This window comes from Lutra lutra, chromosome 6, assembly GCF_902655055.1.
Source record: "Lutra lutra chromosome 6, mLutLut1.2, whole genome shotgun sequence".
Taxonomy (NCBI): Eukaryota; Metazoa; Chordata; class Mammalia; order Carnivora; family Mustelidae; genus Lutra; species Lutra lutra.
This window is the reverse complement of record NC_062283.1, coordinates 102,273,458-102,345,546: the sequence shown is the minus strand read 5'-3', so window position 1 is coordinate 102,345,546 and position 72,089 is coordinate 102,273,458. Positions and strand designations below refer to the sequence as shown.

At 36.4% G+C, this 72,089-nt stretch overlaps 1 pseudogene; it reads left to right on the top strand.

Annotated features, from left to right (window-relative positions):
• The first annotated feature begins 17,303 nt into the window (after positions 1 to 17,303).
• Positions 17,304 to 52,981, top strand: LOC125101644 (glyceraldehyde-3-phosphate dehydrogenase-like; annotated as a pseudogene).
• Positions 52,982 to 72,089: the final 19,108 nt, after the last annotated feature.

The window sequence follows — 72,089 nt, the reverse complement described above, 5'->3', positions numbered from 1 at the left end:
GACTACCATATGAAAATCTGTGCAGCTCTTAATGTTAAAAGGACAGTACAGGAAAGGACCCGTGTAGTTGAAAAATCGGTCAGATTCTTAGGAATTTCTTTTTCTAAGGTATAATTACATACAAGAATTTAAATGTTTGAAATTTTGAAAGTAGGAGTGAGTCTTGCATGATAATATGAACAGCTTTTAATGTTATGAAATATTAAAGATAAAGCTAAACTAACAATAGTTCATTAAACTGGCTTTGTAAAAATACTTATGGAAAAGTTTGCAGAGCAATAAGAGGCTTAATTTTTTTAAAAATCTAGTATATTTCTCTGAGTGTCTCTGCGGCAGGAAGGATCATGTTCTTTAGCTTTGTCATCTTTCTTTTAGACTCAAATTGAAAAAAGGATATTTGAATTGGCCTTTATATTCTTTATCAATTTGTAGGATCATTAATATAAATTCATATAGAAATTTCTGAGAAATTTCGTATTCTTTTCATTTCTCTATATTCACAGCCCTGAAATTGTAAGATGTTACCTTGCAGGGACAGAACTTTAACATTGATGAAATGCATTTACTAGTTGTAAACCCTACTAAATTGAAGATAGGCTATGAAAATGGACTATGTTGAATTAGGGTCAAATAGGTTAAACTATTGATAGAAAGTCTATTCCAGATAGAAGATGATTAAAGCCATAGTTTGGGGAGAACAGCTATTCATTTCATAGGACTATAGTACATGGCAGAATACGTAGTGTGCCCCTCCCCGATAAACTCATTTGAAATGAACAAAAGAATATCTCCCACACAGGACAGGTATGGTGGAAGAGGTAACATTAGAGATATGCTTTGAATGATAAGTAGGAATCAGTAAGAAGGGATGATGCTATTAAGTGTTGCATTAAATGTTGCATTTAAGTTCTGGGAAGAGGAAGCATATCAGTAGTGTATCAGTGAATCACTTTTGTGGAGGAATACAGTAATGAGAGTACAAAGATCAATTTGGCAGCATGGCTGAGCCAGATCAGTGAAAACGGTAGGCAAAAAACCTGTTCTCTTGGTAGAGAAATTAACCATTAGTCCAAGTGAAAGGAAATAAAGCCTATAAAGTAGGTGGAGATAGTGGAAATGAAATGGAAAATGATACTGCAAGAATTTTGTAGAAAGTCCCATGATGGCAGGAAGCATGACTGGTTGGTCACCTTTATAGCCTAGCACCTAGTTTAGTAGGGACTGATTATTAAAGGAATGAACAGATGAAAGCTAGTATTTATAAGACTTCATATCTAATTAAGTAAATGTAACTAAGTGAAAATATGAATGTGAATTACTCTGACATTAACAGAAGTATTAACTTAGGAAAAGGAGCTGACTTCAGGGGAAGGGGATTGTTCATTTTGTAACAAAAAAACCCAACAGGATATCTGGGTAGAGGTGTCCAACAGACAGTTGAAAATATAAGTTTGTCACTAAGAAAAGAGTGTATTTGTTGAAATATATGAGTGAGCCATATTCCAAGAAGTGCTGAATTTTTATTATTTAGATATGAGATTCTGTTTTATCCTAATCTTAATTAATTACAACATAAATATCCCACTTTATTTTTTCTAATTGTTCCACTCTCATTCTCTTTCAATTATTTATTGCTGCATAGCAAACCAACACAATTGTGGCTTAAAATATCAATTTATTATTAGTATTATTATCTCTCACGGTTTTGGGGGTTGATTGGACTCAGCTAGATGCTTAGAGACTCTCTTACAGTTGTAATTAGAGTTGTGTAAAGACTTCTTTATTTATGTATTTGGTGCTTGGGCTGAGATGGCTGGAGTAACTTCAGGCTGGTTGGACATCTATCTCTTCATGAAGCCTCCCCATGACTAGTGTAGACATCTCTGTAGCATGGCAGCCTTGGAGTAGTCAGACTTCTTACATAGTGGTTGGTTTTCCCCTGGAGTGAGCATTCTAAGAGAATACTGAAAAACATGCCATGTGGCTTTTATGACCTCCATGAGATGTCTTGCAGTATCACTTTCACCATATCCCATGGGTGAAAGGTAGACCAGATTCAAGAGGAGGAGACGGTATTAAGTGCATGGTTCATTGGAACATCATCTTTAGAGACCAGTTGCCGTATTTCTTTCATTATTTTTGTGTGTGTGGTTGTTTTGTTTTTTAATTGTGAGAGGTTTAAGGATTATAAATCAAACATCTATTTCTATAACTGCCAAAAGATCAAGAAACAACTTGGCCAACACAGCAGAAACTCCCTCCACCTCCATGCCTAACTTCTGCGTGCCCTCCTAATTACAGTGACCTTCCTCCCACCAGAGGCAACCACTCTCCTGATTTTTACCATAATCATTATTTCCTTCCTTCTCTTTAGACAGTCACCATCTATGTACTCCATGCCAATACAGTTTAGCTTTGCTTGTTTTTGAACTTTATATATAAATTATACTCTATGCATTATTTTGAGACTTGCTCAGCATTATGTTTGTAATCACAAATGTCATTATATCAGGACATGATGTTATTCCTATGAAGGAACTCAGTCAAAATGGGAATGCTAATAAACTAAAATAAATAAATAAATAAATAATCTAATACAATGTCAGCTTTTAAAAAATCATACAGAAAGAAAGTGAAAGCAGAAAGAAAAGTGAGGAAGATAAGGGACCACAAAAGAAAAAAAAAATCACATAGAGAAGGGAGTAGTCTGAGAGGTTAGGAGAATAATCCAGGTTGTATTGGCCTGATAGGAGGAAAGGGAGTATTGCAAGAGTAAGGGATATGGTTAATTTATTAAGTGCTGCTGAGAGTCCAAGAACCATGAAACTTCAACTGTCCGTCATTTTTTTTTCCTTTCCTAACTCTTATTTTGTAGTAGAAGGTGACCAATCCTTTCATCTGGTGGTCCCCTGGATCCCTTTCCTTATCTTCTTTGGTCATTGTACCACTTATATTGCTGTAAGAGTCTCAAGATTTTTCTATGAAGTGAGCCAATCGCTCTTTACAGATGAGGACATGGGGATACAAACTACATAAGTCATTCAGAATCACCAAGTTAGCCAGAAAATTGGGCGTTAATTTTTTACTGATGGTTTTCATGTGAGACATAAATCTTCAGTGTTCCTGCTCCAGTCATAACCTGGTCTCAGACGTTGGCTTCTATTCTTCAATTATTTACACTCTAGGGAAATTAAAAGAGAGCTCAAAAGGCAGACAACTCCAAGATTACACTGTGAGATCGTTAAAATGCCACTATGTTGCACAGTAGAATGAAAAGAGACATTAGAATTGAGCTTCACGGGGCACCTGGGTGGCTCAGTCTCTTAAAAGTCTCCCTTCGGCTCAGGTCATGATCCCAGCGTCCTGGGATCAAGCCCCACATCAGGCTCCTTGCTCAGTGGAGATCCTGCTTCTTCTCCCTTTCCCTCTCCTTCTGCCTGCTATTCCCCCTGCTTGTGCTCTTTCTCTCTCTCTCTCTCTGTCAAAAGAATAAAAAAAATCTTAAAAAAAAAAAAAAGAATTGAACTTCACTGAATCTCTTGGTATCAGTTTCTTCAGTTGGAGATAAGATGATTCTACCACCAAACTACTCAATTTTGCAAATAGCAAAAAATTGATATAGAGATTGTACTCCCTTAAAATAATTCTGTTAGAAGATAGATGAATAGGGATGCCTGGGTGGCTCAATTGGTTAAGCTCCTGCCTTCAGCTCAGGTCATGATTCCAGGGTCCTGGGATCAAGTTCGGCATCAGGCTCCCTTCTCTCTCTGCCTCTGCCTGCTTGTGCGCATGTGCTCTCTCTCACTCTCTCTCTCTGACAAATAAATAAATAAAATCTTAAAAAAACAAAAGATAAATGAATAGACATCACATATTGCACTGGGTTTTCTGCATGGTAGTGGAAGAGGTGTTTGATATGATGAATGGCACGTGATTTGTCCTTCATTATAACTTTGAATAAATAACAAAGTGATTTTAATGTGTTTTTTCTTTAGTTATAGCTAGATAGATATCCATTTATTTAACGTAAGGAAGAATGACGACGTAACAATATTCTTTTTTTTTTTTCCACTGAGTACAATATTCTTTTTTTTTTTTTTTAGATTTTTTATTTATTTATTTGACAGAGAGAGAGATCACAAGTAGACGGAGAGGCAGGCAGAGAGAGAGAGAGAGGGAAGCAGGCTTCTTGCTGAGCAGAGAGCCCGATGCGGGACTCGATCCCAGGACCCTGAGATCATGACCTGAGCCGAAGACAGCGGCTTAACCCACTGAGCCACCCAGGCGCCCCATGAGTACAATATTCTTAATGAAATATGTTTTGTGGTCAAGTTTAAAAAAAAACTTTTAAGGGAGTAAACTTTTGTTTTATTTAAAGAAACTTTAAATGTTTTTCAAGCTATTACATAGCAACACTATAATCTCTATGTGAAAAGTATAAGTGTCCATTATGTACTGAAAAATAATATAGTTCTTTATCGTTTTTTACTTCTGTGCCTTCCCTCAAATAGTAGGCTGTCAAATAGCCCTTCTGCTGTAATTGAAATTGTGAGTAATGGCACCTCCTACCACCTGTTAGTTTGCAGTTTCTTATCTGCTATGTGTTCTGAAAACAAATAGAAGCTTCTTTGGAATTTCATGGCAAAAAAAGAATCTAGAAGGTTCTGAAGGAGCTTGAACCTACTCGCTAAAAATAAAAGTTAATGTGTTCATATTCTGATTTGGAGCCAGTGTTAAAAATGTATATGTCTCATATTATTTCTTATCTCAGTCCTATAAGATAGCTACTATTATTTTCTGTAATGTATGGATAAGGTAAATGAGGTTCCAATAGGTCATTCTCCAATGAGTGGAATCCTGATTGGAGTCTTTTTATCTTTTTTGATCCCTCCTCAAAAACTGGTGGAGCAGCTGTTTAGGCAGGCAAACAAACAAAAAGCCTGTGGACAACACCTTCTACAAACCAAGGTAACAGGGAATTGTCATAAATCTCAAAATATGTGTGGGAAGAGACCAATTCCTAATAGTAACTGGATCCACATAATACCAGTGGCTGATGGGGGAATGCAGAAAAAACAAACAAACAAAACCAAAAAACATGCCCCCAAATAGACAAGAGAAAGTTAAATTGGACAATCCATGAGCAGGGGTGGAAACTGGGAGGAGACTTTGCAGGCTTCAGTGAGAATGAGGTGAAGAGAAAAGGATTGCAGAAGACTTAATGATATTGGTAGGTGTAGACCCTTCCAGTTCACTGTCCTATATGGAAGAGAACCTAAGGGGAAGAGAGTTCAAACTGAGTTTGTTAGCTTGACGTATATCTCTAAAATAATTTAGCATAAAGTTTATGAGCTCCCATCTCAATGATTTCTCTTGATCTTGCAAATGTCAATGGTGGGTCTCATTCTGAATATTAGGGATGGCGGCTGCTCTTTGCCTTCAAGTCACAGCGGCTACAACATGGCTTCAGGGAATTGGAGTACAGCTGCCCCTCTAAGGAATCAGGTATGTAGAGCCTAAGCTGTCCTAGAAAATCCATTCTACTTAGGTAATCTGAGTTTGAGAACATGAACTAATGTTAATTTCCCTACCTATATAAGCATAGGTCATATTTTAGTGGCTGTTTTGTTTTCCAAAGAGTAGAAAAAGAAACATCTCTATGAGAAATTCAGAGTTTGTCTCTTCTCATATTTCTCAAAATGTCTTTAAAGATACTCAGAAAATTATGATGCAAAGGTATTTGTAATGATGTGAAGAATGTCTTTGTATAATTTCCCATAAGGTGGACTCCAAAGCTTAAGAAATGTGATTCCTGGCCATATTCTTTTCTTTTTGCATTTTGCAGTGTTGCATTTTTAATAATTTTATTTATAAATTAAATTCATTTCCAAGGGATTGTTGCAGTGGAATTTTTTTCACTTTTCCAAAAAAGATTCTTTCATTTAGTAAGGAGAAAAAAAGGGATTTTAGCATAGAATTTAAAAAGTGTCATCATTATTTTAATAGAAAATGTATAAGAGAAAAAATCCCTAGACATCTAGCAAGTAAGTGTCCAGGCTAGGACCTAGTGTTCGTTAACTCCTATACTCGGGCTGAGTCTCCCAAAATAGGTGATTCTAACACAGGACAGCTTTTCTCACATAACCAGCTTCAGAGATTTGTTCTGAAGGACAGACCCTTCAGGACACTATAACAAACTAGGGCTACCATAACAAATTAACATGGACTTCATGGCTTAAAGCAACAGAAATTTATTTTCTCACAGTTCTCCAGGCCAGAAGTCTGAAATCAAGGTGTTGGCAGGCTGCATTCCCTCTGAAGGTTCTAGAGGAGAATGTTTCCTTGCCCTTTCCAGCTTTGGGTGGCTCCAAGCATCCTTGAATTGTGGCAAGATAACTCCAATCTCTCTATGTCTTTGCATGGTCTTTTTGTGTGTGTTTCTATGTCCTCTCATAGGCCCATCTTAATACAGGATGATCTCATCTCAAGATTCTTTTTTTCTAATTTTTTAATTTTTATTTTTTTATAAACATATAATGTATTATTAGCCCCAGGGGTACAGGTCTGTGAATCACCAGGTTTATACACTTCACAGCACTCACCATAGCACATACCCTCCCCAATGTCCATAACCTCACCACCCTAACCCTACCCCCTCCCCCTAGCCACCCTCAGTTTGTTTTGTGAGATTTAGAGTCACTTATGGTTTGTCTCCCCTCCCGATCCCATCTTGTTCCATTTATTCTTTTCCTACCCCCCAAGCCCCCCACATTGCATCTCCACTTCCTCATATCAGGGAGATCATATGATAGTTGTCTTTTTCTGATTTGACTTATTTTGCTAAGCACAATACCCTCTAGTTCCATCCATGTCAAGTCACAAATGGCAAGATTTCATTTCTTTTGATGGCTGCATAGTATTCCATTATATATATATATATATACCACATCTTCTTTATCCATTCATCTGTTGATGGAAATCTAGGTTCTTTCCATAGTTTGGCTATTGTGGACATTGCTGCTATAAACATTTGGGTGCGCGTGTCCCTTTGGATCACTACGTTTGTATCTTTAGGGTAAATACCCAGTAGTGCAATTGCTGGGTTATAAGGTAGCTCTATTTTCAACTTTTTGAGGAACCTCCATGCTGTTTTCCAGAGTGGTTGCACCAGCTTGCATTCCCACCAACAGTGTAGGAGGGTTCCCCTTTCTCCGCATCCTCGCCAGCATCTGTCATTACCTGACTTGTTAACTTTAGCCATTCTGACTGGTGTGAGGTGGTATCTCATTATGGTTTTGATTTGTATTTCCCTGATGTCGAGTGATGTGGAGCACTTTTCATGTGTCTGTTGGCCATCTGGATGTCTTCTTTGCAGAAATGTCTGTTCATGTCCTTTGCCCATTTCTTGATTGGATTATTTGTTCTTTGGGTGTTGTCATCTCAAGATTCTTAACTTCATTATATCTGCAAAGACCCTTTTTCCAAATAAAGTCATATTTATATATTCCAAGTAGACTTATGTTTTTGAAAGCTACTATTCAATCCACTACAGTGACTTATCTATAGATAAGTAGGGAAGGTCTTTTCATACACTTGAAAATCTATTTATCATATCTTGATTTTACTGCCTATGAGTAGGATCATCTAGGAAAGATTATACTATATTTTTTCAAAATAATAATTAAAAACTTATCAGCCTATGATATTTAATTAAAAGAGACATTTACATCTTGAGTTGATTCCCAGTCACAGTAAAAGTAAATACACTTTTATTAGCATGAAACGAATTTTGTTTTTGAGAAAATTAATACTTCATTATGAAGTTTCTCAGAATTGTGTATTATATATTAAAATCAGTTTCTTGTACTAGGATGTTAAAGGGATAATATTGTACCCTAGAAATAAAAGCAAAGTAGGAAAATGACAGAGGCATTTTTACAAAGTATTAGTTTAATGCTTTCATACTGGGCCATAGCTTTATTATTGTTATTTTTGTTGTTGTTTTTTGCTTTTACATTGTTCAGTCAATCGTGAGATCAGTGAACTGTGAATAGGAATTACAACCAGGGAATTCTAAAATAACTGGAATTTTTCTATAATATAAAAAGAATTGAAGAGAAAAAATACTCCCTTCAATTTGGTGATTCTTTTTTATATTTCCCAGATAGGAAACCCAAATAAAAATTATCTATTTATGAATAAAAGGAAAGCATCTTATTCCTAATGTGCTGAGGCAGAAACAAATTTTAAATAAGAGTCACATGAAGGGGAAAATCACTGCATTTATTATTTTTTCTTTCAGAGAGTATGGAGACTTTAGGTGCAAATGAGAGGAAGAGGAAGAGGTGGAGAGGTAGGGAAAGAGAGACAGAAAGTGCTTTCTGTCACATATGGCAATGTTACGCTTGCTGCTCCTCTTATAATCTGGTAGAAAATATTTGTGTTAATTCCTACCCAGGAAAAATAATTGTCTAAAAGGGAGAAATTCAGTAAATACTACAGCACAGAATTGGTGGATCCTAATTTATTTGTAAGCCTGACTATACACCTTTCAGTTTCTGTTTCTCCACCAATAATATAAATTCTACATAATCAAAATCTTACCCTACCTTATAAACATTTTGCATGTAAACTCTGGGAATTAGTCTTTGGGAAAGAGAATATTAGAAAACATGTGCTCTTTCTGAGCTGGTTTTTAACGTGTCTCGTAATCTAGCTCAACAAAGACACTGATTCTCAACAAACATTTCATTTGTCCCCCTACATTTTCCAGGTTCTTTGCAGTGAAAAGGGACTTTGTGACAGGTTCTGGACAATGAAATGTGAGTTGAAGCAGGAAATGTCATTTCCTATTTAAGGCAAGGAAAAACACCTCATGATTCTCCAGTTCTGCTCTTTCCCCTTCAGGGTAAGAGTAAAGGTCACATGTTGTTAATGGCAGAACTACAAGTTTGAAACCACCTGTATCCCTGAGCCATCATGTGGAATTCAGCACCCGGAGAGTTCCAGAAACCCATTGTAGGCTTCACATGAGTAAAAAATAAACTTTATATTTTAAGACATTGAGATTTTGGGATGGAATATTACTACAATATAAACCTATCCTAATATTTCTGATATTTCCAAGTTGTTTAGGATTAGCTGAAGTAATCCCTTAATAGATATGAAGTAAAATTAAATGCTGCAAAGGAGACAGTTAAATTTGCTGTTTAAAAAAAAATGCACTCTTGGGTGCCTGGGTGGCTCAGTCAGTTAAGCGTTTGCCTTTGGCTCAGTTCTTGATCCCAGAGTCCTAGGATGGAGCCCCACATCAGGCTCCCTGCTCAGCAGGAAGCCTGCTTCTCCCTCTCCCTCTGCCTGCCACTTCCCTTGCTTGTGCTCGGGCATGCTCTTTCTCTCTCTGTCAAATAAATAAAATAATTTTTAAAGGATTTTATTTATTTATTTGACAGAGAGAGATACAGCAAGAGAGGGAATACAAGCAGGGGTAGTGGGAGAGAGAGAAGCCGGCTTCCTGCCCAGCATGAAGCCCGATGCAGGGCTTGATCCAAGGATTCTGGGATCATGACCAGAGCCCAAGGCAACCGCTTAACCACTGAGTCACTGAGGCACCCCCAAATAAATAAAATCATTAAAAAAGCCTGCACTCTTTTAGGGTGCCTTGGTGGCTCAGTTGGTTAAACAAACATCTATCTTCAGCTCAGGTCATGATCCCAGGATTCTGGGATCAAGCCCCAAGTTGGGCTCCCTGCTCAGCAGGGAGTCTGCTTCTCTTACTCCCTCTGCCCCTCTCTCACTCCCTGCCCCTCCCCACTCCTCCTGGTCATGCTTGCTTTTTCACTCTCTCTCTCAAATAAATAAAATCTTAAAAAAAATAACCTATACTCTTTTTGATGCTTTTTTTAGTGTTAAAAAATGGTCTTGTGATTCTGGACATAGATATACTAGTAATCATTATTTTCAATTTTACTAACAGAAAGATCTGTGATTGCAAATCCTTCTTATACTTTTCTTAACCCTCATTAACTTAATTGATTTTTTTCATACAATTAAAGTTGTATGGGAAGACCTAGAAACCATGAATTTCTATAATATTTTCATCTAGATATTTATGTATATATAGTAAACTCTATTATCGAGCATGACTCAATGGGAGTTTTGGCAAAACTAAAATTTAAATTCATATTTTTAAATTTGATGAACCTAATAGGATAGATTTGAAAAAAATTACCAAAACCTTGATCCAGGCATATAAAATCATTCTCCTTTTTATAGAATTACATGAAAATCATAGATTACGGCTATAGTTCTTAAGCCCTATAGACCATGTAAGTGAGCCCCTTCTTTAATAAATTTTCATAAGTAGAGATGCCTGAGTGGCTCCATCAGGTCATGATCTCAGGGTCCTGGGATCAAGTCCCACTTTGAGCTGTCTGCTCAGTGGGGACTCTGCTTCACCCTCTCATTCGTCCTCAGTGCTCTCCCTCTCTTTCTTTTTTCTCTCAAATAAATAATAAAATCTCTTAAAAAATAAAAAAAATAAACTTTCATATCTACATTGAAATATTACCCATTAGTGATCTCGACAAGAAAGGAACATATGGCCCATCTACCCTTCTCTAAGCGGTAGAGATTACTAGTATACACTAAAATAACCTACAGCACAAAGACCCTTTGAGCATCAAGCTGTGCATGTAAATCAAGGCTATTAGAACTTCTACAGGTTCTCCTAAGTAAAACTGATAACCCCCACTGGTTAGAGATAGGTAGGTGGGAGCCATATGTATTTTTCCTGTCAGGAGCACTAACGGGTGATATGGATCAATGAATACCTATCTTAGACTAACTTCTCCTAAGCAGGAAGAAACACAGCCTCTTTTATAGGCAATAGAAATCCTTATACACCCATGTGATACTATTAAAATAAACCATAATACAATTTAACACTGCTTCCATAGGTTTTATTACCTAAGAGGGAGATGTTAGTTTAAAGGAGTATTTCCTACTGCTTTCTGTGGACATTATGAATTAAAATCAGGGTGAGGAAGGAGACTCTTTCTTTCAACATACTTCTGGTGCCTCCGACATTTTTTTCCTACTGGTGGAATATTACAAGAACTGGAAGAATATAGACTTGGACGCTAATCCCAGCACTTTACAGCATTGCAGGATTTCTTTTTGTGTGGCTGTCATGAAATAGTAATCATCCTGAGCCATTTAGACTAAGGCATGAATTCAACAACAACAACAAAAATCAACCGTTAACTATATTTATCTGCACATTTCCATGCTTTCAGATCATACAAGTGTCACCCTAAGTGTTTTATTCATTTAAATGAGGATTGAATGAGAGCATTGGGAGAGAGAAGGGCTTTATTCCAACAACAACAAAATGTTATTTCTGAAAGATAAGAGGAAAATGCATTAGTAAATCCATGATGTATGCTCTGAAACTCCCTCAAAAGCTACATTCTGAGGCCAGGTGGACGACTGACCCACCATCGACTATATCTATGGATTGAACTCTTTTGCAGGAGAATTAAGGCAATATGGTACTAAAATGAGTAATTAGATTTTAATTAAACTCTTGGGCTGTAATTAGTAGGCAATAGTGGTGGCGTGCTCTTTATTATAAACTGGCAGCTGCACATTCATTTCTTTTGGCTGTCTAGTGCTCTTCAAACAAAGACAGGATAAATAACCTGGGGAAATTAGTAGCATTTTGACTTTGCCTAAGTAAATCCGGCAAGTTAGTTTTATTGTTTAATTTCAGGTAAGGCTCAGACTATTGAGGGTGATTTTAAAGACCAAGGAGAGAAATTTTTAATGCATAGTACTTAACAAAGTAACAACTCCAATAAGCTTTACCCTATTGCTAGCTCTGTTTCTAATTTACTCCTGCCTCTCCCCACCCCCACCCAGTATATAAACCACTAATAGCACCAATTCATTGTAATCTGACCTTCCCTTTTCCCCTAAGCTTTTATTCTGTGAAAAGTGAAAAATGATCTGAAACCACTGAGAAACTAGCAAAATGCCACAAATAGCAACATATATTTAACAGCATGACCTGGCCCTGTTATTAAAAAGGAGATTCTTGGTAGATGCAAGTCTAAAGAGAGACAGAAAGAAAATCCTAATGTGTTCTCCCACGGGAACGGAAGGTTTCACACCCTTTTAACAGGCTCCTTATGAATACACTTTGGAGGGAAAATCATAGTGCTTTTAATAAGCATTCTTTTTTTGGTTTCCTTCGCAAACTGCATTTCCTTTCATATACCTTGTGGATCACAGTTTATTAAAAGGATTCAATCTACAAAGGAGGAGAGAATTAATATGCCACTTTAAGACCTATTACTTGAGAGGGCAGAATATCTATTATTAACTAGTGTCATTCCTCTATTTTAACTTGACTCTGCACTTCAACTGGAGTCTGCTTGAGTCAATAATAATAAAATAAACACGTTTTTCTATATTCTGAAGAAAAGCATAGAATTATGGATTTCAACATTTAAAATGCACAAGCATAAAATATAGATATATGCATACATATATCTATACAGATTAACACATATTTTGTATATTATACGTATCATATACTATATTCTTATAACAGAGAAACTTGGGAACAAGAAAATGTTATTAAGAAAATAATAAGAAAAAATACATTTACAGTACTATACTGTATTTATTTTTAAAATCTGGTAATAAGCGGACCCATAGAATCCAAACCCATGTTATTTAAGGGCTAATAGTATATATGTAAACAAATCCCTGGTTGGTGATAGTTAATTCAATCAAAAGTAAGTATTTATTAAACCCTGTTCTACCTTAACCTTGCTATACCTTACACAGTGTACAGAATATATAAATACATAGATACTAAGGAGAGGGACAGAGAATTTTCAGACCTATGAGCTTTGCATTTCTATACATCTTAAGAGTGAGACTTTGTTTGCCCCCCTTTATTCTGACTTTTTTTTTTAAAGGATTTTTTTATACTAAACAGAAATAGTGTCTTTGTCTGGAACAAAGATAGGCTTGTTTCCAGCCTTGGAGGATAATAGTGTTATCCTCCAGAGCAGAGGGAGAGCTGGCATGCTGTCCATTATACGAGATTCAGATTTGGTAACAGTTTGTTTTGTGTATTTGTGAGTCTGTTTCTGTTTTGTTTTATTTGTTCATTTGTTTTATATTTTAGATTCCACGTGTAAATGAAATCATATGATATTGGCCTTTGTCTGGCTTATTTCACTTAGCATAATACCTTCTAGGTCCATCCATGTCATTCCAAATGGTAAGATTTCATTCTTTGTCTATAACTGAATATAACACTATTTTGATTATTACATCTTTGTATAGTTTGAAATCTGGTGCATGATACCTCTAGCTTGTTCTTTCTAAAGATTGCTTTGGCTATTTGAGGTTTTTTGTGATTTCATTCAAATTTTATGATTATTCCACTTTTGTGAAAAATGCCATTGCTATTTTGGTAGGAATGGCATTGAATCTGTAGATTGCTTTAGTTAGTCTGGACATTTTAACAATGTTAATTATTTCAGTGTATAGGCACAGAGTATCTCTTATTTGTGTCTTCTTCAGTTTCTCTCATCACTGTTCAAAAAGATTCAGAGTACAGGTCTTTCATGTCCTTGGTCAAATTTATCTGCAATTAAATGGGAATGTTTTTTAAATTTCTCTGGTAGCTTGTTATTAGTGTGTAGAGACACAATTTATTTCTGTGTGTTAATTTTGTATCCTGCAACTCTACTGAATTAATTTGTTCCAATAGTTTTTTGGAGGAGCCTTTAAGGTTTTCTATATATACTATCATGCCATCAGCAAAGGGTGAGAGTTTTATTTCTTCCTTTCTAATTTGAGTGACTTTCAGTTCTTTTTCCTTCCAAATTGCTATGGCTTGGATTTCCAGTACCATGTTGAATAAAAGTGGCAGGCATGGGCATTCCCGTCTTCTCTAGTCTTGTGTCTGATTTTAGAGGAAAAACTTTCAGCTTTTCACCATGGAGTAGGATGTTAGCTGTGAGTTTGTCATATAATGTCCTTATTATGTTGAGGTACAGTCCCTCTGTACTCACATTGTTGAGAGTTTTCATCATAAATAGATTTTGAACTTTGTCTAATGCTTTTCTGCATCTTTGGGATCGTGTGAATTTTATTCTTTGTTTTATTAATGTGATAGACACACTGATTGATTTGCAGATGTTGAACCATTGCTGTGTCCCTGGGATAAATCCTATTTGATCACATAGTATGATTCTTTTCATGTATTGTTGAATTGAGTGTGCTAATATTTTGTTGAGGTTTTTTCATCTATGTTCATCAGAGATATTGGCCTGTAACTTTCTTTGTATGTGTGTGTGATGTGTATGCATACTTTCAGTATCAGGATAATGCTGGCCTGGTAAAATGAGTTTGGAAGCCTTCCTTTATCTTCATTTTTTTTTGGAATAATTTGAAAAGGAAAGGTACTAACTGTACTTTAAAAACGTTTGGTAGATTCGTTGGTGAAGTCATCTGCTCATGGACATTTTTTTCCTGGTAAGTTTTTTTTTTTTTAATTACTGCTTCAATTTCATTTCTTGTAATAGTGTATTGAGATTTTCTTTTTCTTTGTGATTCAGTCTGGGAAGATTGTATATTTCTAGGAATTTATTCTAAGTTGTCCAATATGTTTGTATATAATTGTTTGTATGATCCTTCATATTTCTGTGTTACCAAGTATAGCTTTTACTCTTTCATTTATGATTTTATTTATTTGGGTCCACTCTCTTTTTTCTGGATGACTATGGCTACAGATTTATCCATTTTACTTATCTTTTCAAAGAATCAGCTTTCAGTTTCATTGATCTTTTATATTTTTAAAAAATCTCTATTTTATTTATTTCTGCTCTGATCTTTGTTTTCCTTCTTCTCATGCCTGTGGGTTTTGTTTGTTCTTTTTCTAGTACATTTAGATATAACATCAGGTTATTTATTTATCAGGATTTTTCTTGTTTTGTGGTAGACATGTATCACTATAAACTTCTCCCTTAGAAGTGCTTTTCCTGTATCCCATTATATATGTGTATATAATGGGATACAGCAAAACACAAAAAACAAAACACATTTCTATAAAATGGAAACAAAATATGTATTGTGTTTCCATTTTAATTTGTCTCAGGATATTTCTGTATCCTCTTTGAGTTCTTCATTGACCCACTGGTTTCATGTTGTAGCATGTTGTTTAGCCTCCACATGTTTATGTTTTCCCCACTTTTTTTTTTCTCATAGTTGATTTTTAGTTTATATTGTTGTTGGAAAAGATGTTTGATATGATTTCAGTCTTCTTGAATTTATTGAGACTTGTTTTGTGACCTAATAGTTGATCTATCCTGGAGAATGTTCTGTGTGCACTTGAGAAGAATGTGAATTCTGTAGTGTTTGGATGATAATTTCTGCATATATCTATTAAGTTTATCTAGCCTAATGTGTTGTTAAAGGCCAATGTTCCCTCGTTGATTTTTTTTGAGGGGGGGTCTGAATTATCCACTGATGTAAATGGGGTATTAAAGTCCCCTACTTTTATTGTGTTACTTTCAGTTTCTCCATTTATGTCTGCCAATATTTGTTTAATATGTTTAGATGTCCCTATGGTGGGGACATATATGATGGGGACCCCAATATGTCCCTATAGTTATAGTTAACTTTACTATTTTTAATCCCTTAATTTTCATACTGACTTTTTAAGTGGCTGATTTACTGCCTTTACTAAATATTTGCTTTTACCAGTGGGATATTTTTCCGATATTCTTAAAATTTCTAGTTATGGCTCATTCTTTTCCACTTAAAGAAGATTCTTAGTATTTCTTATAAGGCTGATTTAAAGGTGATGCATTGCTTTTTGCTTGTCTGGATATCTGTCTTTCCTTCAACTCTGAATAATAATTTTGCTGGGTAGAGTATTCTTGGTTGTAAATTTTTCCCTTTTGGTGCTTTAAACACACCCTGCCATTTTCTATGGCCAGCAAAGTTTCTGCTGGAAAATCAGCTCATAGTCTTATGGGTGCTTTCTTGTATGTGACTCTCTTTTCTTTTGCTGCTTTTAAGACTTTTCCTTTATCTTTAATTTTACTATTTTTATTTAATTTTTTAAAAAGATTTTATTTATTTATTTGACAGAGAGAGACACAGTGAGAGAGGGAACACAAGCAGGGGGAGTGGAGAGGGAGAAGCAGGTTTCCTGCCAATCAGGGAGTCTGATGCAGGGCTCGAACCCAGGATGCTTAATGACTGAGCCACCCAGGCACCCCTAACTTTACTATTTTAAGTATAATACATATTGGTGTGTATCTTTTTGCATTCATCTTGTTTGGGACATGTGCTTACTGGACCTGAATATGTTTCTTTACCCAGCTTAGGAAATTTCCAGCTATTATTTCTTCAAATAATTTTTTTGCCCCTTTCTTTTCCTTCTGGGACCCCTATAATGTGAATGTTAGTACATGTGAAAATATCTCAGAGATCTCTTTAACCTATCTTTTAAAAAAATGCTTTTTACTTTTTGGTCTTCACTAATCCATTCTTTGCAGATCACTGATCCACTCTTCTGCATTCTTCATTCTGCTGTTGATTTCCTCTAGTGTATTTTTCATTTAGTTATTGTAGTCTTCAAATCTAATTTGTTCTTTTTTATATTCTCTATCTTCGAGTTCTGAGTTCACCTACTCTTCTCTCAACTGTAGTGAATATCTTTATGACAATTACTTTGAACTCTTTATCAGATAGATTGGGTATTTCCATTTCATTTAGTTCTCTCTCTGAGGCTTTTCTTATTCTTTCATTTGTAACATATTCCACTATTTCCTCATTTTGTTTGACTTTCTGTATTTTATTCTGTGCATTAGGTAGAATAACTGTCTCTCTAGTCTTAAAAGAGTGGCCTTGTGTCAGAATATCCCCACTGTTGACTGCATGTTCTTTAGTGGCTTCAGGTGGTTGGTTGAAGCTGGAATAGGTGCAGGTCAGGAGTTCCAGGGTGTTTTGCTGTGTGGTCACCCTGATGGGCTGGTTAGAGCTTCATTGGCCTTTGGCCAGGTGTTCCTGGACACTGTGCCAGAGCTGCTCTGGTTAGCTGAAATTGAAGCCCATGCGGTCAGGGGGTTTCCAAGATGTGCTGACCGGGGTTACACTCTGAGATGGCTGGAACCAGAGTGGACATAGCCAGTGTGCTTTGTGCAGGGAGTGCCTTGGTAGGATGGCTGGGGATTTCCCAGTGAATGCCATTCTATGGCTGCTTTGGTGCGATGGATGGAATTAGAGCAGCTACTGGCAGGGGTCACTTTGTGGGGGAATGGCTAGAGCTGTTGTGGGCTAGGGGACCAAAGCTCACTGCAGTGGCTCTAGCAGGTTGGCTAGACCACCTAGACCTTGCTGCTGTCTGCAGTACCAAGGTGAAGGGGAAATATAAACAATGGTGCTTGCTAGCACCTCTGACCCCAGAGAGAGTTCCAGCAGTTTTTCCTACCATTTGGCAGATGCTCTAGGGTATGTCCCTTACAATAGTTCCCCTTTAAACTGTGTGCGTGTGTGTGTGTGTGTGTGTGTGTGTGTGTGTGTGTGTTTGCTTGCTTTTGTTTTTTGTTTTTGTTTTTATTTTTGTTATACTTTAGGTTGGGTGAATCTATGTGCTGGTCCTCTAGTGATACCCTTTTCTACTGTGGGTGGTACTGTGGGTGCCATGGTTACTCTGTTTCTGTCTCTCCTATCCTTCTCTATGTGGTTCTTCTATCCTTTATTACACAGAAGCTGTTCAGTCAGCCCTCAGTTCTTCAGGAGGAATTGCTCTCAATATAGGTGATTTGCTGTGTCTGTGGGCACAAGTTAATTCAGGATCTTCCTATGCCACTGTCTTGGACTCAAAAATCTGGAAATTAGGTTGAGGAAGTATGATAACTTCTGATGCTCTGACTACTGGCATTGGTGAGTAGTAAGTTCCTTTGTCTCTGACCTAAGTGTCTTGTGTCTTTTGGTAGCATCCATGAAACTGAAAGGCTGACTTGTTAACTTACAAGTAGAGTGAAACCTCACACCTTTCATAAGTTCTTTATTGTTTTCTGATTTTTTTTGAAGTTCCAAAAGTAGCAAAATTCACTTGTTGATACTTTTTTCTTTTAAGATTTTATTTATTTATTTGGGAGAGAGACATTGAGAGAGAGCATGAGCGAGGACAAGGTCAGAGGGAGAAGCAGACTCTCCAAGGAGCCGGGAGCCCGATCCGGGACTCAATCCTGGGACTCCGGGACCATGACCTGAGCTGAAGGCAGTCGTCCAATCAACTGAGCCACCCAGGCATCCCCACTTGTTGATACTTTTATCTCTTTTTTTATTCCCACCAAATAGTGCTAAGGGCAAATGGAGAGGAATAAAAGGAGATTGTAAAAGGGCTCAAAAAATGACACCTTGATTTAAAAAAGACACACAAGCATAGACTTTATGTGCTTTGGGTGTCTTACTCTATCACATGTTCTTGGAGCATTTGGGGCTAACTAACCTGCTAATAAGATCCGTATTCTCCTGAAAAGCTAATCATCTTCCATTCTTTCTCTAATAAGGTGCTAAATATTTCCCCCATAAAGAAGTATTAGTTGACAGCATGGATTTAGTTAGGTCATAGAAAAACAGGTCTTTAAAAGAGCTATTCTGTTGGAGGATACCAATTCCCTGGAAACCAACTTAGTAAACACCAACTTCTTTTTAGTGGCAAGTGAAACTGATCTCCTTTTTAAGCTCTTCTTTCATAATACTAGATGTATTAGAAAATGATACTGCTAACTGCAGTTGCAATTTTTAGGTTCATATCTATAATAACAAGTGTATTCTATGATCATGTAAATATTATTTTACTAGCCCTGGAATGCCACCATGATTTTTAAAAGTGGTAACAATCTTTAAAGATAATGCTTAAATAAGCATCGACCTGTTTTGCTGTAGGAAAAAAAATGTTTAAAACATTTAAATTGTATATTAACTTCCATGTTTTTTTAAACTTATACCCAAGACAACTGGTTTATTTAGGATTTGTTTTACGGCTTTATTATGTAGGATTTATGTGTGGCTATTTTGATTCAAGGTTAGTGCCCAACATTGCTCCACTCTTTGCACATCCAGGTTATCCTGGACTTTAAAGCAGTTGATTATGTTTCTGGAGGCTTGGTAAAGTGTTTCTTTGCTGTGTTAGGTGGGGTGATGCTTGCTATTTTAAAAAGCCAATGCCCAAATTACAATGCCCTAATAACAATAAATGCTTAGGTTTAACTTTACTGTGCAGGTGCTTTTTGGTTAGAGGCATAGAGGATTCTACTTCGTATAGTCATTCAGGGACCTAGGACATTGGAGATTGTAACATCATCAACAAATGTCTTCAAAGATCATCTTGGATTGATATTCATCCGGCAGAGAGGGAAAGTGAACATAACAAAAACTATTTCCACTTCAAAAATACCTTGACCCAAAAGTGTCACATATTACTTCTGCTCACATTCCATTGACAGGAATTAATTACAAAGCCCTATTGAGATACAAGGATGACTGGCAAGTGTAATCTATGATTGAGTGGTCACTTCTTAAAGATAACTTCAAACGACTGAAGTGGGTCATGACTGTTTGGTGGAATAGCTGTCCCCGCATCATTTCCCACTCTTTTTTTTTTTTTAAAGATTTTATTTATTTATTTGGCAGACAGAGATCACAAGTAGGCAAAGAGGCAGGCAGAGAGAGGGTGGGGAGGGGGGAAGCAAGCTCCACACTGAGCAGAGAGCCTAATGTAGGGCTTGATCACAGGACTCTGAGATCATGACCTGAGCCAAAGGCAGAGGCTTTAACCCACTGAGCCACCCAGGCGCCCCTCATTTCCCACTCTTAACAATTTTTCTAGAAGTCATCTTTAGACACCTCTCAATATCTTAATACTGCATTAATTTATTCTTACAAAATATTATTAATGAACCTAAAAATAATTGTGTAGCTATATGGAAATACTGGTTCATTATACTACAAATAAGGTAATATAAACTTGTACAAACTACAAATAAGGTAGTATAAACTTGCACAGTATAAACTTGCATAAATTATGATCAGTATGGTCATAATGGAACAATCTGCAAAAGATATTATGAAAATAGTAGCTCATCCTCCTCTCTGTCACAGATGGCTCTAAGTGCAATGAGATGATTTAAAGAAATAAAAAGTGGCAATTTTTAAAAAAGCATTTTTTAAAAATCAGAAGTAACCTGTATATTTATTGTAGCCAACTATTTCATTCAGCCCATTCAAAAATAATCCAAACTGAAAATATAATTCTCCATATATGCTAAGGTCAGTGAGACACATGAGAAATTCTCAGTAAATGTTAGTTATGTAAAGTGAAGCTGTTCATACAGCTTTCATTTATTTGCACTTCTGTTCCCATGGTGAAAACATTTGATATTTATAAGTTAGTTTAACTTTTCCAGATTTTCTTTGGGAGCCAAGGCCATCTTGTATTTTTACTTCCAGCTTAGTTATTATGTTATTTTTACAGAACTCACATGAGAAAAGGATTGTTTTACCTAAATTGACTTTGAAAAGGTATTTTGAATTGCTTTTCCATTTAAATGTGGTTAAAGGTTAAGCTATCTTAAGGAAAAAGCTAGGATGCCTATAGCCCCAAATCCCTCCCAGTTGAGAAGCAGTGGGAGAAGTTCATTGGTATCCTATATAAATATTATCACTAAGTGAAATTAGATCTGTTAGATCATACATTTTGAAATTCTGCAGATCATACATTTTAAAATTCTGCTTTTTCCATTTCCATCCAGAGGATACTGTCCCTTTGGAAGTAGATTTGTGGCATTCTGAGTATCATTTCTGTCTATAAAATTTTGTTTTCTCATGCAAATGGATTGCACTAATAAAAAGCAAGGCAGTTCTAAAAGAAAAAAAAGCAAAGCAGTTCTATTTCTATATAGTAGAGAAACAGGAGGACATTTCTAAGGATGTGACAGGAGAGGGAGAGGCAGGAGTGGGAACCATTCTAATTGTGGCAAATTTTAAGAGAGGCAGAGATGTTATCACAAAGGGAGAGAAACCCTACTTCCTGTCAGAATGATAAGTTTCATTTTTAGGCCAGAATATGCAGAGTATAGAAATAGTGCTTACTTTGTTGGAAGGTCAGAACTGAGAAAGGACATTTCAGACATATCTAGATTTATCTAGTTAATGCTTATAATCCTTCATCTATTGTTGATGTGATCATTTTGTTAGTTTTAAGAGCTGTGATGTTATTAGTTAGCACAACTATTCGACCAGGGTCATTTTAGTGATAAAATACTGTCTAAAAGTCTTGTTCACACTGCTCTTTGTTACTCTATAGTTATGATTCTTGCTATTTGATCAAAGAACTCTGTCAACATAGCAAACATTTAATATATGCAAAAATAAATTTAAAAATTATTAGGTTTGTTCCCTACATATATGTGTGCAATCTAACGACTTATGCCATTTGGAAGTGTATTTTTTTTCAGCCATAAAACTTTTTTCAAACTGAAGACTTCAGTAAAACATCAATAACCATAAACATGGAAGAAGAGAAGTTAAAGTGGAAAATAGGAGTATAAAAAATGCTTGCTCAGTTTTTTAAAAACAGACTTTTCATTTTAATAGTTCCAGATTTATAGAAAAGTTATGAAGAGAGTACAGAGTTCCCTTGTATCCTATACCCAGGTTTCTCTATCATTAACATCTCATATTACTATATTAGTAATTTGTTATAGCTAATGAACCAATATTATTAATTATTAACATTATTAATGAAGTCCATACTTTACTCAGATTTTCTTTACTTTTACCAAATATCCTTTTTCTATACCAGGATCCCATTCAGAGTACCACATATGTTTCTTTGTGGTATTTCCTACTTCTTCTTGGCTGTGCTAGTTTCTCAGTGATGGGTTTTGGGGAGAAAACCCACAGAGTTAAAGCACCATTCTCATCATAACATATTAACAAATCCTGTCAATTTGACTTATCATGGGACACCTGGGTGGCTCAGTTGGTTAAGCATCTGTCTTCCACTCTGGTTGTGACCCCAGGATCCTGTGATGGAGCCCCACACTGGGCTTATTGCTCAACAGAAGCCTGCTTCTCCCTCTCCTCTCTGGGTGTGCTCACTCTCGTTATCTCTGTCAGTGTCTGTCTCTCTCTTTCTCAAATAAATAAAATCTAAACACAATATGACTTATCACTATTGCTGTTACCCTTGAGCTCCTGGATGAAGTAGTATTTCTCACAGTTCTCCACTATAGTGTTATCCTTTTCTCTCCCCTTTCCAAACTATACTCTTTGGAAGGAAGTCACTATGTGCAGTTCACACTAAGGAATGGGGAATTGAGTTCTACCTCTGTGAATGAAGAATATTGTATAACTTATTTGGAGTTCTTCTAGATGGGAAATTTATCTATTCTCCTGATTTATTTATTCAATCATTCATTTGTGTTAGTGTGGACTCATGGATAATTGTTTTACATTTTGGATTATCATCCAATAGATCTTTCAGCTGACTCCTGTATCCCTTTAGCATCACTATGTATTTTTTTGGTTTGTGGTTAGTTTCTGTTTTTTAGAGGTTTTTTTTTGTTTTGTTTTTCTAGCATTACAAGATGTTCTGAGTGCATCTTTTGTTTTGTTTTTTTATTTAAATTCCATTTAGTTCATATAGAGTGTAATATTAGCCTCAAGTGTACAATATAGTTTATGATTATAGATTTTTATATTTATATCTATATATTATATATATAGATATTATATATATATATTATAGATATATGATTTAACACTTCCATATATCACCTGGTTCTCATCACAAGTGTATTCCTTAATCCTCATCACCTGTTTAACTCATTCCCCCACCTACTGAGCACTTCACACCTGTCAGAATGGCTAAAATCAACAACACAAGAAATAGGTGTTAACGAGGATGTAGGGAAAGGGGAGCTCTCTTGCACTGTTGGTGGGAATGCAAACTGGAGCAGCCACTCTGAAAAACAGTATAGAGCTTCCTCCAAAAATTAAAAGTAAAACTACCATATAGTGCAGCAGTTGCATTACTAGGCATTTATCCAAAGAATACAAAAATACTGTTTCAAAGGGATACATGTATCCTGATATTTATAGCATCATTATCCATCTGCATCTTGTATATCCTCTGACACAGCCTACTAGGTGGTCATTTCTCTAAGGAGCCCTACTTCCTTTTATTGGAGAATTGCGTTAGAAGCCAAGTTCTGTGCCCTCGTTGTACTAATTGCTACCTGAGTGTCAAACCTACTAGGCCCTCTCAGCTGACAGAGCAAACTATGTGTGTGTGTGTATACCCATACATATATGTATTTATAATAATACTTATACCTACACATATCTATAAATATTTATATTAAGTTACACATGAGTTCATACTGTCATTAACTATAATCTATTACCACATCAGCCCTTCTAGACTTCTCCCCCTACTTGTCTATAACTTCTTACTCCAACACTGGGAAACCTGGCTCCTAACATCTGCCATTCTTTATACTCTCTTGGTCACTATAGCTTCATAAGTCTTGAAGTCAAATAATGTAAGTCCTCCATTGTTACTATTCTTCAATATTTTATTGCCCATCTGTATCCTTTGCCTTTCCATATAAATTTTAGACAGTATGTTGGTATTTATGAAATAGCTTGTTCAGAATTTTTTTTTTAAGATTTTACTTATTTTAGAGAGAGGGAGTGCAAGAGTGTGCACAAGCCGAGGAAAGAGGTAGAGGGAGGGAGAAGCAAACTCCCCTCTGAGCAGAATGCAGATGCAGGGCTCTATCCCAGAACCCTGGGATCATGGCCTGGGCTGACAGCAGACACTTCACCAGTGGTTGCTCAGATTTTGATAGTGATTGTGTTGAATAAACTGATTAATTTGTGAAGAATTGTCAATGTACGAGTATTGAGCCTTTTGTTACAGACGCATGGAATGTCTCCATTTACTTAAATCTTCGATTTCTTCCATTAGTGTTTTGTAGATTTCAGCATACATTTTTATACGTGTTGTTAAATTTGTACCTAAGGATTTCCCTTTCTTGTGCCATTGTAAATAGAACTTTCTGAATTTTTAATTTCAGTTATTCATTACTGCTATATAGAAAAGGAATTGAATTTTATGTATTAATGTTGTACAATGTGATGTTGCTATACACGCTTATTAGTTCTAGGAGTGTTTTTCTATAGATTCTTTGAGGATTTTTATATGCTCATGTCATCTACAAATAAAAGCAGTTTTTCCTTTCTTTGTAGTCTAATTTTCTCTTATTTTTTGTTTTATTGTACCAGGTAGGGCTTTCAGTATGAGATGGTAAGCTGATCTCTTTTTCTCAAACTTAGTGGGGAGGCTCCCGTTTTTTATCATTAACTATGATATTAAATGTAGGGTTTTTTTGGTAGATATTCTTTATCAAGTTGAGAAAGCTCCCATCTGTTCCAGAGTATCGAGAATTTTTTTTTCATCATCAATGGGTGTTGGATTTTGTCAAATGTTTTTCAGCATCTTTCATCTTTCTCATCTTTGCCTGCTCACATGGTGCATTTCACTAGTAGATTTTTAAATGTTAAGCCAGCTTTAGATTTCTGAAATAAAGCTCATATATTCCTGGTGTGTAATTATTTTTACATATTGGTGGATTCTATTTGCTGGTGTTTTGTTGAAGATTTTTGCATCTGTGAGAGCGCCGAATCCTAACCACTAGACCACCAGGGAAGATTTTTGCATCTGTGATCATGAGAGGTATTTTCCTGTTGTTTTCCTTCCTCGTAATGCCATCTGTTTAACATATTACAGTAATTTTGGCTTCAGAGACTAAATTAAAACATACTCTCTCTTCTTGTATTTTCTAGAAAAGATTGTAGAGAAGAGGTACATTTTTTCCTTAAATATTTGGTGGAACTCAACAGTGAAAACACCTGAACCTGGTAATTACTTTTTAAGAGGTTTTAAAATACTGATTCAATTTCAATAGTAAGTATACAGCTGTTTAGGTTATCTCTTTCTTTTTGCATGTATTTTGGTAGTTTGTGTTTTTCAGAGAATTTGTTTATTTTACCAACATGATCAAATTTGCAGAATAAAGTCTTTTGTAATGTTTTCTTATCAGTAGTGTTGATCTCTTTTTGTTTCTGATATTAGTAATTTGTGTCGTCTCTCATTTTTTCTTGATTGGCTTACTTAGAAGTTTATTAATTTTGTTAATGTTTTCAAAGAACTAAAGTTTTAGAACAATTTTCTCTATTGGTTTCTTGTTTCCAATTTCATTGATTTATATTACTTAAATTGTTCTTCTTTCTCTAATTTCCTAAAGTGAAATCTTGGGTTTTTTATTTTACATTTCTTATTTTCAAATACAAATATTTAATTCCCTAAGCTGCCCTCTATATCCTGTTCTTGGTTCATCCCACCAATTTTGATGATGTGTTTTAATTTTAACTGAATTCAAAATATTTTAAAATTTCTTTGGGGACTTCTTTGAGTCATTAGTTATTTAGAATTGTATTAATTTTCAAATGTCTGGTATTTTCTAGCTCTCTAATTTATTTCTAGTTTAATTCTAATTCTAGTTTATTTCTAATTAATTGTGGTCTGAAAACATACTTTGTATGATTTCTATTCTTTTAAGTTTATTAAGATGTGCTTTATGGCCTAAAATGTGTATTTTGGTGAATATTGAATGTAATCTTGAGAAAAATGTAAACTCTGTTATCGAATGAAGTTTTCTATAAATGTCAATTAGATCAAGTTGATTGGTAGTGCTGTTTAGTCACCTACACCCTGCTGATTTTCTTCCTGTTTGTTCTATCAAATAGTGAAAGAGGTGTTGAAGTTTTCAATTAAGAATGGATTTATTTCTCCATTCAGTTGTCAGTTTTGCCATGTGCATTTTTTTCTTTTTAAAATTGAGATATGATTGCCATATAACACTGTGTAAATTTAGGCTCTACAACATAATGATTTGTCTTACATGTATTGTGAAATGAATACTACAAGAAGTTTAGTACCACAGTGATTAACAATAAGTTTGTTAACATCTATTACTACACACACACACACACACACACACACGTAATTTTTTCCTCTCATGATGACAACCAAAGATTACTACATCTACAAAGATTAACATCTATTACTAAACACACACACATGTATTTTTTTCCTCTCATGATGGCAGATTTACTCTCTTTCTATGGAAGTACAGTTGTCCACAATGTTACATTAGTTTCAAGTATAAAACATAGTGATTCCACAAGACTGTACATTATGCGATGCTTACAGGTGTAGCTACCATCTGTCACCTTACAACATTATTACAATACCATTGACTATATTCTCTATGGTGTACCATTTATCTCTGTGAATTATTTATTCCATAAGTGGAAGCCTCTACCTCCCATTCCCCTTCACCCATTTTTTTCCATCTCCCCCTCATCTTTCCTCTGGCAACCATCAGTTTTTTTCTTTGCATTTATGGGTCTGTTTCTGCTTTGTGTCTTTGTTTTGTTTTAGATTCCACATATAAGTGAAATCATATGATATTGGTAATGCTCTGATTGATTTTACTTAACATAATATCCTTTAGATCCATCCATGTTGTCACAAGTGGCAAAATGTCATTTATTTTTATGGCTGAGTAATATTCCATTATGTGTATATGTACACACACACAAACACACACACGCACACACACACACACACACACTGCATCTCCTTTATGCATCATTCATCTATTACCGGACACTTGGTTTTCTTTCCTATTTTGACCATTATAAATAATGCTGCAATAAACATAGGGATGCATATACTTGTTTTAGTATTTTCATTTTCTTTGGGTAAATACCCAGTACTGGAATCACTGTATCATATGGTATTTCTATTTTTAATTTTTTGAGAAAACTCTATAATGTTTTCCATAGTGGCTGTACCATTTACATTTCTACCAATAGTGTACAAGGGTTCCTTTTCTTTTACATTCTCACAAACATTTGTTATCCCTTGGCTGTTTGATTCTAGCCATCCTGACAGGTATAAGGTGACTTCTCCTTGTGACTTTGATTGCATTTGCCTGATGATTAGTGTTATTGAGCATCTTTTCATGTGTCTGTTGGCCATCTATGTGTCTTCCTTGGCAAAATATCTGTTCACGTCCTCTGCTCATTTTCATAACCAGATTTTTTTTTTTTTTGGTGTTGAGGTGCTTAAATTCTTGAATATTTTAGATGTTAAACCCTTATCAAATATATTATTTGCAAATATCTTCTCCTGTTAAGTAGATTGCCTTTTCATTTTGTTGATGTTCTCTTTTGCTGTGTAAAAGCTTTTTTTTTTTGTTATAGTCACAATAGTTTATTTTTACTTTTGTTTCACTTGCCTGAAGAGACTTATTTATTTATTGAAGAGACATATTTAGAAAAATGTTGCTAGGGTCTATGTCAAAGATATTATTGCCTGTGTTTTCTTCTAAGAGTTTTATGGTTTCAGACCTCACATTTAAGTCTTTAGTCCATTTTTAATTTATTTTGTATATGGCATAAGAAAGTGATCCAATTTTATTCTTTTGCATGTAACTGTCCAATTTTATCAGCATCATGTAATGAAGAAACTGTCTTTTCCCCATTGCATATTCTTGCCTCCTTTTTCATGGATTAATTAATCATACAAGTGTGGATTTATTTCTGGACTCTCTATCTTGTTCCATTGATCTATATGTCTGTTTCTATAACATACTGCTTTATACCATACTGTACAGAGTACCATACTGTATTTATTACTGTAGCTTTGCAGTATATCTTGATATCTAATATTGTGATACCTCCAGCTTTGTTTTTTTCTCAATATTGCTTTGGCTATTAGGCAATTTTTTGTGGTTTGACACAAATTTTTGAATTCTGTGTTCTCATTCTGTGAAAAATGCTGTTCGTATTTTGATAGGGATTGCATTATATCTATATATTGCTTTGGGTAGTATGGACATTTTAACAGTATTTCTTCTCCCAATCCATGGGCATGGAATTTCTTTCCATTTCCTTGTGTCCTCTTCAATTTCTTTTATCTATGTTTTATGGTTTTCAGAGTACAGGTCTTTAACCTCTTTGGTAAAGTTTATTCCTAAATATTTTCTTAATTTTGGTACAATTATAACTTGTTTCCTTGGGGCACCTGGATAGCTCAGTTGGTTGAACATCCAACTTTTGATTTCGGCTTGGATCAGGGTCATGAGATGGAGTCCCACATCTGGCTCTACACAGGGTGTGGCACCTGCTTGTGATTCTCTCTCCCTCTCCCTCTGTCCCTCCTGCTTGTGCTCTCTCTCTAAAAAATAAGTAAATAAGTAATAAGAAAATTATTTTCTTAATTTTTTTTCTTTCTGCTACTTCATTGTTAGTGTATGCAACCAATTCTGCATATTAATTTTGTATCCTACAACCTTACTGAATTCATTTATTACTGCTAATAGGTTTTTGGTGGAGTCTTCAGTGTTTTCCACTGTAGCATCATATCATTTGCAAATAGTGACAGTTTAACTTCTTTCTTATCAATTTGGATGCTTTTTATTCCTTTTTCTTATGTGATTGCTGCGGCTAGGACTTCCAGTGCTTCACACTTCATACCCTGGTGGGGTGGCTGAAACTAAAGCAGACATGAGCCAGGAGGTCCCAGAGCACTCTTAGCCAGCGCTGTCCTAGCAAGCCATCTAGAGCCAAAGTGGTGTTGGTCAGGAGTGTTCTGGGGTGCAATGCATCTGTGTCACATTGGTGAGATGGTTGGAGCTAAAGTGAGAGCTGACACGGTGTATCCCAAAATGTACCATGGTAAGGATGCCTTAGTGGGGTGGCTGGGGCTGAATAAAGTGGTAAGAGTGGGCATCTTTTCTCATTCCTAATCTTAGAGCAAAGGCTCTTAATTTTTCACCATTGAGTATGATGTTAGCTGTGGATTTTTCATTTATGGTCTTTACTATGCTGAGGTATGTTCCTACTAACCCCAGTTTGTTGAGAAATAGTATTATGAATGGATGTTGAATTATGTCTAATGTCTAATGAATAATGTCTAATGTATCTATTGAGATGATTATATGATTTTTATCCTTCATTTTGTTAATGTATTGTATCACATCGATTGATTTGTAAATATTGAACCATCCTTGCATCCCTGAGATATATCCCACTTGGCTGTAGTGAATGATTCTTTTCATGTATTGTTGAATGCAGATTGCTCATATTTTGTTGAGGATTTTGCATCTATGTTCATCAGAGTTGTTGGCCTATAGTTTTCTTTTTTTTTTTAAATGTCTTTGTCTGCTTTTGGTATCAGGATGGTGCCAGATTTGTAGAGTGTATTTGCCTGCTTTCCTTCCTCTTCTACTTTTGGAATAATTTGAGGAGAATAAATATTAACTCATCTTTAATGTTTGGTAGGATTTACCTTTGAAGCCATCTGGTCCTGGACTTTTAATTGTTGGGAGTTTTTGATTACCAATTAAATGTTGTTACTAATAATTATTCAAATTTTCTGTTTCTTCCTGATTCTGTTTTGGAAGATTGTATTTTTCTAGGATTTATCATTTCTTCTAGGTTGTCCAGTTTATTGGCATATAGTTATTCAGAGTAGTCTCATAATTTTTTTAATTTCTATGGGGTCAGTTGTTACTTCTTCTCTTTAGTTTTGGATTTTTGTTTGTTTGGGTATTCTCCATTTTTTCTTGATGAGTTTTACTAAGAGTATATCAGTGTGGTTTAACTTTTCAAAGAACCAGGTCTTGGTTTCATTGACCTTTTCTCTATTTCATTTATTTCCACTCTAATCTTCATTATTTCCTTTTTCTACTAACATTGGGCTTTGTCTTCTGCTTTTTTAAAATTCCTTGAGGTATAAGGTTAGAATGGTTATTTGAAATTTTTCTTGTTCTGAGACAGATTTCAAATTTCCTCAAACTGTTAGGAATTTCTATCTTAGAACTTGCTGCATCTGAAAGACTTTGGACCATTGTGTTTTCATTTTCATTTGTTAACATGTATCTTAATTTCTTTTTAATTTCCTCATTGACACAGTTTAGTAGCATGTTGTTTAGCTTCCACATTTTTTTTTACAGTTTTTTTTCTTGTGCTTGATTTCTAGTTTCATGCTGTTGAGTTCAGAAAAGATGTTTTATATGACTTCAGTCTTCTTGGGTTTATTGAGGCTTCTCTTGTGACCTAACATGTCATCTATCCTCAAGAATATCCCATGTGTGGGGCACCTGGGTGGCTCAGTTGGTTAAGCGACTGCCTTCAGCTCAGGTCATGATCCCGGAGTCCTGGGATCGAGTCCCACATCGGGCTCCCAGCTCCATGGGGAGTCTGCTTCTCTCTCTGTCTCCTCTCATGGTCTCTCACTCTGTCTCTCTCTCGAATAAATAAAAAAAAAATTAAAAAAAATTAAAAAAAAAAGAATATCCCATGTGCACTTAAAAAGAATGTATATTCTGTTTTTTGGATAGATGTTCTGTATATACCTATAAAGTCTGTCTGGTTTAATGTGTTGTTCAAAGACACTTTGTTACTGACTTTCTGCCTGGATGATCCAGCCATTGATTGTGGTGGGCTATTAAAATCTCTTACTATTATTATATTACTGTCAATTTCTCCCCTTATGTCTATTAATATTTGCTTTATGTATTTAGGTATCACAATGTTGGATACATAGATATTTATAACTATTATATCCTTTTATTGGATTGATCCTTTTGTCATTATATTATGTCTTTGTTTCTTGCTGTAGTCTCTGTTTTAAAGTCTATCTTGTCTGATATAAGTATTGCTATCTTGGGTTTTTTGTTTTTGTTTTTGTTTTTTTGCTTCCATTTGCATGAAATATATTTTTTTCATCCTCTCACTTTCAGTCTGTATGTATCTTTACATCTGAAGTGAGTCTCTTGTAGGCAGCATAGAAATACATCTTTTAAAAAAAAATCCATTCCCTCACTCTGTGTCTTCTGATTAGAGCATTTAGATCATTTACATTTAAAGCAGTTATTGATAGATATGTACTAATTTCCCTTTTTAAATTGTTTTTTGTGTTACTTGTAGTTCCTGTCTGTTCCTTTCTTCTCTCACCTACCTTCTTTGTGATTAATGACTTTTTATATTGTTATATGTCGGCTTTCATTATTTTTTGTTTATCTATCTTAAGTTATGGATTTGTGATTACCATAAGGTTCATATATAACATCCTAAGCATATAGCAGTCTATATTATGTTGATGTTCACTTAAGTTAAAACACATTCTAAAATCACTTCTTAATTATTCTATCCTCCACATTTTATGTATATATTATCAAATTTTACATCTTTTTATGCATAATTTTCTTACTTCTAAAGGAGACTTTTTCTTCTCTGCTTAAAGAAGTCCCTTTAACATTCTTTTGAGGCCAGTTCAGTGGTTAAGAACTCCTTTAATTTTTGTTTGTCTGGGAAACTCTTTAACTCCCCTTTAGTTCTAAATGATAAACTTGACATGTAGAGTATTCTTTTTTTTTTTTTAAGGATTTTATTTATTTATTTGACTGACAGAGATCACAAGTAGCAGAGAGTCAGGCTCCCCGCTGAGTAGAGAGCCGGATGCGGCTCATCCCAAGACCGCGAGACCATGACCCCAGCTGAAGGCAGAGGCTTTAACCCACTTAGCCACCCAGGTGCCCCAAGTACTCTTGATCATTGGTTATTTTCCTTTCAGCTCTTTGGATATGTCATGCCATTCCCTTCTGGCCTGCAACGTTTTTGATAAAAAAATCAGCTGATAGCCCTATGGGGTTTTCCTTATATGTAACTTTTTGTTTATCTCTTGCTGCTTTTAAAATCCCTTCTTTATCTTTAATCTTTGACATTTTAATTATTATGTTTCTTGGTGTGAACCTCCTTGGGTTCATCTTGTTTGGCACTCTCTGTGATTCCTGATCCTGAATATCTTTTTCCTTCCCTAGGTTAGAAAATTTTTTTTTAGCTATTATTCCCGCAAATAAGTTTGCTGCCCTTACCTCTTTCTTCTCCTTCTTCTTCTTTGACCTCTATAATGTGAATGTTTGTTCACTTGATGTTGTCTAAGAGATACCTTAATTCATCTCATTTATGTTTTCTTTCTTTGTGCTATTCAGTTAAGGTGCTTTCCGTTACCCTGTCTTCCAGATTGCTAATCCCTTCTTCTGCTTCCATTAATCTACTGTTGATTCCATTTAGTGTATTTTTTCATTTCAGTTATATATTCTTCAACTCTGGTTCTCTTCCATATGCTTTTCACTTTGTTGAAGTTCTCAATGAGTTTTTCTAATCTTCTCTCCAATCTGGTGTGCATCTTTATGATCATTACATTAAACTCTTTATCAGACATACTATTTATCACTATTACTTTTAGTTTTTATTTTTTTAGTTTAGATTTTTTTCTTATTCTTTTGTTTGGAGCATATTTCTCTATCTTCTTATTTTGCTTAACATTCTGTGTTTCTTTCTATGAGTTAGGAGGAACAGCTACTTCTAAACTTGGAAATATGGTCTTGTTTATCCCCTTTGTAGGCTATGTATGCCTGGTGACTTTGTCTGATAGCTGAAACTGTAGTTCTGTGGGCTGAAGGTCTTAGGACACTCCATGCTGGGGCTGCCCTTGGGATATAACCAGAGCTGTAGTGGCATGGGCCAAAGTGGTCCTGGGGTTCTCCATGAATAGAATGCTCTGGCAGAAGAGCTGAAGCTGAAGTGAGTGCAAGCAAATGGGTTCCAGAGCTCTCTGTATAGAGGGTTGCCTGGCAGTACAACTAAAACTAATGTGGGTGAGGGCTGGGGTGGTCCCTATGCTCTCAGTGTAGAGGGCACCCTGAACGGTAGCTGAAACTGACATGGGTACAAGACTGTGTACCCCAGAGTGTTCAGCACAGTAGGTGCCCTGGCAGGGAAGTTGGAGCCAAGATGAGTGTGGAGGTAGGGTCTCAGTGCTCCAAACAGGAGTGCTCTGGCAGGGCTGGACCCAAGGCAGGCCCAGGCTGAAGGTTCCCAAAGCACTCAGTGTGAGGAATACCCTGGTGGGGTGACTGAAACTAAAGCAGACATGAGCCAGGAGGTCCCAGAGCACTCTTAGCCAGCGGTGTCCTAGCAAGCCATCTGGAGCCACAGTGGTGTTGGCCAGGAGTGCTCTGGGGTGCAATGCATCTGTGTCACATTGGTGAGATGGCTGGAGCTAACTCACTTCTGTCTAAAGTGAGAGCTGACCGGGGGGTGTCGCAAAATGTACCATGGTAAGGATGCCTTAGTGGGGTGGCTAGGGTTGCCTTGGTAGAATGGCTGGGACTAGGCAAGGGGCCTGGGGCTCATGAAGCAATGGACTGGCCAGGGCACCCAGAACCTGCTTCCAGCCATGCTTTCAAGGTGGAGGGGGAACATAAACCATGGCACTAACTAGCCCTTCCAACCCTGAGAGATTTCCAGTAGCTTCCCCACCATTTGGCGAGGTTCTAGGGCTGGTTCCTTTACATACTACTTACCCTTTTAAACCTTGGCTTTTTATCTGTGCTGCAGGGCAGACAAATCTGCTCACAGTCCCTCAGTACTATCCCTCTCCACTGCAGATTATAGTGTATGGAGTGGGAGTTCCCCTCACTCTCTTATTTCTGTCTCTCTTGCCATTCTTATGTGGTCTCTCTATCTTTCGTTCTGTTATTCAGTCAGCCCTCAGTTATTCTTGAGGAGGAATTGCTCTATATGTAAGTGTGAATTTGTTGTGTCTGTGGAGGAGACAAGTTTATGGTCTTTCTATGTCACCATCTTGGAACCCAGTGAAAAACTCTGCCTCTTGTATTTTCACACTCTTTTGTTATATGCACACACATTTAGGATTCTTATATTTTCTTGGAGAATTGATTCTTTATCATGATATAATGCTCCTATTTATCTCTCCATCTTTTCCTTCTTCTGACGTCCTTTTTGCCTGAATTTAGTACTGCTATTCCAGATTTCTTTTGATTGGTGTTGGCATGGTATATCTTTCTCTCATCCCTTTACTTTTAAAATATCAGTCATTATACTTAAAGTACATTTTTACAGACAACACATAGTTGGATCACTTTCTTTATAAATATCCTTCCTCACTACCCCATTCCTCATCATCATCATTTTTCCTTCTTCTCTTCTTCTTTCCCTTTTCCTTCTCCTTCATTTCTTTTCTCCCTCTCCTTCGTCCCTTCATCATCCTGCTTTTTTCTTCTTCTCCTAAAAACTAATGCATCTAATCTTCTCACTTTGGATTTAACCAGCAAGATATCAAGTAGAATTGAAAGAGGTACCTATGTGGCAAGACTATGAAATACCATATGGGGATAGGTAAAGTGAAAGCAAATGAAATATATTACCCAGATATTTACACTTGTGCCTGTATTGGTGGGCAAGTATAGTTGTTTTAAGGCAGTGGGTGAATTCGAATAGGTTTGACAAATAAGCTGGCTGTGACACAAATAGAATTTTAAATTTTGTCAACGTATCTGGGTTTATGCTCTCTAGATTGTCTTTTATTGGACTGTTATTCTTCTTAGAGTTCCAGCTTGCTTCCAAAGGGAAAAGAGTTCCAGCTTGCTTCCAAAGTTGAGCCAAAGTGCTGGAGGTGGGATGAGGGCAGTGTCCTTCTAGGGCCCAGACAGGTGGTGTTGGCACTATTGTAAAAAATGATGCAACTCTAGGAGCAGGTGAATCTTAGAGTGCAGATTCAGAGCTACTTAGAAATCTGTTTCTGTTAACTTTAAGAAGCTGGTTTGATTTCATAATGAGTAACCCCTTACAGGAACCAGAGAACACTACTTCAATTCCATGTCTAAACTCTGGACCCCAAATAGGATTGTTATCCTTCAGAAATCATAGATATGGGGGCGCCTGGGTGGCTCAGTGGGTTAAAGCCTCTGCCTTCGGCTCAGGTCATGGTCCCAGGGTCCTGGGATCGAGCCCCACATCGGGCTCTCTGCTCAGCAGGGAGCCTGCTTCCTCCTCTCTCTCTCTGCCTGCCTCTCTGCCTACTTGTGATCTCTATCTGTCAAATAAATAAATAAAATCTTAAAAAAAAAATTAAAAAAAAAAAAGAAATCATAGATATGGAAAAAATATGCAAGCCTCTTATAGGAATGGGATTTGAACACAAGCACTGTTAGAGAATGATGGGTATGTTTTCTTTGTCTGTACCTCACTTGCTCAAGTCTTAATATGCTCTACTGAAGTACATTTCATAGAATCATGAATCACGGATCACAGAATCATGCTTCACATCAGTGTTCTCAACCTAAACCTAAACTGTCTCTTAGCATCGCCTGAGGAACTTTTTTAAAGTACCAATGCTGAAGATGATTTAATTGTTCTGGGGCATTGGTATTTTTTAAAGCTCTCAGGTGAACTAATGTATACCTAAAGGTGTCATCCACTACCTTATGCACTTAGAGATGTGTTCCCATATTTCATTGGAATCTTAGCCCATTGTTTCTTGGTTTGCCCTTTGTGACAATGAAGCTGGTCACTGGTGTCCTAGAATAGTGCTACAAATGTTTGAAAATAAATCAAACCCCCAGCCTCTTCTCTGAGCTAAGCAAACCTAGTGCATTTTACCTTGCCTCTTAGAAGGCTTCCACTATTTTTCTAATTTTTCTGAGGAATTATTACAACTTTAAATGTCTTGAAAGGTGAAAAACAGAAGTTGGGCGGGGGGAGACTTTAATTATAATGACAAAATTTATTACCATTCCTTACTCATTGTTCTCTTGTCAAAACCTTCTTACAGTATATTAACATTTTCTATTTCAGAAGCAATTATTGCTATTGAACACCTATGATTGGTGTTCAGCTTACATGCCAATATAATTACATGTGTCTTAAATCTTATATTGTTGAATTTCCTAGTTTTTTGAAGTCTTCTGTCGGGAAGACACTACCTATATATTTCATTAAACTTATTGGGATAAGAGAGGGCACTGGTGAACAATAAATTTTAAAGAAAGATTCTGTGGAAAGCCCATTTCTATCTTATTACTATAACATTTAGGTATATTGGATTCTTGCTTTAAATTCTGCCTGGAGCTTGTCAGATGAAGGAAAAGCAAGGGAGGAGAAAGTACCTTAAATATAAACTATTGAGCAAAGAGTAAAATTTCCCCCAAAGCAGTGAACCATTTAATTTCTACCAGTGTTATCTAGGAAATAAATATCAGTAGAAGAAATTTAGAAATCAGAATAAGCCTACAGAGACTCCAAATATCTGGTTCAGGGAAATCAGAATAGAAATCTGCCCTCAAAATAGGTTTCAATGATTTTTTTTTCCTTTTATTTACAAATTAAACTTAGTTTGCCAAAAGATTGACAAGAATTCAAGATTATTGAATCAAGTTTGAGAGGAATTCAAAATCTATTCCAGATCAGCCCAGCACTGTATAAGCTTGGCAAACTCTGTATTATGAAGGGGTGAAAGAAACTTATCCTAAAATAAAGAATGGATAATATTTTAAGATGTCAAGTAAACGATAGGACTTACTGTACTTGCTTATGTTGGGTTTTAAGGAAGAGGATAAATAAGCATTCACACATGTGAACATGAACATGTTTATACTTAAAAATATATTTTTATTATTTTTCAAATCAACCCTAAAATAAAACTTTCAGAGACTGGCTAGGTTCGATGGCAATATCTGATTGGACGGGGGTTAATATCTGACAAACACTCCTTCTTTCAAGAATGTGAACTGAGTTCACTTTAATGGTGGAACTCTAATTAAAGACCCTCAAACTTTTGATTCTATAAGCCGAAGGCCCAGTTTCATCCTTTCTTAAGAGTTGTGTCTTCAATATTTAACATTTTTTGTAAAATCCCTAGTATTCTTACTGTAAATTCCTTTTTAACAATGAAGGCTTCCTCATACTAGTTCTGTTATAAAAAAAAAAAGTCTTTACTTTTATAAGTAAATAAGCAATTGTGGCAGTGGAGCTTAGGAAAAGAGCTTAAGAAGTCAGCTAGTTTAGCTTTATCACTACGGATGAAGAAACTGAGTCAATTGACAGAGACTGAGTCAATTGTCTAACATATAGAAGTAGAGGTGTGAGATTAAAAACTTAGTTTTTACCTCTTCTGAGTATTCCATTCTAGTTTCTGAGATTTACCTGAGTTATAATAAAGGCTCATGGATCTTAAGCCTCTTGATTTAGTAACCTGTCCACCAATTATACTTCTTTTCCTCATGCTAAATTTCATACTTTCCAGATTTGTGGTATTTTTTATTACTTTCATTTTATGGCTGAAGGCAAGGATTTTCACAAATGCTCTATCTGGCCAAAACCCTAAATTAAGCCATCTAGATTTTTATTTTTAAACAAAATTAATTTGGCTAGGGAGAATCCAAAATAATAAAAAAATTAAGTGATTCATTTATCATGATTCAAATATTTATTGAGTTCTTAATGGGTGCCAGGCACTCTTCTAGTTGCTGGAGGGTATAATAGTAAACATAGAAAAATCTCTTCCCTCTTGAAGCTTCTATTCTAGTTGTGGGAAAGACAAGATATATAAAACATACAATCTATTATGTTGGAATGAATACTAGGAAGAAAATACAGCAAAAAGGGAAGATAAACGTGTGTGGTTTTGTATTGTAATTTTAGAGAGGGTGGCCAAACTGATAGGATGACATTTCAATAAAATCCTGAAGGAGATAAAGGAGAGGGCTGTGTAAATGCTTGGAGAAAAACACTTTAGAAAGAGAGCAGCACATGCAAAGGTCCTGAGGCAAGGGCATATTTGGTTTATGGTCAGAGACAATGAGGAGGCCAGTATGGCTGATGCAGAATGAATACGGGAAAAGTCATAGGAGATGAGGTGAGAAAGATGACAGGGTCTTGAGAACACAGATTACACAGGACCATATATTCTCTTGACTTTGTCTCTTACTCTGATAGAAAACCTTTTGGGAAATTTGAGAAGAGGAGGGATATAATGCAATTTATGTTTTAAACTGCATCCCTGTGGCTGCTAAGGGGGGCATGAGGGTAGAAGCAGGAAAACAATTAAGAAGCTTCTGCAATAATCCAGGAGAGAGATAATGATGGCAACGGAGGGGTGAGAAGTAGAAAGATTCTGGATATATATTTTAAGGTGGAGCTGACAGGATGTATTGATCAATTAGATGTGGATTATGTGAGATAAATAGGAATTAGAGACCCCAATGCTTTCCACCTGAACAACTCAAAAATAGAATTACTATTTACCAACCTTGTGATCCCACAAGGCAATGTAAAAATAAAACTGTGAAATAAGGTGCCAGGGACTAAGGATATTCCAAGTGGAAGTTTCCTGAATGTCTAGTATATGCTTAGACATCCCAGGATGTACACTTTAAGCCTATGTCTGAGTGTAGGTATGTTTTTAATCCCAACTTCTGAAAGACATCATAGCCATCTGAAATTACTTATCAGGACATTGTTACCACATTTCTAGGCAAGGTAAATCACATGCTTTAAATTTTTTTTTTTTTTTTTGTATTTTACTATATAGTCAAGTGACTCAGGTACCATGACACTTGCCCATTTTCCTGATTGTCCTATCCAAGACTGATTTATGAGTGAAACTAATCCAATGTCATATTTCTTGTAGCAGGGCCTGAATTGGGGTTGTTAAATGAAGTACCAAATACCATCTTGCTTAAAATGATTTTTGGATGATTAATAATTACATTTAAGATTAAAGTTTATTCCTCATTTTGATTTTGCCAAATACAGCAGAAAAGCATTTGACTAATGCTTTAATAGTTAACAGAAAACATAAGGGACCAGCAAAATTGATTTAAACTCAACATGTTCTCGTTTTTGTGCCAACTTCAAGTGCATCTGTGAAAGTGCAAATTTTCTTCCCAAGTTAAACTAATTTCAGATGAGAGATTTATCTTGTTTTACTCTACCCTAATAATGGACCATCTGCTCCATGACCCTGACTTTCTGAAAGCCCAAGAGAGCACAGTGCCATGCACTAAGAGAGAAAGGGGGAGATAATTATTTCTATCCTATTAAAGATATTACCCATCTCCAAAAAGTAGAAGCCATTTTCCTTCCTATTTCCTATGAACAATTCGTTCCTTAAAACCAACTGGTCAGTCTTTGCAGAATAAAGTTGTCTTCATGATTGCATATTCATTTAGCATTGGGACATGAGTAGGATCTAACATTTTCAATTTTTTTAAGTATAAAAACGAATTTGTCCTTTTCACTGAAGAAATAATGAGGACTTTTCTTTTTGTATTGCTGTTTGGAAAGAGGAATGCTTTCACATCTGAATTTCTTTTAACTAGATTCAATAATCCCAAAACCCTTTATTTGCTTTTTTTTTTTAACCATCCCTTCTTTTCTTCTTTACTTCCTTCTGTAAGAACATTTTGAACATCTAGTATATAACAGGCATTTGCTAGATACTGGCAATAAAAAAATGAATCAAGGTCCATCTTTAAGCAGTTTACATAAAAAAAAAAATAAGTAAATATAAAATAAGTGCCACCATTACCTCTCAGCATACTAATCCCCCTCTTAATTCATCTTGCTGCTTCCACTCCTGACCCCTACGATCTGTTCTGTACAGAGAGGCCAGATTATACTTGCAGGATTAGACCATGTCATTCCTGTGTCCAAACGTTTCTGTGGGCTCTCATAATGCTTAAAATAAATCCCAAAGTCCTGACCATAGTAAGATCATAACCTGAAAGACTACATGATTTGGTTCAACTCTCTCCTGCTCTCCCCATCATCACATTGTTCAGGACACATTGACCTACTTGCTCTTAGAGCTCCCAAATGTGTTCTTGCCTCAGGGCCTTTGCAAGTGTTTCTTCCTGAAGTAATTTTCCACTAGATTTTTTTAATGATCCACTCCCATCAAATCTCTGCTCAAATGCTATTTCCTCCGAGTCCTTTTGAATTTCTCCATCCCTTCAATGGTAATGGGGCAGTCAGGGAAAGAATGTATGATGTTGTACCACTTTATTTTTCCTAGCATTAATACTACTTGATGGTGTATTTATTTCTTTATGATACAATCCACGTCTCAGATTTTTTATATCAGGCAGGAAGGGATTTTTCTTGCTGTTTTCTTTACATTCGCATACCCAGCCTCTAGAAATGGGTCCAGTACACAGAAAGTACTCAATTAATACTAGTTAAATGATTTTACAAATTATGAAAGCACAGATGAGCAAGTAGAGTGACCAACAAGCTGGGGAACTCAGGGAAAAATTGACTGACGTAATATGTGAATAGGGTATAAAAGATAACCAGGGATTTGATTGGTAAGGAAAGGAAGAATAGGAATTTCATGAAAGGTAGGGTCACAATAACAGGATGATTAAATTAACTCAGGGACTGGTATGCTTGGGAGAAATTAACTTCAGCATTCCTAGAAGGTACAGGTATGGTAGTTGTTGATGTTAGAGGACTGAGTTAGAGCAGTGGAGTTTCTTTGAGGCTAAGCATTGGAAAAAAACAAGAGTGGTTCTAATGCCAGATGATGTCTTACTTTCTGTGCTTTCTCCTAAACCTAGTAGTGACAAGAATCTCTATAAAGAATTTGCATGCCATTTTAATGAGTTTATGATATTAAGTAGTTTCAAGGAATGAGACCTTTTGTCATTCTATTAAAATTATTCATGAGCAGACTGGTGTACTCTGCACAGGCTTGAGATTCAGTCCTCTTTATCCTTTTATCTCTACCAGCTCCAAGCACAGTGCCTGACACATGGTTAGGAACTTAGGAAATGAAAACTAGAGCAAGGAGTTTTAAATTTTTTATTTCAACTCTAAATATTTTAAATAAACCAGGAGCACTATTTAGAGCATTTCTACAGAATTCTTATAAAGAAATCTTTATCCCTCTGAATTTTGAATTGCTGTGAGTATTTAAAATGAGGCTATATCTGGCTGATCTGAATGCCCATTTGTCATATTTAAAACAGTTTCATGTCATTGTCATCCTTTTGTGGCCAGGAGAGGTGTTACCTCCTCCAAAATATAGTGACATTTTGTTTTTTGTCCTTGGAGCTCTAAATGCCATCAGCACTATGACTTTGGTACAAGTCACTCTTCCTTCTTCTAACAACTTGGATTTACAAGTGTGCACTGAAGATAAAGGATTAATTAAACATTTGTTCCACTGCCTGCCTGTATTTTATAGTTCCTTAAGGATAATAATAGCTGGGCATCTGGGTGGCTCAGTCAGTTAAGCATCTGCCTTCAGTTCAGGTCATGATCCCAGGGTCCTGGGATCAAGTCCCATGTTGCGGGGCTGTGTGTGTGTGTGGGGGGGGTGTTCCTGCTCAGCGGGGAGCCTGCTTCTCCCTTTCCCTCTGCTGTTCCCCCTGCTTGCTCACTCTTTCTTTGTCAAATAAATAAATAAATAAAATCTTAACAAGAAAGATGGTAATAGCTACTCATGCCTAACTATATTTCAAGCATCCATCACACTGTCTTTCACTTATTCTATTAAACATATATTTCTGAAGCCTATATAAGTCAGGCACTGTTTAGCATGCTTTATATGGGACATGAGACAAGGAGCAAAAAAACCAAAACCCTTCCCTTTAGTGTCATATATACTAGTAGGGGTAGATAGGAAATAAGAAAATAAATGAAATATATGGTATGTAAGAAGTTGATAAATATTAAGAATAATAAAGCAGAGAAGAAATTTGGTGATGTGTGTTAAGGGGAAACTTGCAAGTTAATATAGGGTGGCCTGAGCAGGCCTTCCAGAGAAGGTAGCATTTGTGTGTTTTTTTGGAATGTAGAGTTGAGTTTGTCTCTAACCATTTTCAACTTCCTGGGCACAAATGGATATTTAAGAAGAGAATGCTTAAATATAGAAAGCAACAGTGGAGAAGACCTGAGGCGAGGGCATACCCAGAATACTCTAGAACAGTAAGGAGGACAGAGTGACTGTAGCAAAGGAAGTAAGGAGGACAGTGAAAAGAAATAGGGTCAGACAGACCATGGGCATCCAAAAGTAGAGCACCTTGTAGGTGATGTAAGGATATTGTCTTTTATTCCGGTATGTATAGGACACTGGAGAATTTTTTTTAAAGATTTTATTTATTTATTTGAGAGAGAAGTAAGAGAGAGAGAGAGAGAGAGTGCACAAGCCGGGAGAGAGGCAGAGGAAGAGAGAGAAGGAGGCTTCCTGCTGAGCAGGGAGCCCAATGTGGGGCTTGATTCTGGGACCCAGAGATCATGACCTGAACAGAAGGCAGATGCTTAACTGACTGAGTTACCCAGGTCTCCTGGACGATGGAAAATTCTGAGCATAGGAGTGATATCACTTGATATAGGGGATCACTCGGACTTCTTTGTTGAGAATAGAGTATGTGGGTCAGGTAGGATATACTTTACGATGTGTTCATGGGAAGTTGATCAAACCAGGAGATCTTCACTGAAATTGGTGAAATGAGTGTGAGAACCTTTGTTATTGGCTTCTGAGTTCCAGAAAGCTCTTAAATTTAGACTTGAACACTGAGTTGCCCGCTTCTTTCGAATCACCGGAGCCTTGAACCTATCCTGAGAGCTGAGTTGTGGTGCAAGTTTTACCTCATATGGGTAAGACATTTTCACTTTAATTTTTTTTTCCATTTGAGTGAGGTTAAGGCACCTTAGGTCAGCAAATCAAAATGTACCAATTGTAAAATATCTCTTCTTATAAAAACAGATGGCTTTGGGGGGCACCTGGGTGGCACTGTCAGTTAAGTGTCTGACGTTGAGTCAGGTCATGTTCTCAGGCTCCTGGAATCAATCTCCATTTCTGTCTCCCTGTACAGCTGGTCTGCTTGTCTCCTCCATCTCCTTCTGTGTTTCCTCCTGCTTGTGCTCTGTCTTTCAAATAAATAGATAAAATATTTAAAACAAAAACAAAAAACTAGATGGTTGTGTTATTTTAAAAAAAGAATGATTTTAGGAAAATATCAAATTGTGAATGAGAAAATGTCTGGAGATAACATAATGCCAGGGTTGGGCTTTATTTAAAATTGTGAAACTGTCAGAAGGGTGCCTGGTACTCCTATATCCTCTTTTTTCATACTCCTCCCTCCTCTAGTTAGCCCCATGGCTGCTAAGGGGTCACACATCAGGATATTTCCATCTTCTTCACTCATATATAAATGCACATATTACAACCCATTCTTCTCTACACCTCTGTTCTGCTAGATGCCTGATTTGAGATGATTTTCTCATGAGATATGGCTAAGGGAAGATAACTGTGTTACCTCTCTCAAATAATGTCAATCCTTAATCTAGTTAAAATGACTAGTATAAATTTGAGGAGGTTAAGCACAGTTTGATTTAGAAAACTCACTGGTACCTTTCAAACCACCCAGAATTGAAATGCTCACTCAGACCAAAATGAATGACCATTAGTATCTGGGCATATTGTGCAACCTGGTAATATTGTACAATAGTATCTCTGGGAATATTGTTTAAAAACAAAATTGTTTTTAAACATAGGATTTATTATTATTCAAGTATGGTGAGGCCAATACATCAGAGAAAAATTGCTCTTAAAAAGATAGTCTGTTAAATTGAAAGTTAAATTGTCCAAGAGGACAGAGCACATACCATGCCATGGAGGGCTGTGTGAGGAAGCACCAGGGTCAGATAGGGGGCAGAGCGAGTAGGGGAAAACATGGGTAATAATCTTAATTGTGGTTTCCGTAGTAAGAAACGGGTGAGGCAGAGTAAGTAGGCTTAGGATTGGCTAGTTTGGATAATTGCAACGGGCTTTAGGGTATAGAGTAGCTAGCCCTCAGGTGATTGGGGCCTGGAGTGGGAGAGCCTTGTGAAACCCCCATAAAGGAGGTTGCAGGTGTGGACTTTCAGTTAGTTGGTTTGCATATGAAAAGATGTTTGCTCAGGCAAGTGGTATACTATTTCTAAGAACTGGCTAGCCAAGGGAGAGGTGGTGTCTCCGGGGTCAGCAAGGGCCCAGAAGTCAAAGAATCGGAGATAACATGGTTCATACACATATTGACACTTATCCCCTGTTTCTAGAAGAGTTCTTGTTTCTGGGTAGTGACACATATCCCAACAGAAGAAGCACAAAATGGATCTTCCCTGAGTGTGGTGAACTGCAGTAAGCCAAGTAGTTGTACTAGTGAGATTTTAAATTTCTCTCTATAGATGAGAGGTTTTAAGAGATTTCAGTTTATAACTCTAATACCGTGGAATACCAGGCTGCAAACCCCTTTACTTGGAATAAAATCCTTGAAAAGATCTTTGGCCTGGGTGTGATGCTAGGCAAGTTGTATTGTCCACAATAAAGATCCAAGTAATGTCCAAATCATATATTTGCCCCCCAAAGCTGTGTGTCTTCTAAAATTCTCTTTATATAGAAAAAAAAATCATTGCAGATCATTCTTTAATTACACCAAAGTGCCCTTTTAAAACGTGCCAGAAAACCATACTGCAATTGCTTTTTTTTTTTTTTTTAAGATTTTTATTTATTTGACAGACAGATCACAAGTAGGCAGAGAGGCAGGCAGAGAGAGAGAGAGGAGGAGGAGGCAGGCTCCCTGCTGAGCAGAGAGCCCGATGTGAGGCTCGATCCCAGGACCCTGAGATCATGACCTGAGCCGAAGGCAGAGGTTTTAACCACTGAGCCACCCAGGCGCCCCTGCAATTGCTTTTTAAGTCCTCTTTTTTCTCTTTTCTACAATGTGTGCTGTTGCTTTATTTCTCTGTACAATATCCAGGCAGCTTCAAGAGAAAAATCCATTGATGCCCTTAAATTTGCATTTTATAGCAGCTTTCTCAGTTTTTCAACATGGTATGGGAAAACGCATTATGACAACTCCCATGCACCCTTCAAAAACACACTGTGATGGAAGGTAAGAGAGATCTGTGGAGAATTTGGATTCACTTTAAAAAATCACCTGTGGGACCTGCCAGATTGCTACTATCTATCCCAAACATAGTGCTCATTAAGAAACAATGATCTATCCCAAACAATGGCTCATGATTTATTGATTGGAGACCGAATATCTTGGAAGACTCATAAATTACTATTTGAATAGGCTTTTAAATATCCTTTCCTATATCCCATCAGTGCATTATGCTTCAGACACATATGCATAACTTAATCTATATAAAAATTTGTCTGTTCTACTTTCTATCTCATTACTTAGATTGTTATATAAAAAGATTATGTACCTGGATTCTATTTAAACAATGGAATTTTTATTAACAAGATATTATCAGTCATATTAAATACTCAAAGTGATTTTCAAATAGATGTTATTCCAAATGCAGGCTTTACTATTTGAATGATTTGTGGAAATTCTTTCTGGATGTAAGTATTAGAATATTCACATGGATTAAGCTGCAGATATTTTTTTTTCCAAAACAGGCTTTCTTTTAATTTGAAGGGGGGAAAAAACCCCAAAGTCTCAGAATTTTTGGTTTTCTTCTCTACCTCCCCAGATGTAGAGGACATTTAATAGTTTTTGCAATACCTGAATAAAAAAAAAAATCAGGATTCTGTGTCAGTATGAGGTATGAAAAATAAACAGACCAACCCCTGGTTTCCAAACAATTAAGAAGATTGAAACTAAAATGATTCTCAATGCAAGCAATAAGCTGAATATAAGTAGAACAAGCAAAAAAAATAAAAACAGATGGGCAGATAATGTTATATAAACAACAAAAAACAGGGCATTGTTAAAAATCTTCCAAGTTAAAAAAGCTAAGCATAGACTTAAGTTGGTGGAACAACCAAAAAACAAACCAAAACACAACAAACAAACAAAAAACAAACAAGAAAAAAACCCTGGAAATATGACGAGGGTGTGAAAGCATCCAGGAGTCACTCATTCGTTTATTCAACTTTGAACCTTCATTTGAAAAAATATTACTGATGTCTTACCTCTATTGTGTTAGGCATTAAAGAAACAATGGCAAACAAGCCAATATTTACTTCATCATGGACCTTAAACACTTGTTTAGGAAAACAAACCCCAGATGAATTGTAAAACAGGAGGGCAAGAGTGAACATTAACTATGAACTTCTTTGGGGGAATGTAACCGAAGGATCAAAGAATAAAGGTGTGTTTCCTAAGGCAATAGTGTTCGGCAAAGATGTAAGCAATGCATGGGCATTAGAAAGGAGAGTGGGCAGATGTAGCAAGATAGTGGTGGTCACAGTAGTAATGGATGTAATGGAGTAGTTGGGGAAAAGTCTTCAGATAGAAGAAATCATAGGAACATAAACTATGAGGTGGGAAAGAGAATAGCACATCTTAGGAACTGAATGCCAGTCAACACTTCTAGATAAGAGAGTGAAGCTATGATGAGCAAAAGTCTAGACCAGGCAGAACTTTAAAGATCTCAGCCAGAAATCTCAATTTTATGGTAAAAGAAATGAGAAGTCTTTGATGGGTTTTAAGGAGGAACTTTTAAGTATTGAATAATATATTGAAAAACCAACAAAAGAATATGTTAGCTATAGTGGAGGCTAGGTTGTAAGGCAGTGATAAATAAGCATAAGTAGGTATCAGCCTATTTCATTAAATCATATAAGAGATGATGGTTTCTTGAACTAGCTTTTGGAAGTGGTTCCAGAACTATAGAAATAGAGGAAATGAAAATCATAGTATCTGGAAATTGGTAACACATAAGTAGTAGAAAATGGAAAGAACCAGGAAAGATTCTTATGTTTTCAGATTGAGTGAACATGTGGTTTTGTGTTATTGAGGATGGAAATACTAGAGGAAGAATAATTGATAGAAAAATTCATGAGTTCAGCTCTGAACATGTTGAATGAAGTACTTTTATGACAGCTCTTTGTTGTGACTTGCAACCTGTTAGGTATGTATCAGATAAAAAGTACAATTGAAGAGAGGTCTGAGCTTCTGTCAGTCAGCATGGACATGTCACAGCAAAAATTCGGGGAATTAGAAAAGTTTTATTCTTTGTTTTTGCTCCCTGTCCATTGCAGGCTGAGAAGGGAGCTTTTTCAGATTATTCGGTTAGACACCCAAGATGACTGAAGCCTTATTTTGTGATGATGCTACCATATCTACTGGGGGCTTCCATGTTCATCATGGCAGGGCAAGGGAGTATGTAGAAGGCATATCAGCTCAGAAAGAGTTTGTCTTGAAGTGACACTTGTTGCTTCCATTTATACTCCATAAGCTAAGGTAAGTTATTTTATCTCTGCTGAATTCTAGAGGGAGGTAAGTGTAGTTTCAAATTATTATCTAGGAAAAGAAAGAGATCCAGAAATACTGTGAGTAATGACTACCACCCGATTGAGCTTATCATTTTAGGTGATTTTAACATATGGCCCAGCTAGTAGATATTTGTCATTTATTGTGGTCCAACTTTCTCTCTATATTTTGGTAATTTTTTACGTTATTAATTGTTCTTTCCAAGGCAGAGGATGGAATAATTATATTCCAGACTTTCTTGTAGTTTTAGATAAAGGCACTGACTTCAGTTTTTCCAATTATTTGGACTCACTTGACATTTACATTAGAAATCTAGCATTGTGAAAAAGTGACCATGAAAAGAGGAGTATACACTCTGGCACATGTAATGGCAGGGACTTTGTTTTTTTCTGATGCTTGAGGGAAGGAAGGGAGTGGAATATCAGGCATCTAATCCTAAGGGCAATCAGTTCAAGTAGCATGGCCATGATACCTTCTTCAGAACAGATGGTGTGATGTCATTGTTCCTGTGTCTTCAGAATCTTGTCCTCTGTCCCTTCTCTAATTTTTCTGAGCTCCATAATATCCCTTTAAACACTAATTTTCTCCTTATGTCAGAATATTTTCTAATGTTTGCAATCCTGACCAATATGATATTTGGTGCCAGGAAAGGCAACAAGCCATCAAAGAAATAAAAATTTGTAAATGGGTTGTTTATGCTGGTTGGGTTTGAAAGCACTGAAGACATAGTATAGAACTGGGAACTCTGGTAGTTAATGGCACAGCATGAAAACAGTTACTTAAATTATCCTCTAGAATGAAATGGCTATTGAAGACAAGATCTTTAAAAAAACAGGTAGCTCTTGGTATAGAATGAGTAGGAAAGATGGAATCATAAGGAAGAAAAGGAAGGCTACTGCTTCTAGATATATAGGAGAGCTAAGCAACAGAAACTCATAAGATCCAAGTCTTAAGTTCTTGGCTCAAGAGAGATTAGGAGAATTGGAGACTTTCTGTGTCTGTGTCAAAAGTATTTGTTGCAACCGCAGGACTGACATAGCCAAGAATAAAACATCCTATCTGATGCTCTGGGTTGCTGAATTTCAGATTAGATTGAATTCATGTCTTTGTCAGATTTCTTAGTAACAGCATATTGAATGGAAAAGAGTAGAATACCAGTAAAAAAGGAAGCCTTTGGGAGAGCCCCTAAATACCCTAATCTCCTGGAGTGTCTTTACAACAAAACAGAATCTCTGTCCCAGTTCAGGCCTTGCCTCAAGATCCCTTAGATAGGGGTGCCTGGGTGGCTCAGTGGGTTAAAACCTCTGCCTTCGGCTCAGGTCATGATCCCAGAGTCCTGGGATCAAGCCCCACATCGGGCTTTCTGCTCAACAGGGAGCCCGCTTCCCCCTCTCTCTCTGCCTGCCTCTCTGCCTACTTGTAATCTCTGTCTGTCAAATAAATAAATAAAATCTTGAAAAAAAAAATCCTTAGATAAGTACCATGCAAGGGGAGCCAATTTTTTCATGCTCCTTCCTGTTGCTCTTTAGTGCCTAAGGTCAACAGCTAGAATCAGTCAGAAATTGTAATTGCTTTCTCAGTTCCTTGACTGAAATTTACACATAAGGTTGGCCTATGCTAAATTAGGTAAAGATGTGATAAAATACCTTGAGTTAATAAAGTAGAAGGTAAATCCAAACAACTATGAAAATTTTTGTAGTAAATATATCATAGGTGATTCTAACTCCTAAAGATTTCCTGATGGAACCCACAAAACTGCAATATAGCTATTAATTGAAATAATTGGGAAGGAGAGACTCAATGTTATTTAAAAGCATAATGATAATTTTTCTTGGTAGACCATTGAGGACCTTTGTGGTGTGGTCCTACTGTGTTTTGTGGTTTTACTGTGTTTGAAATGAGTTCCCTGATTCCAGTGGAGTTTATATGATCATTGGATAAGGGGATTAAATAAATTAATATATGTAAAAGTACCTTGCACATAGTAAGCAGTCAATAGATCCTGGCTATTGCTACTCTTCTCCTAAGAGACTTGCACGATTTAGGAGGCCAACCGTATACTAAAGGAGGAGAAATTCCTAGACATTTCATTAAGTATTGGATACTAATTCCAGGTTGACACTGCTGGCTAAAACTAAACCATTTCTGCAATTCAGTAACAATGCTAGGGTTATTGAATGTCAGGTAATTAATAGTTGTCTTAGTCAACTCTGCTCAGGCTGTTGTAAGAAAGTACCAAAGACTGGGTAGCTTAAACAAGAAGAGATTTGTTTTGGAGCATCTGCGTAGCTCAGTCAGTTAAGTGTCTGCCATCAGCTTCTGCCATGATCTCAGCGTCCTGGGATGGAACCCCATGTCTGGCTCATTGCTCAGCAGGAAGCTTGCTTCTTCCTCTACCTCTGGACCTTCTGCTGCTCTCTCTCTCTCCTCCTCTCAAATCAATAAATAAAATATTTTTAAAAAATAAGAAGAGATTTGGACACCTGGGTGGCTCAGTTGGTTGAGCGACTGCCTTCGGCTTGGGTCATGATCCTGGAGTCCTGGGATCAAGTCCCACATCCGGCTCCCTGCTCAGCAGGAAGTCTGCTTCTCCCACTGACCTCTCTCCTCTCATGCTCTCTCCCTTTCATTGTCTCTCTCTACCTCTCAAATAAATAAATAAAATATTAAAAAAAAATAAGAAGAGATTTACTTCTCATGGTTCTGAAGACCATGATATCTAAGATCAAGGTGCCAGCAGATTCAGGCCACTTTCATGACCTCATCTAGACCTAATTATTTCCCAAATATCCCACCTCCAAATACCATTACATTGGGGTGGAGGACATATTCAGTCCATAACAATGCAGATTCACTGTGAATGTACTCAAAGTAGGCCCAGTGGGTTTATACACACATCTTGTTGCTATTTCTTTATTTCCTAATGATACTCGAAATGATTATAATTAGTAACTGGAATGATTCACAGACTGGAGTCATAACCCATACACCAAACTCTATTATGGTTGGCTAAGTAGATGTTCCTGAGCCTTTTCTTTGCCTTTAAAATAAAAAATGAAAAAATAAAAATGAAAGTTGTTCTCCTTTATCACTTGGAGTAATAAGGATTCATACTCCCAGTGGTTGGTGGTTATGCCTTTCCCTTCTTCATTCAGTTAGTTTGTATCACCTGTACAGTAAGAAACCGGCCTTGGAAAATAACAGAAGACTTTCCTTCATTTAAATACATGTTACCTATAGTCTCAACTACTGCTCTGGATTCAATTTTATTTCGAGAAGAAAAACCAGCTTTGGAATAGCACCTGGAATGCAGCTATTGACATGGTCTAAGCATTTTTCTATACTAACAACCAGACAAAAACAAAAATGATTTGCTTTCACCTGGTAAAAAAACAACAGTAGACTTTTACTCACTTATCTCAAAATTATAATATAGGATTCTGTGCCATAATTTATTCTAGAGGGACCTTGATCTCACAATGTCAGCATCATCCAGTTTTGGTATATTAATAATATCATGAAAGAAATTATAGAACAAGAATGCTAGATTTTTTTGGTAAGACATGTAGGCATGCTGAAGTTTGGACAATAAATACCATGAAAATACAATGGTCTGCCACCTTTGGAGTTTCTGAATATTCTGTGGTAAATAGTACATGGTAAGTTATACAATTCAAAGCGAAAGGCTAGTTACTGTGCTTTGCCCCACAAATCTCTAAGAAAGAGCTACAATGGGTTTCTTTGGATATTGGAGAAAATTATCACCACTTTTAAGTTGGCTACTCTGATTATTTGCTAGGTGACTCAAAAGGGTATCATTCTTTAAGGGGGCCTCAGCAAAATAAGGACTTTTCAGCTGGACCAGATCCCATGAAACAGCCTTCCAATGGGCCTTATGACAGCTAATCCAATTGTGCCCAAAGTATTTGTGGCAGGAGACACAGTACAAAGCTTGTAAAGGAGAATGATAGTACAAGTTTCTAAGGTTTTAGAAGAAAGCTGTGACCACTTTGCAAGTAACTGTTCTCCTTTTGATTGAAAGTTTCTGTTTTCCTAGTACAAGCAAGATCATGATAGGCATTGAATACCTGAAAATAGAGCAACAAATAACTTGATCTTACATTCATTAACTTGGTGTTCAAGCTACATAACTGGTTATACCCAGCAATAACGTATCAATTAGGAATTATGTATATAGGTTTTTTTTTTTAAGATTTTTATTTATTTATTTATTTGACAGGTAGAGATCACAAGTAGGCAGAGAGGCAGGCAGAGAGAGAGGGAAGCAGGCTCTCCGCTGAGCAGAGAACCCGATGTGGGACTCCATCCCAGGACCACGAGATCATGACCTGAGCCAAAGGCAGTGGCTTAACCCACTGAGCCACCCAGGAGCCCCTGTGTATATAGTTTTGACCTCAAGCAGATCCTGAAGCACAAATAAGTTGCATGAACAGATATTTTCATCAAATATAAACAAATCTGGACAGTAGTTAAAGTGGTAATAAGAGTTTTAAATCACTAATACCCTATTACAATAGAGAAAAAGATGGTACAGGGTAAATCAAGCTCAACTTCAATTTTTACAAAGGTGACTGGGCATTTAAAGGGAGAATGATAGGCTCTCTGCTCCTCCCTGTTTGATGGATAGCCACATCTTCTGGTGCAGTGCCAACTGTGTCCCTGAGATACAACGGTGAAGGTTGGAATAAACAGATTTGCCCATATTGGGTGCCTGGTCACCAGGGCTGCTTTTAACTCAAGCAAAGTAGATATTGTTGTTATCAATGACCCCTTAATTGACCTCAACTGTATAGTCTACATCTTCCAGTATGATTCCCTGTATGGCAAATTCCATGGTACAGTCAAGGCTGAGAATAGGAAACTTGTCATCAATGAAAATCCCATCTCCATATTCCAGGAGAGAGATCCCACCAACATCAAATGGAATGATGCTGATGCTGAGTATGTTGTGGAATTCACTGGGGTCTTCATAATCATGGATAAGGGTGGATCCAAGAGGGTCATCATCTCTACCCCTTCTACTGATAACCCCATGTTTGTGATAGGTATGAGTCATGAGAAGTATGACAACTCCCTCAAGACTGTCAGCAATGCCTCCTGCACCACCAACTGTTTGGCCCCTCTGGCCAAGGACATCCATGACAACTTTGGTATCATGGAGGGAATCATGACCATAGTCCATGCCATCACTGCTCCCAGAAAACTGTGGACAGCCCCTCTGGAAAGCCATGGCATGGCTGCCCAGAGCATCATCTCTGCTTCTGGTGCCACCAAGGCAGTAGGAAAGGTCATCTCTGAGCTGAATGGGAAGCTCACTGGCATGGACTTCTGTGTCCTCATGCCAATGTGTTGGTTGTGAATTGGACTGCCACCTAGGGAAAGCTGTCAAATATGATAACATCAAGAAGGTGGTAAAGCAGGCATCAGAGGGCCTCCTCAAGGGCATCCTGGGCTACACTGAGGACCAGGTTGTCTCCTACAACTTTAACAATGACACTCAGTCTTCCACTTTCAATCCTGGGCCTGGGAGGTCTCTCAAAGACCACTCTGTCAAGCTCATTTCCTGGTATGACAGTGAATTTGGCTACAGCAACTGGGTGATGGATCTTACAGCCTCCAAGGAGTAAGAGTTCCCTGGACCACCAGCCTCAGTGAGAGCAAGAGGAAGAGAGAGGCCCTCAGCTGCTGCGAAGTCCTTACCACAACTCATCCCCCAGCACACAGAGAATCTCCAGACCTCTGCACAGTTTCTTTCCCTCGAGGAGGGGAGGAGCTCGGAGAGCCCAACTTTGTTATGTACCATCAATAAAGTATATTGTACCCAGTGAAAGAAGGAAGGAAGGAATAAAGGAAGGTAAGAAGGAAGGAAAGAAAGAAGGAGGTGGCAGAAGAAAGGGGGCTTGTACAGAACCAGAGAAATGAAAAATTACAAAGAGTTGGCCAATGTAAATATAATTAGGCCAGCTGTGTCTGTTAGCTGTCAATAATTGAAGTAGGTCCTTCCTACCATAGAGTCTGGGAGAGAGGACACTATCCCTTCTGATGATACTGTTTCAAAGGAATGATTTTTAGGTATTTGAGAAGATAATCCTGAGTTTTAAGAGATACATAGAAGAAGAATTCATGATGGTAAGCCTTTATTAGTAAATGCTCTAAGAAAGGAAGGTCAGAGGCCTACCTGATAAGGTACCGGCTAGAAAGAAAATGGTAAAAATTCTTTTGGCAACCTGGAGGTTTCTTTCAGGCAGCCACTTTAAGGGGGTTAGGGTCATCCTAGGGATGCAGCCTTGAGCTGTTAGAAATTATGCTATGGCTTGTTCAAATCTTTTAATGTGGGATATGTATATCTGTGTATGTAATGGGTGGGCAAAATAATTTGTGCTGAGGGGCACCTGGGTGGTTCAGTGGATTGAGCCTCTGCCTTCAGCCCAGGTCATGATCTCAGGGTCCTGGGATCGAGCCCCGCATCAGGCTCTCTGCTCAGCGGGGAGCCTGCTTCATCCTCTCTCTCTGCCTGCCTCTGCCTACTTGTGATCTCTGTCTGTCAAATAAATATATAAAAATTTTTTAAAAAAAGATTCATTTGTTTAAAATAATAATAATAATAATTTGTGCTGAGAGTCTGAAGTCTTTGGCACCGAAGTTGAGGCCTCATCAAGAAGAGGGCTGAGAGCACTCAACTGGAGTTTGGTCAAGGAGAGAACTTTTGTCACTTCATACTCCCTGTGTCCTAATGTTTTTCTATGCCATTCCTCTGTTAACTCACATGTGTGACTCTTGAGGAGGCCCTATGACAAATGGAACAAGAAGGAAATAATTTGAGTCTAACTTAAGTTTACTCAGCCTGATATGCTAGCAGTAATCAGAACTGGAGTGCTGTTATATTAAACCCATGCAGGGTAGCCATAAATGTCATTAGAAAAGGAAAATCCCCTCAAAATATAGAAGTTCAAGGGACATATTCCAGTTTCTGCTTACTCTAGAGAGAGATGGTTGAAGGCTAGGTTTATACTAATTCATGAGCAATAGTTTGATCAGGTGGTCTGCATTCTCTTTAGGAAAAGAGTTGGGGTTAGACTTGGACTCATTACTCAAAATGGGCTGAGAGATTGACAATATCTGCATCCTAAGTGAATACTCTGTCAAAGAGTCTCACTGTGGAATAAACTCTCAATAATCAGTTGAACAAAATGACCTGATAAATGGATGAAAGTCTGATTCCTTCCCAGCCACCCTAGTACTTGCCCAGTACACCCAGTAATAAAGTGATCATGGTGACAATGACAGCAGATTTATGTAGATTTCTCACAACAAGACTGTGATGGACACCACAACGGCTGGTTACCCAATTTACCCACAGCAGGAAACAACCCTAAGCCTTCAGGATAGTTCTATACTTCAGGAAAAGTATCTTATTCTTAAGCAGTAAATTAATTACATGGGGGCTACTCCCATTACAGACTAGAAATAGTTTGTCCTTGGTAGGATAAATGCCTAATTTGGGTTTATATTTGCCTCCATGCTCATCCTACTTCCTACAGCAAAACAATTCACAGGTTTTATGGAATATCATATACACTATTAAGACATTTCACATAACATTTTTGCCTTTTTGAGAACTCTTTTCAGTAAAAGAAATAAATCAGCTGCCAACTGTCATGAAATTCACTGGTCCTACCACAGACACTATGATTGATGAGATGTTTTCTTTCTTCTTGAGAAGGTGGTGATATATTTGTTTATAGGTAGTTACAATAGGATAGGTGAATGCATGTTACTATTTGAAAGATTATGTTGGGAAGAAGGATATATATTAATGTCAGGTAGATAAGAGCAACTGCAATGGATATTTGCCATTTCTTATCACCTAATATCTTGGAATACTCACCCTATTTTCTATAATCTCCATATTCTAAATCCTATGTTCCCCAGTTAGGAATCAGAAAACTCAACATTTGTTAACTCTTTATAGTCTGATGAGGACATACTTGTAACTTAAGTTCTTCTAATTAGACACAACTTGGAGAGACTTGGATGTATACGTGAGAAATATGAGGAAGCTGTGTGTCATGGGGGTAGCGTAGCAGCAAGGGCTTCCCATTCTTCAGAGTTAGCCATAGTATTTTCATTAACACATCTTTCTGATATAGGTACTGTTTCCAAGATCAGCTTTACTGTCTGTCTAATCCTCCTTAAGATCCTCCTAATATGAATAAATTTCTTTTCTGCTTAAGCTAGTTTGTATACAGCTGTGTGCAACTAGGTACTCTGACCTATGCAGCAAAATTGCGGTCAAGGAGGGGCCCCTGGGTAGCTCAGTGGTTAAGTGTCTGCCTTTGGCTCAGGTCATCATCCCAGAGGTCCTGGGATTGAGGCCCACGTCAGGCTCCCTGCTCAGTGAGAGGCCTGCTTCTCCCTCTCCACCTACCCTGCTTGTGTTCCCTCTCTCGCTGTATCTCTCTCTGTCAAATAAATACATAAAATCTTTAGAAAAAATTGTGGTCAGTAAAACCATGTGAAATAAATATTTCTCATAGAGAGTGTAGCAAAAAAGAAAGTCTGAGAACAGACCCGAGGGACTTCACATTGAATTATCAAGTGGCATAAGAAAAACCAACAAGAGAGTAGGATAAAGAGACCTCAGAGAGGTAGGGAAATAATACAGACAGTGTAGATCATTGTATCCAAAAGTAAGTGTTTCAAGAGGAGAGTGGTCACCCTGTTGAACGCTCCTGAAAGAGCACTGGGTGAATAATTGTTGTCTTTCATTGTACTTACCTGATGACTTCATCTCACCATTAAAAGAACCCTATCAGAGGCACTGGTATGAATTGAGGAGAAAATGAGGATGGTAAGGAGATAACAGTAGGCACTATAGACAGCTATTTAATTTTGATGAGAAGTGAGATGTTGACTGAAAGAAGATGTGAGGCCCTGGGAGGCTTTTTGTTTGTGTATGGAAAGTTGGGAGCGTTTAAAGATAAGGAGGGGACATGTAGGTGAAGTTTCTTGTGGACATAGAATGTGATACAAAATTTAGGCAGCCTCATCACCTTTGATAGGAGGAGGCAAACATATCTTGCTTATTGTAAAGTTGGTAAAGAGAAGATGGTTGATAGTTTTATGTCTAGTAGCAGCAATTTAAGAGAATTCCTGCATTTTCTAATTTCTATGTAAGGTACAGGACAAGGCTGTCTGCTGAGAGTGAGATGAAATGAGGAGAACTCAGAGATCTGAGGAAAGAAGAAGTAGTTTGGAAGAGTTCTTGCAGAGTGAGACTAAAATAATGAGAAAAACAGAAGAGACTCAATGTCATGGCTATGTTGAAATTGTTAACAGTGAATGTATAATGGCGCAATTAGGTCTTCCTTTGTTATTTTCTCCAGGAAGGCTCAGCGGGTGGTTGTAGAATGCATAAGGTGGTTCGCTGCATTCATCCTGAGTCAGAGAACTGGAGAAATTAGATGTATGCCGCTGTCTTTGCCATTGAGACTTACATATGCACGTGCTATGATAAAACTCAGCACTGGTCATGGGGCCAAGAACAGGAAGTGACCAACCCTAATGGGGGACTGTTTCCCAGGGAAGACCCCTCAACCGAGTGCCTGGAAGACTTCAGGGTTGGGATGTATGTGAGGTGGAGGAGCACTCAGGACAAAGGCAAAGTTGTATAAAAATGTCTTGGTTTTGATAATATACTCTGTGCACTCTGCGTAATGTAGGAAAAAAGGTTCATAAATATTTCTTGCAAAATAATTGTTAAACTAGGGTTACAAATTCAATTCAAGTTGTTTATTAATCTTGTGTTTGCCATCTTGTTATTGTTACTATAACCACATGGGAAGTCTAGGCCAATTTATTCAAGACATTACATTCTAGCTGGTATCCAGCAATAACTAGCACCTTGACATGATTAACAGATAAGGTTTTACTGTGCTCATAGAGCTCCAGGCAGACAATAGCCATCATGGTTACAAACTAGACAAAGAAATGAACAAACAAAAACTGTGTTTTTCTGGATATGTGTGGATTTTACTTTCTACTGTTAGGTTAGTGCTGGGCATATCAGTATCTTACTTTTATACAACGTTTCCCTTTACCTAAAGACACTGTGCTAAAGGGTGTCAGTTATGTTGTCTGGAAAGTGATCAATACTTTAAAGTGAAAGAGATAACAGAGAAAGTAAAATAATTTTCAATGGATATTAAGTTATATTTGCAAACACCTACAGAACTTGTGATACCATAATTAGGTTATTTTTATCTGTGTAGTTTCTAATGTATCCTATATTTTCACACTTATATTTTTTTCTTTCATGAACAATGAGACTAGATCACATTTATTGTTACTATTTAGGGAATATTCATGTGTGTTTTATCAGAAAGTTAATGGCCTTTAAATGTAAATGACACAAAGTTTCTTTTACTTTTTGCTTTTTAAAATTTTTGTTCTATTTATATAAACAAGCAAGAGAAAAAAATGAAAACAGTTCACTCATTGCTCCCCTGCCATGTCCCACATCTAGCAGTCACTAATAGTCACTAAACGGTTTTCTATAACTATGAGCTTAGATATATATCTGTATCTGTCTCTATCTACATATATATATTTAGCTTGCACATATGAGATGTTGCATGGTATTTGTCCTTCTCTAACATATTTCACTTAGCATAGTGCCCTCAGGATATATCCGTGTTTTCACATGTGACTGAATAATATTCCTGTGTGTGTGTGTGTGTGTGTGTGTGTGTGTGTGTGCGCGCGCGCACATGTGATGGGCCCTTAGGTTGTTTCCACATCTTAGTAATTATAAATAATGCCATCATAATTAATTATAATAATGAATATGGGGGGGTCATATATATCTTTTTGAAATAGTGTTTTTGTTTTCTTCAGATAAATAGCCATAAGTAGAATTGCTGGATAATAGGGTAGTTTTAAATTTTTTAGAAATTTACTCCTTACTCTTTTCAGTAGCGGCCCCTTCAATTAACATTCCTATCAACAGTGCTCAAGGGTAACTTTTTCCACATCCTTGCCAAAATGTATTTCTAGTCTTTTTGATAATAGCCATTCTAACAGGTTTGAAGCAGTATCTCATTGTGGGTTCTTTTTAGGTTTTTATTTAATTTCAGTTAGTTGGGGCACCTGGGTGGCTCAGTTGTTAAGTGTCTGCCTTTGGCTCAGGTCATGATCCCATTGTCCTGAGATCGAACTCCACATCAGGCTCCCTGCTCAGTGGGAAGCCTGCTTCTCCCTCTCCCACTCCCCTTCTTCCTCTCCCACTCCCACTCCTACTCTCTCTCTCTCGGTCAAATAAATAAATAAATCTTTTTAAAAATTACAGTTAGTTAACATACAGTGTAATATTAATTTCAGGTGTAGAATTTAGTGATTCAACAGTTGCATAAAAAACACTGGGTGCTCATCACAGCTAGTGCTGATCCTTAATCCCCATCACCTATTTAACCCATCCCCCCACCCACCTCTCCTCTGGTAAACATCAGTTCCCTATAGTTAAGAGTTCATTTCTTGGTTTCCTTCTCTCTCTCTTTCCCCCCTTTGCTCATTTGTTTTGTTTCTTAAATTCCACATATGAGTGAAATCATATAGTATTTGTCTGTCCCTGACTGACTGACTTCTCTTAACATAATATTCCCTAGCATAGTATTCCATGTCCTTGCAACTGGCAAGATTTCGTGGATGTCTCAACACATGTATGTCTATTTTTGTGCCAGTACCTTCCTGTTTTGATCACTACAGCTTTGTAATATAACTTGATGTCTGGAATTATGATGCCCCCAGCTTTGTTTTTCTTTTTCAAGATTGTTCTGGCTATTGGGGGTCTTTTGTATTTCCATACAAATTTTAGGATTGTTTTGTTCTAGCTCTGTGAAGAATGCTGGTGGTATTTTGATAGGAATTGCATTAAATGTGTAGATTGCTTTGGATACCATAGATATTTTAACAATATTTGTTCTTCCAATCCATGAACATGGAATATCTTCCCATTTTTTTTGCATCATTTTCAATATCTTTCATTTTTCTTTCTGTTGCTTCATTATTTGTGCATAGACATGCAACAGATTTCTGTACATTTATTTTGTATCCTGCAACTTTACTTAATTCATGTATCAGTTCTAGCAGGGTTTTTTGGGTGGTCTTTCAAGTTCTCTATATAGAGTATCATGTCATCTGCAAATAGTGAAAGTTCAACTTCTTCCTTGCTGAGTCGAATACCTCTTATTTCTTTGTGTTGTCTGATTGCTGTGGCTGGGACTTCCAGTACTGCATTAAATAACAGTGGTGAGAGTGGACATCCTGGGCTTGCTCCTAACCATAGAGGAAAAGCTCTCAGTTTTTCTGCATTGAGGATGATATTATCAGTTGGTTTTTCAGATATGGCCTTTATTATGTTGAGGTATGTTCCCTCTAAACCACTTTGTCGAAGGTTTTTATCATGAATGGATGTTGTACTTTGTCAAATGCTTTTTCTGTATCTCTTGAGAAGATCATATGGTTCTTATCCTTTTATTAATGTAGTATATATCACTCTGATTGATTTGTGAATTGAACCACCTCTGAAGCCCAGGAATAAATGCCATTTGATCATAATAAATGATTCTTTTAATGTAATTGGATTTGATTTGCTAGCATATATTGCGAATTTTTATGTCCATGTTCATCAGGGATATTATTGGCCTTTAGGTCTCTTTTTTAGTGGAGTCTTTATCTAGTTTTTGTATCAGGATAATGCTGTCCTCATAGAATAAATTTGGAATTTTCCCTACCCTTTCTATCTTTTGGAATAGTTTGAGAACAATGGGTATTAATTCTTTAAATGTTTGGTAGAATTCACCTGTGAAGTCATCTGGTCTTGGACTTTTGTTTGTTGGGAGAGTTTGATTACTGATTCAATTTCTATGTAGGTTATGAGTCTGTTCAAGTTTTGTATTTTTTCTTGTTTCAGTTTTGGTAATTTATATGTTTCTAGGACTTTATCCTTTCTTTCAGGTTGTCCAATTTATTGACATATAATTTGTCATAATATTTTCTTATAATTGCTTGTATTTCTGTGGTATTGGTTGCTTTTCTCCTCTCTAATTTGTGATTTTATTTATTTGAGTTTTTTCTCTTTTTGATAAGTTTGGCTAAACTTATCAATTTTATTAATCATTTCAAAGAACCAGCTCCTGGTTTCATTAATCTGCTTTATTTTTTTTTTTTCTAGTTTCTATTTTATTTCTGCTCTGATCTTTATTATTTCCTTTCTTCTTCTGGCTTTAGGCTTTTTTAATTGTTCTTTTCCTGGCTGCTTTAGGTGTAAGTTTAGGTTCTTTATTTGAGATTTTTCTAGCTTCTTGAGGTAGGCCTGTAATGCTAAATAGTTCTCTCTTAGGACCACTTTTGCTGCAACCCAAAGGTTTTGGACTATTGTATTTTCATTTTTATTTGTATCTATCTATTTTTTAAAAATTTCTTCTTTGATTTCCTGGTTGACGTATTCATTGCTTAGTAGCACATCGTTTAACTTCCATGTATTTATGGTCTTTTCTGGTGGTTGACTTTTAGTTTCATAGTGTTGTGGTCAGAAAAGGTGCATGGTTTGAGGTTATTTTTTTGTATTTGTTGAGGCCTGTTTTGTGACCTTAGATGTGATCTATTCTGGAGAATGTTTCATGCCCACTTTGAAGAGAATGTATATTCTGCTGTTTTAGGATGGAATGTTCTGAATATGTGTTAAGTCCATCTGGTCCAGTGTGTCATTCAAAGCCATTGCTTCCTTATTTTCTGTTTAGATAATCTGTCCATTAATGTAAGTGGGGTGTTAAGTCACCTACTTTTATTGTGTTATCAATTAGTTCCTTTATGTTTGTTATCAAATTTTTAATATATATTTGGGTGCTCCTTTGTTGGGTCCATAAATATTTACAATTGTTATATCTTCTTGTTGGATTGTCCCATTTATGATTATATAACATCCTTCTTGGTCTGTTTTTACAGTCTTTCTTTTAAAGTTTCATTTGTCTGATACAAATATTGCTACTCTGGCTTTCTTTTCACATCCATTCATGTGATGAATGTTTATTCACCTCCTCACTTTCAATCTTCAGGTGTCTTTAGGTCTAAAATGAGTCTCTTATAGGCAGCATATAGATGGGTCTTGTTGTTTTGTTTTGTTTTTCTGACACCCTATGTTTTTCGATTGGAGCATTTCATCAATTTACATTCAAAGCAATTACTGATAAATATGTATTTATTGCCATTTTATTGTTTGTTTTGTCATTGTTTCTGGAGATTTTCTCTGATCCTTTCTTGTCTTTGTGACTTTTGGTCTCTCCTTTACACTCAAAACATCCTCTTATATTTCTCACAGGGTCGGTTTAGTGGTCACGAACTCTTTTATTTCTTATTTGTCTGGGAAAACTCTTTATCTCTCCTTCTATTCTGAATGAGAGCCTTGCTGGATAGAGTATTTTTGATTGCAGATTTTTTTCATTCATCACTTTGAATATTTCATGCCACTCTCTTCTGGATTGCCACATTTCTGTTGAACAATCTCCAGCTAGTCTTATGGGTTTCACTTGTAAGTTAAGGACTTCCTTTGTCTTGCTGGTTTTAAGATTTTTTCCCCTTTATCACTATATTTTGCGGATTCAATTATAGTATGTCTTGGTGTTGGCCTGTTTTTTTATTTTGGTGGGAGTTCTCTGTGTCTCCTGGATCTGGCTATCTGCTTCCTCCCACAGATTATTGCTATTATTTCCTCAAATAAATAGTCTGCCCCCTTATCTATCTCTTCTTTGAGACTTACATATTATGAATTTTATTACTATTGATGGGGTCACAGAGTTCCCTAAGTCTATTCTTATGTTGCATAATTCTTCCTTCTCTCTTTTGTTTGCTTCACTATTTCCCATTATTTTGTGTTCTAGGTCACTAATTTATTCCTTTGCTTCTTCCAGCCTGCTGTTCATTGCATCAAGTCTGTTTCCAATCTTATTTAATGCAATCTTCACCTCTCATTCTTTTTTGACTCTTTTATGCCTGTGGTAATAGTCTCACTGATGTCTTCTATTCTTTTCTGAAGTCCAGTGAACATTCCTGTGATTGTTGCTTTAAATTCTCTGTCAAACTTATTACTTATATCAGTTTTCCTTAGATCTCTGGCCATGGTCTTATCTTGTTCTTTTATTAGGGACAAATTCCTCCATCTTGGCGTTTTAAATTTCTTCCCTCTCCTCTGTCTTGGAAGAGCCAGTTCTTTCTTCTGCTCTTGGAAGTAATGGCCTTATGAAGAAGATGTCAAATGCCCAGGGCCTGGTGCGTCAGGGAGTATCTCTGGTGTGTCAGGGAGTATCTCTGGTGTGTGGTGTATACTTTCTGCTGTTGTATTTTGACTGCTCTATGCTTCAGGCTATTCATGTGCAAAAGCTCTCCTTGCCTGCTGTGGACAGTGTTTGGTCCCTGGTCTGAATGGGGTGAGTTTTAACTAGCTGTGTTCTGGTATGCTTGTGCAATGAGACCTGACACCAATTCCACCAGAACTGAGGCCCTGCAGAACTCTCTGGTTGGGAGACATTGTATGGGCAGGGGTTATGTTGGTGTTCTGGGGGAGGGACCCTCCATGCTGTGACTGAGGAGGCAAGCTTGACTGAGAAAGACAATTTGCCAGGGTGTGGGGGTAGGGTGAGGCGGGGCTTGGTGTATGCAAATTAGGCAGCCAGTGTCAGGGCTGCACTGCTTCCCACTAGTGGCCCTGTGTTTATTGTGAGGGGTGAGGAGGGAAATGGCAATAGCCAGCTCCTTTGTTCCTGGAAAGGGAACTCTGAGAACGTTGCCTCTCAGAGACATACTCCAAGAAGAGTGAACAATGTCTCCCCCACTGTGTGTCCCCAGACAGATTATCATTTCCACACTGTCCACCCCCAGGTTGTTTGTTTGCCCTCTCTCCAGGAGCAATGCAGTACTCTGTGAGCTCTATCCCAGTCAAGCCTGCAAACTTCAAAACCCAGGCTTTAAGACCTACTATTTAAGAATGATTGTGGTTTTGATATGAATTTTCCTGATGACTAATGACATTATATTTTCAAGCAACTGTTTTCTTTGGGAAAATGTCTGTTTTTCCATCCATTTTAAAACTGGATTTTTTGGGTGGCTTCTTATTATTGAGTTATATTAGTTTTTATGTATTTTAGTTTCTGTCCCTTTACAGATATATAATTTGCAAATATTTTCTTCTATTCAGTATTTTCCCTTTTCATTTAATTGATAGTTTTGTCTGTGTGAAACTTTTCTAGTTTGATGTAGTCCCACTTTTTTTTATTTTTGCTTTTGTTGCTTTTGCTCTAGGTGTCACATTAAAAAAATCGTTGTCAAAACCTATGTCATGATGCTTACTGCATATTTTATCTTCTAGGAGTTTTATGGTTCAGATCTTATGTTCAAGTCTTCAATTCATTTAGAGTTAATTTTTGTGTATGATATAAAATAGAAATAGTTTCATTCTTTTGCATGTTGTTTCCTGATTTTTCCAACACCATTGTTGAAAAGACTCCCTTTCCTCATTGTTCTTTTCCATTGATATGTGTGTCTATTTTTATGCCAATACAATGCTGTTTTAATTGCCCAAGTTTTGTGATATAGTTTGAAATCAGGGATCATGATACCTCCAGCTTTGTTCTTCTTTCTCAAGATTGCTTTGGCTAGTCTGTCTTTTATGATTCCATACAAGTTTTAGTATTGTTTGTTCTAGTTCTGTGAAAAATGCCATTGGAATTTTGATAGGGATTTCAGTGAGTCTGTAGATTTCTTAGTGAAATAATGACATTTTAATAATATTAATTCTGACCCATGAAAGTGGGATATCTTTTCATTTATTTGTGTCTTCTTCCATTTCCTTTATCAAAGTCTTGAAGTTTTCAATATACAGGTCTTTTACTTCCTTGGTTTAATTTATTCAGGTCTTTTATCCTTTATAATATAATTGTAAATGAGATTGTTTTCTTAATTTCTCTTTCTGATAATTCATTTTTAGTATATAAAAGCACAAGATGTTTTTGTGTATTGGTTTTGTTACTTGCAATTTAATTTAATTTCTTTATTTTAATAGTTTTTGATGTGGTCTTTGGGACTTTCTATATATAATATTGTGCCATCTGCAAGTGGTTACAGTTTTACTTCTTCCATTCAAATTTGGATACCTTTTTATTTCTCTTTCTTGCCTAATAGCTCTGGCTAGATCTTCTAATACTATTGAATAAAAGTGATGTAGTAGAAGGAAGGAAATAACAAAAATTATAGCCGAAATAAATGAAGTAAAGATTAAAAAGACAGTTGAAAAGAATCAATGGAACTAAGGGCTTGTTCTTTGAAAGATAAAGAAAATTCTCATACATTTATCTAGATTCACCAAAAAATTCTCAAATATATTTAGAAATGAAAGCAGAAATATTACAATTGATACCAAATAAATACAAATGATCATAAGGGACTACTATCAATAGTTGTGCACTAACAAATTAGACAACTTAGAAGAAATGGACAAATTCCTAGAAACATACAACCTACCAAGACTGAATCATGATGAAACAGAAATCTGAATAGATCAATTACTATGAAAAGATTGAATTACTAATCTAAAACCTCCCAACAAACAAGACTTCAGGACCAGATGGCTGCACTGGTGAATTCTATAAAACATTCAAAGAATACTTAATACCATTCCATTTCAAACTCATTTAAAAAACAAAACAAACAAACAACAACAACAACAACAAACTACACGAGGAGGGAACTCTTCCAAACTCATTATACAAGGCTACTACTACCCTGATACCAAAACCAGTATAATATGCCACAAAGAAAATTACAGCTCAGTATCCTTAATGAACATAGAGACAAAAATCCTCAAAATATTAGCAAATCAAATTCAACAATGTATTTAAAAACATAAATTATGATCAAGTAGGATTTATTTCAGTGACACATAATTGATTTCTAGTTTTATACTATTGCTGTTGGAAAGATGCTTGTTATGATTTCTGTCCTTTCAAATTTATTAAGACATGGGTTGTGGTCTAACATATGATCTATCTTGGGAGTATTCTATGTGCACTTGAGAAAAATGTGTATTGTTGCTTTTAGATGGAATGTTCTGTAAATATCTGTTAAGTCCATTTGGTGTAATGTATTGTTTAAGGCCGATGTTTCCTTATTGATTTTCTGCCTAGATGATCTATCCACTGATTTAAGTAGGGCATTAAAGTCCTCTATTATTTTATTGCTGTCCTTTTCCCCCTTTAGGTCTATTAATATTTGCTTTATGTATTTGGGTGACCCCATGTTGGGTACATAAATGTATACAATTGTTGTATCTTTTTTTGTTGGATTGACACAATTATCATTATGTAATACCTTTCTTTTTCTTTCAGTACAGTCTTTTAAAATTTTTTTAAATTTTTTTTAGATTTTATTTATTTTTTTGACAGAGAAAGAGATCACAAGTAGGCAGAGAGACAGGCAGAAAGAGAGGAGAAGCAGGCTCCCTGCTGAGCAGAAAGCCTGATGTGAGACTCGATCCCAGGACCCTGAGATCATGACCTGAGCCGAAGGCAGAGGCCTAACCCACTGAGCCACCCAGGCACCCAGTGCAGTCTTTATTTTGAAGTCTCTTTTAATCTTATATAAGTATAGGTACTATAGCTTTCTTTTGGTTTCCATTTGCATGGAATATCTTTTTCCATCCCTTCACTTTCAATCTGTATGTGTACTAACATCTAAAGTGAGTGTCTTATAAGACATATAGATGAGTCTTGCATTTTTATTTATTCAGTCACTCTATGTCTTTTACAAAGAGTATGAATTTTGAAGTAAAGCAGATCGGATACTAAATTCTAGCTCTACCACTGTTTATGACTCTGTTCTCTTTGAACTTCAGTTTTATCATCTGAAAATTCCATGAAATTCTCATTGAAATGTTGTGAAGATAAAATGAGAATATTTGTAGGATACCTAGTATTGTATTATAGCAAACACTTAATACATGCTAGTTTCTCTTCCTCCTTAAAGGTAGACAGTTCAAAGGGCAAATAGAATTGGCTAGCTTCATGAATAACATGTTGGGACATCAAATTATATCCATATTTCTACCTGTCATTAAAAAAAAAGGTCTTCCAAAAATTTAGAGGTGTCACATTTTCTTTTCCCTACTTCCAAAAATTGATTTATAGAACATTTAAATCACCTTTAAAATTCTCTTCCTGGTGTCCTGAAGGATGGAGAGTGTAATTCAATAGAAAATTATGAGTATTTCTAAGACTTTGAGGTAAAGTGGCAGAGACTAATGAACGGAGAGTCTTTTACATTGTGAATTTATAACAAAGATGGCAGTAGATAATCTCTAAAGTAACTTTTGATGCCACAATTTCATGGATTATAGATATATACATATAGATAGATAGATACACAGATAGAGAATATGTATATTACAGAGCTCTCATTAATTTTGCAATAAATGTAAAGTCAGATCATACCAAGCAGAAGCCATTTTCACTGATTACTTTGATGTGATAATGGATACTGCAATTAATCTGTTGACTGTCAAATAGAGAGTATTCATCACACAGAATCTTTATATGCTAATGCTATCATTTATTCACTCATTGAATGATGAATTAATGATATGCAAACGATTTTGCAATCAGAGATACATCCTTGAAAAAGAGATAGGTAACTACTGTAATTGTGAGTTCCATGCCTCAATCTCAAAATGTCAGGCTCTATAGAACTTTACTTGAATTTTTTATTGAAGTATAGTTAACATAGAATACTATATTAGTTTCAGTTGTACAAAATAATAATTCAGTAATTCTGTACATTACTCAGTGCTCATCACCGTAAGTGTACCTTTAATCTCATTTATCTATTTTACCCTTCCCCTCATCTAACCTCCTCTGGCAACCACCAGCTTGTTCTCTGTACTAAATACTATTTTTTTGTTTGTCTCTCTTTTTTTTTTTTTCCTTTTTTTTGTTTTGTTTCTGAAATTGCACATGTGAGTAAAATCGCATGGTATTTGTCTTTTTCTATCTGACTTAAATCACTTAGCATTATACCCTCTAGGCCCATCCATGTTGCTGCAAAGGGCAAAAACTCAATCTTTTTTTCTTTTTTTTTTTTAATTTCATTTATTTACTTGAGAGAGAAACAGAGACAGTGAGAGGGAACACGAGTCAGGAGGAGAGGGAGAAGGAGGCTCCCTGCTGAGCAGGGAGCCCCACATGGGGCTCAATCTCAGGACCCCAGGATCATGACCTGATCTGAAGGCAGACGCTTAAACAGCTGAGACACCGAGGCACCCCCTCATTCTTTTTCAAAGCTGAGTAATATACCATTGTGTGTGTATACACACACCACTTCTTTATTCATCTGTGGATGAACACTGTGTTGTTTCCATATTGTAAATAATGCTGTAATAAACATAGGAATGTGTATATCTTTTCAAATTAATTTTTGTTTTCATTGGGTAAATACTGAGTAGTGGAATTACTGCACCATATGGTAATTCTCTTTTTAATCTTTCAGGGTTCTTCATACTGTTTTCCACAGTGGCTACACCAGCTTGCATTCCATCAGCAGTGCATGAGCATTCCTTTCTCTCTACATCCTTGCCAACACTTGTTATTTCCTGTTTTTTTGGTGATAGCTGTTCCAACAGGTGTGAGGTGATACCTCACATAATGCATAATTTGCCTTTCCCTGATAATGTGTAATGTTGAACATCTTTTCATTGGCCCTATATGTCTTCCTTGGAAAAATGTTTATTTTTCCTCTGCCCATTTTTAATCAGATTATTGAGTTGTTGAGTTGTATGAATTCTTTATATTTTTGGATATAAACCCCTTACAGGATATATCATTTGCAAATATCTTCTTCCATTCAGTAGGTTGCCATATCATTTTGGCATGGATGGATTCCTTCACTGTGTAAAACCTTTTATTTTGATGTAGTCCCAATAGTTTAATTTTGCTTCATTTCCCTTACCTGAGGAGACATCTTTAAAAAGGTGTTTCTTTGGCCAGTATCAAGGAAATCGTTGCCTATGTTTTCTACTGGGGATTTTATGGTTTTAGGTCTCACATTTAAGTCTTCTATATATTCTGAGTTTACTTTTGGTATAGTGTAGGAAAGTAGTTCAGTTTCTTTTTTTGCATGTACTTGTCCAGTTTCCCAGCACCGTATGTCGAAGGGAGTCTTTTTCTCATTGGATATTTTTGCCTACTTTGACATATATTAATTGATCATAGTATCATGGGTTCTCTATTCCATTCCATTGATCTCTGTGTCTTTTTTTGTGCCAGTACCATACTGTTTTGATTGCAATAGCTTTATAGTATATTTGGCATATGGGATTCTTTTTTTCTTTTTTTAAAGATTTTATTTATTTATTTGACAGACAGAGAGAGAGAGAGAGGTCACAAGTAGGCAGAGAGGCAGGCAGAGAGAGAGGGGGAAGCAGGCTCCCCACTGAGCAGAGAGCCCAATTCGGGGCTCCCATTCCAGGACCTCAGGGACCTGAGCCGAAGGCAGATACTTAACCCACTGAGCCACCCAGGCACCCTCTGGGATTCTCATACTTCCACTATTATTCTTCTTTCTCAAGATTGTTTCAGTTATTTGTGTCCTTTTGTGGTTCTGTATAATTTTAGTATTATTTGTTCTAGTTCTGTGAGAAATGTTGGTTGGGATTGCATTCAGTGTGTAGATTGCTTTGTGTATGGACGTTTTATATTTGCTCTTCTAATCCACCAGTATAGAATACCTTTCCATTTGTTTGTGTCATCCTTAATTTCTTTTATCAGTGTTTTATTGTTTTTCAAATACAAAGTTTCACCATCTTGATTACATTTATTCCCAGGTGTTTTTATCCTTTTAAGCACTTTTGTAAATGGTATTATTTTCTTAGTTTCTCTATTACTTTGTTGTTAGTGTATAGAACTACAACCAATTTCTGTACATTAATTTTGTATCCTGTGACTTTACTGAATCCATTTATCAGTTATTATAGTTTTGGTGGAGTCTTTTGGATTATATATATATATATATATATATATATATATATATATATTACCATGTCATCTGCAAATAGTGAAAACTTAATTTCTTCCCTGCTTTTACTTGTCTGATTGCTGTGGCTTGGACTTCCAGTGCAATGATGAATAAAAGCAGTGAGTATAGACATCCTTGACTTGTTCTTGATCTTAGAGGGAAACTTCAGTTTTTCATCAATGAGATTAATGTTAGCTGTAAGTTTTTCATAGATGGCCTTTATTAGGTTAAGGTATGTTCCCTTTAAACCTATTTTGTTGAGGGTTTTTATTATGAATATATGTTGTACTTTATCAGATGCTTTTCCTGCATCTTTTGAGATGATCATATGGTTTTTATACTTTCACTTGTTAATGTGATGTATCACATTGATTTTATAAATATTGAGTAACTTGTGTTATCCCTGGAATAAATCTCATTTGGTCATAATGAATGATTTTTTAGATGTATTATTAGATTCAATTTGTCAATATTTTGGTTAGAATCTTTGCATCTTTGTTCACCAGAGATAGGACTGTAGTTTGCTGTTGTTATTGTTGTTTTAGTGTTCTTATCTGGTTTTGCTATCGGAGTAATGTTGGCCTCACAGAATTAATTTGGAAAATTTTCTTCCTCTTCTGTTTTTTGAAATAGCTTGAGAAGGTAGGTATTAGCTTTTCTTTAAATGTTTGATAGAATTTACTGGTGAAAACATCTGGTCCTGGGTTTTTGTTAGGAAGTTTTTGTTTTGTTTTGTTTTGATTACTGATCTAATCTCATTGCTGGTAATTGGTCTGTTCAAATTTTCCATTTCTTCTGAATTCATTTTTCAAAGATCTTATGTTTCTGGAAGTTTATTTATTTCTCCTAGCTTGTCCAATTTGATGGATATCAATTTTCATAGCATTCTCTTATAATCCTTATAGTATGTGGTGTCAGTTGTTTCTTCTTTTCTTTCATTTCTAATTTTATATATTTGAGTCCTCTTGCTTTTTTTTTTTTTTTTCCTTGATGAGTCTCCTTAAATGTCTGTCAATTTCATCAGTCATCCTTCACTTTTGAACAATAACCTTGCCAGGTAGAGTATCCCTGGTTGGAAGTTGTTTTCTTTTAGTATTTTGAATATATTGATCTACTCCCTTTTGACCTGCAGTTTTTCTGCTAAAACATCTGCTCGTAGTCTTAATGGGGTTTCTTTATATATAAAAACTTTTTTCCTGCTGCTTTTAGGATTCTCTCCTTGTCGTTCACTTTTGACATTTGAATGATAGCATACCTTGGTGTTCCTTTTTTTTGGAACTTCAGGACTTCCAGGATCTGGATGTTTGTTTCCCTTTCCATGTTATGGAAGTTTTCTGCCTTTAGCCATTAGCTCTTCAAATATGATTTCTGCCCCTTTTTTCTCTCCCTTCTCCTACTGGGACCCCTATTATGCAAATGTTAGTCACTTTGATGTTGTTCAATAAGCACCTTAAGCTATTTACTTTTTTCCTTTTTTTTTTTTTAATTTGTGCTGCTCTGATTGGATGAGTTCTACTGCCCTGTCTTCAAGTTGACTGATCCTTTGTTTTGTTTTATCTGTTCTGCTGTTGAACCCCTCTAATATGTTTTTCAGTTCAGTTAAGGTATTATTTAAGTTTGTAGCTTTGATTTGGTACTTATCTTTTTGCTTTTATCTAACTTCTTAGAGTGTTCATCCATTCTTCTCCCCAGTTGGATGTGCATGTTTATGGATCACTCCTTTGAGTTTTTTATCAGGTAAATTATTTACTCTGTTTCACTGAGGTTTTTGCTCTTTCATTTGGAACATGTTTCTGTTTGTTCATTTTGCTGGACTCTCTGTGTTGGATTCTACACAGTAGATGAAACAACCACCTTTTCAAGTCTTTAAATAAGTGACCACATATAGGAAGATAAACCTTTTCATTCAACCCTGTCTCAGTTCTTTGTTGTGTCTCAAACCTGTGTGCTTGTCCAAGCAAACTGTTAGTAGTTTAGGATGTCCAAGTAAACTCCCAGTAGTTTAGGATGTGTCAATACATGTAATGTCCCAAAGGGGAGGATTTTAGCACTTAGAGTCAGGCTGACTAGTTTGGCTAACTCTTTAAACATCTTTTATAAATATGTAAATATATACATCCTTATGGGACCACAACTGTATGGCCTGCTGTTGAGCAGAGTCAGGTGATCTGGATATTTCCATGGTGGCAGTCACAGAAATGGACTACAGATCAGTGTATGAGCTCTTTTCTTTATGATACTGTCAAGCTGGAGCAGGGAAGAAGGAGACCATCAAGATGAGGGTCCCCAGCCTACATTCCTGAGAGTAGCTCCATAGGTCACTAAAGGTGTTCCAAATCTGAAGCCTGCTTTTCAGGCCAAAGCTCTAGGACAAACAAAGAGGTCTTTATAAAGACTGAAGTGTTTTCTCAGCAAACTTTCCCTAAAGCAGACTTTACCTAATGCACTTTATACAAAATTTGAAATTATTCCTTAAATGCCTTCTATATCTAGTTAAATAGACATGATCGTACATACTTAGATTATATGCTTATTATATACTTAGATTTATTGGTCTTTTCAATTTGTAAAAGGTGAAGAATTAAGTTCAGTGTCTTATACCAAAAAACAATTTTATATATATAG